Source organism: Diospyros lotus, chromosome 2, assembly GCF_014633365.1.
Source record: "Diospyros lotus cultivar Yz01 chromosome 2, ASM1463336v1, whole genome shotgun sequence".
Taxonomy (NCBI): domain Eukaryota; kingdom Viridiplantae; phylum Streptophyta; class Magnoliopsida; order Ericales; family Ebenaceae; genus Diospyros; species Diospyros lotus.
In genome coordinates this window covers 40,433,002-40,505,090 of record NC_068339.1, presented here as the reverse complement: position 1 = coordinate 40,505,090, position 72,089 = coordinate 40,433,002, and positions in this window count along the sequence as shown.

The following is a 72,089-nucleotide window of genomic DNA, read 5'->3' as shown; positions in this document are numbered from 1 at the left end:
TATACACATTCAAGGTTAGGCATGCAAGATTCTATTTACAAGTGAGCTTGCAAAATAAAGCTTGATTTTCCATGACTCATGTAAGGCCCGCTTCCGAATATTCCCATTTAACATAGGATATTCGAAAGAAGGTTGTTACAAAGATGATATAGAACAAAACTGAACTCAATTAACAACTTATTTCATTTCTAACTGTGGAAATTAAATTAAGATTCAATTACATTTTTAGAATCTCATAACCCTAGGCTCGATGGCCAAACAAAATAATAAGAGGCTCAAATGCCAATAAACATAATAGATTCTCATCACTATAAAACCTCACCAAATCACTAACTAGAATCTTTGAAGTTAGGATGCATCTCCATACACCACTATCCCCGGGACTATAGTCCTACTGGACTCGCCCCCAATAACATCTTTTCCTTCACCTGGAATGGCAAAGAAGATCAAGTGAGCCACAAGGTTCAGCAAGTTTGAGAAACAAGGAATAATGTATAGGATCCAAGGACATGATGACACCAAGAAGAGTAATCAAGGACTCCACAATTATATACAAGATTCATAATTCATGAATTTATCAATTCAACTTAATATATCATGTCACCATGTATCACTATGCACATGTGCATAAATTTTTAATGTCATTATCAATTATCACAGGCTCTCAAGCTATCAATTAATACATGCAAGAGTGCATCATCTCATTATCAATATCGATCTCCCTGGCTCTCAAGCCATAAATCAATGTATGCAAAAGTGCATAATTTCAATAAAACCTCACAAATAAATATGGAGCCAACCTGCTTGGCTATGCCCACCTCGTCCCACGCCAGGTGCTTTAGGGTACCCCTTTTCCCTCTGCGTAAAATAATAGGTGCGCAAAACATATATATGTGTAACATGTACATGTATGCATTTGACAACCACATGTATTTCAAGTCTTGTTTTCGCAATATTCATACTTTCAACATCACTTACCTATACTGGGCATTTTTCCATCATTAGATAAATTCAACATATCTTACTTCATAACGTTTTCCATGTTTAAGATGTAAATTATAACCTAGAAGTAATTTTGGGAGATGTTATCTAAGGTTAAAGTTTGATTCAACATTTGGGGAGTATTAGAGATTTAATATGTTATTTTTCCCTTCTTATAATTTCCTTAAATTCATTTAACTAGTTCTAGTATACAACTACTTGCATTTATGCTCATATCTCAATCATAATAAAGAACGGCAACCCAAAAAGATTTTCATCTCACAAGCTGTTGCCATACTTATATATATTTTTATGCCCATCTCACAATACTGGATAGTTGTTCACTCATATCAAGTATACATATGTTATAGTAATTTATTCAAGAATTCATTAAATCATTTGATATTTTACTCTTGGAAAATAAAATAGTTTGAGAGTGACTATATGAAAATCAATCTTCAAATCTTTAATTGAGTTGAAGCAAAGTTATGAAAATCAATCTTTCTTGAATTCTATAGGAAGTAAGGTTGAGTGTTAAGATTCAAAATTAATAACCTTTTGATAATCTCAACTTGCTTTTAAAAGAAATAAAGTTAGGAAATGTTAAGTGCTTAGATTTTCCAAATGGATAGTCGACTATGGGATTTTGGTCTGTCGACTATGCCTATGGATAGTCGATTATGGGATTATTGTCTGTCGACTATGCCTATGGATAATCAACTATGGGCTTATGGATAGTCGACTATGGACTTATGGATAGTTGACTATGGGCTTCTGGATAGTCGACTACGCCCAAGCTTCTGTCGACTATGAATTTTCTCTGCCGACTATGAATGCAGGCTTTGAATATATAAGTGAATGTAAATGGGTTTGCTTTGAGCAGAGCATCCAGTAACTTGGGTGTGGGTAATTATATGTACATATATATATGTGTGTGTGTGGGCTTCCAAATATGCACAGGGGCGTGGGCATCCGAAGGCTGGTTGGGTATGCATATATGTATAGTTATATATGTTGGTGAAGAGCTATTCGGATTGTGCGTATATATACATACCTCGGGTGGCTACTAAAATCAAACGGGGAGTATACATACGACTATCCCAACAATATAGGAGGCTGCTTGAAATAGGGGAGAGGTCCCAAACTTGTAGCTTCTCTGGTTACGCATACGTATGTATATATATATATAAGTGGGCGGTTCGAATGAGATGCTAAATATATGTATATATATATATATACATGAATCGAATAGGGCATGAGGGGCTCAAATTGGTACAAGGGCCTTGCGAACTGAGTATATAAATGCATATATATGTAAGTGGGTCAAGTGGTTGACTGAAACAGGGGGGCATGCGTATATGTATATAAGTGGGTGGCCAATTAGAACATGTGGGATATACATGAAGTTGTATATATGCATATGTATATGATTCGAATGAGGCATGGGGGGAAAAGCACATTCAATTATAACTTAAAACTTATTTTTACACAGATACAGAATGAGCAAGGATTCTATATCAATTCAAACCCAAATAAATGCTATTCACTGAAAGAACTTGGAGATGATTAAATCCCCTTTAGAGACATCAACGAGACCCACAACTCATTGAGAATCAAAGATCTAAGTGTATGAAATAATATAACAGTAAACAATGGTAGTAAACCAATATATATATATATATATATTTATTTCACACAGAAGCTCGACAAAAGACAAAGATGAGATAGATGAAGAGAAGAATTTGCATTGGAATAAAAATGGGTAAGCGAACTTGCCTGAAGATGTTCCAACAGAATAACTTGAAACTCCCTCAATGAGCTCCAGTCACCAAAAGCAAAAGAAGAAGAAGAAGAAGAAGAAGAATGAGATAAACTAAAAGAAGAACACGAGGAAGATAAATGAAGGAGCAATGGAACAGTGGGAGACAAAAAGGGATATGGCATTGATTAAGAGATATGCCTTGGAAAAAAGCAAAAAGAAGAAAGCAGCAGCAACAGCTATTGGTCTGCATTGCCCCTGACTGATTCCCCTATCTTTTTCTCATAATAGACAAGCTTTTTAGGGCATTTTTAGTATTTGACACACATTTTTATTAGAATTTTCTTTTTCCTATCCACATAAAATATTTAAATTCCTTCACCATTGGGCCCAAGCCCAACCCAATAATTAAATAACCCACTTGATAAACCCATGAACTCATTAACTAATTAATTGTGGCCCATTCATTTAAATTCATGATCTCATGGCCCGAAAAAAGTTTCATACTAATCTAACATTATTTTTACGCCATCAAAACAGAATATCATTAAGTGTTAAAATACTTAGACCCACATTTAGAGTGCCATTACATTAACATTAAATATTAAAAACACCTAGACCCAAATTAATAGTCGTTACAGTTTCTCCCCTCTTCAAAGAATTTGGTCCCCAAATTTGCATCTAACCACACAAACACATGGGAAAGAAATGTCTCAGCTCATCCTCAACTTCCCAAGCAACCTCGCCTTGATTGTGACATTGCCACCGACCATTACAAACGGAATCAATCTATACTCCCATTACTCCTCTTATCATTATGGAATGTTCAATGACATTTTCTCATATCACACATTGTGCATGACGTTTATGGTTTAAAGAAAAATCAACCACATGCGAAGGATCCAGCACATACTTTCTTAACATTGATACATGTCGCACCAAATGCACATAAGCCAAACAAGGCTAATTTATACGTTAAAGGTCCAATTCGCACTAGCTAGGATTCTTGAAAGAGTCAATAGGACGAGGGCTGAGTTTTCCCCTAAGCTCCAAACATCGCATGCTCCTCATGGCATCACTCTTAACCATACATGGTCTCACATCTCAAATTCTAAATCCCGACATTTTTGGTCTACATAACTTTCCTATCTATCTTAAGCCGTCCTCACCAAGGCCCTAACGGTTTTGATTTCTCAAATATTTTCTCAATAACTTGAGGTCCCAACAAGGCCTGATATCCATCCTCCTCCCAACACACTCGCGTCCTACATGGACTGCTATAAAATGCCTCATAGGGTGGCGTCCCAATACTGACATCTTAACTACCTTCATAAACGAACTCCACTAATGGAAGATGATCGCCCTAACTACTAAGGAAATCCAACACACGTGCCAGTAGCATCTCTTCCACTACCTGAAGAGTTCTCTTCGTCTATCTGCCAGTTTGCGGAAGAAATGTAGTATTGAACTTCCACTTGGTTCCTAAGGCAACATGCAACATTTCACAAATACTTGATGGAATACCATGTAGTCTTACTATTTCTTCAATATACATCATTGCCCAATGATTTAGGGAAAATGTTTTCTTAATTAGCTAAGAGGGGCTAGTTTAGTCATCTCAACTACTAGTACCCCAAATGGCCTCGTTCTCTTTGCCATCCTAGGCAATCCCTACGCAAGGTACATGAGCGCATTATCCCACTCCCACTCCGAGTTGATAACAATTGCCATAAATCTGAGAGTTTCTAACGTTCGGCCTTAACTTGCTAACACCTTAGACATTGCAAAACAACTCTCGCCATAGATCTCCTTAAATCGTTCCAGGTGAATAATATAATGTACCTTAAGCCTCAAATAGGGTCCACAAGGAAGCCATTTCCTTTAACCAAATTCGTATTTGCTAACCATAGCATACATTTTGCAATTTCCCATTTTGTACAAGTAACCCTTTAGTATTCCTGATGAGTCTCTTCACTCGGCGAGAATATTATCATTCCATCGATAACACTATAATACCCTTTTTGATATGACTTATTTCCCCATCTTACCCTTCACTGATACTATCTTGGCCACATGCCAATCTTAAAAGATACATCACCTCAACACCCAATCCAGCAATTCATCCATTTATGGTGGAGATTCTTACTCTTTATAGTTAGTTATTTCAAGTGCTACAGTCTATGCATGTTCTAAATCTCCCACGTTTCATTCTCATAGAATCATTAGGACTCTTCCCTAATGAATACACTTGAGCGAGCACTATCCTTGTCTATAAATCTTAAATTTCATTGTGAGCTCCTGCAGCTTCATTTCTTCCAATATATCCTTCTCACTTAATACGTTTACTCATCCGATTTGATCGTAGATCCTTCGCTTCCCGATTCACTATAGGTCATCGCCCGTCGTTCTTATTTCCTCTTCCCTAAGTTAAAAATGGTGGACTTCTTCTTAGTTACGCATTACTATAAGTTTACCCATGCAAAACCTGTATATTACAATATCGCGAACCACATGAACTCATATATATATATATAACTTTATTTCAATAATTACTATTTCCTATGGTATTAGAAAACCAAGTCCAGCATCAACACAGTCACCAAACGGAAGAAACACTGGCGACCATTCGCGACCGGTCGACAACTCCTTATTATTTGTTGACAGCTGCTATGCTGAATAAGGCTCTCACCTCATTGCTTATTTCCCCTTAGCCACGCACTAGCCTACCATTTTCATATTACATTTTTCCTCTTATTATAGGCAAACCTATATTTTACATATATACATAATCGTATGCGTATGTACTCTCGATCCAAAATCCCAATTAGTTATTTCTATGAGTAATTACACGAGCCACTCCTAGGATCCCAATCCTAGCTTTTCATTAATACAGCTACGTACTCACCCTGGTAGTTCAATTCTGGGTATTGTACTTCCCTCGAAATTTTCATCATTTATTACCGAAATATCTCATACTCATAGGCTTCACAAGTACCTATACTTCTAACCGATTATAGTTATACTATTCATATATCATGTCCATTATCCCAGATAATAATTCAATGACGTTCATTTCCTCATACCCCATTTCTCATGAGAGTGGTCCTTTCCTTTTTAAGGCCTCGAGAATTAACATAACACCCTTAGGTTGTGCTTGCTCCAATACATACCCGTCAACCAAGGACATAAGCTATCCAATCCAACATCACGACATACCATTCATTCACTCTGCCATACATGTACGAAAATTTCTACACATCTAATATTCATGAATGGTCTTAGTTGTGATAAAACAAAGTTCAGGGTACATTTCGCTTCTACATTCAATACATTCCATTCATACTCCCATTACTACATAGATTCAAGATAATGCTTACAACTTTGCTAATACAACACCTTTACTAAACAATGCTCTCTGTGTCCCCCTCAGCATGGGATGTGGCTTCACCTGCCCAGCAATCTGGGTATCCATCGCTTCCTGTTCTTGATTCAGGTCCAGTAGTTTCCTTCCTCTGATAAGTTGGTCCCCACTCCACGACTTCTGACGGGATTTCCCCACAAACGGTTTTGCCTTCGGCTGAGTCATGAGGTAGGGTCTGACAAGGTTCCCATAGCTTGGCTTGCTGCCTCACTGCGCCAGCAAAATCATCATAATGGAACCGAAGATGCATATCCAGCATTAGGATTCTAGTAAGTTGTCCCCACACTTCATTCATGAACTTCCTTGTGAACAAGACTTGCTTCTCTGGAAGGCCCCACAGGGGTTCACGTGTACTCAACTGAAATATTGTTTCCACTCGGTCCAGATAACTCATCACGGGCTCATCCTCTCGTTGCCTTCCTCCACGTACCAAGAGTAGCTCTTCCTCCCAGCGATGCCAAAGCAAATCTAGTTCCCCAAGACTTAGGTCTAGCATCCACCATCTCAATTCTCCAAAATCCATGTTAAGGGGTTCCAAAATCTGCACGCAAGGTCGAATGTCAGTTTCCTTACCAAAGTAGACCATTCTTCACCCAAGCACCATAATTGGAACACATACGCTTCATTGGTAATACCCTTTTAGCAATTCCTATGGGTTGACAAGGATACTTACATATATATATGTGTGTGTGTGTGTGTGTGTGTGTATATAAGGGGGTGTTCTAACCTTGACCTCAAGTCAGTGGCTTTTTACCACAAGCACCTATTTTTCTCATTCCCAACCATTTTTTAACATTATTCTAATACACTTCTAATTTTTTGGACTACTAATCATAGTCTTAACTCTACCCATCACTCCTAGGTGTACAGAGACTCCATTTACTCCTAACTTACTCTCTGATACGAAAATTGTAAGGCCCGCTTCCGAATATTCCCGTTTAACATAGGATATTCGAAAGAAGATTGTTACAAAGATGATATAGAACAAAACTGAATTCAATTAACAACTCATTTCATTTCTAGCAGCGAAAATATAATTAAGGTTCAATTGCATTTTCAGAATCTCATAACCCTAGGCTTGATGGCCATACAAAATAATAAGAGGCTCAAATAATAGTAAACATAATAGATTCTCATCACTATAAAACCTCACCAAATCACTAACTAGGATCTTTGAAGTTAGGACGCGTCTCCATACACCACTATCCCCGGGACTGTAGTCCTACTAGACTCGCCCCCAATAACATCATTTCCTTCACCTGGAATGGCAAAGAAGATCAAGTGAGCCACAAGGCTCAGCAAATTTGAAAAACAAGGAACAATGTATAGGATTCAAGGACATGATGACACCAAGAAAAGTAATCAAGGACTCCATAATTATATACAAGATTCATAATTCATGAATTTTTCAATTCAACTTAATATATCATGTCACTATGTATCACTATGCAAATGTGCATAAAATTTCAATGTCATTATCAATTCTCACAGGCTCTCAAGCCATCAATCAATACATGCAAGAGTGCATCATTTCATTATCAATATCGATCTCCCCGGCTCTCAAGCCATAAATCAATGTATGTAAAAGTGCATAATTTCAATAAAACCTCATAAATAAATATGGAGCCAACCTGCCAGACTATGGCCACCTCATCCCACGCCAAGTGTTCTAGGGTACCCTTTCTCCTTCCACGCAAAATAATAGGTGCGCAAAACATATATATATGTAACATGCACATGTATGCATTTGACAACCACATGTATTTCAAGTCTTGTTTTCGCAATATTCATACTTTCAACATCACTTACCCATACTCGGCATTTTTCCATCATTAGATAAATTCAACATATCTTACTTCATAACGTTTTCCACGTTTAAGATGTAAATTATAACCTAGAAGTAATTTTGGGAGATGTTATCTAAGGTTAAAGTTTGATTCAACATTTGGGGAGTGTTAGAGATTTAATATGTTATTTTTCCCTTCTTATAATTTCCTTGAATTTATTTAATTGGTTCCAGTATACAACTACTTGCATTTATGCTCATATCTCAATCATAATAAAGAACGACAACCCAAAAAGATTTTCATCTCACAAGCTGTTGCCATACTTATATATATTTTTATGCCCATCTCACAATACTAGATAACTGTTCACTCATATCAAATATGCACACGTTACAGTAATTTATTCAAGAATTCATTAAATCAATTGATATTTTACTTTTGGAAAATAAAATAGTTTGATAGTGACTATAAGAAAATCAATCTTCGAATCTATAATTGAGTTGAAGCAAAGTTATGAAAATCAATCTTTCTTGAATTCTATAGGAAGGAAGGTTGAGTGTTAAGATTCAAAATTAATAACCTTTTGATAATCTTAATTTGCTTTTAAAAGAAACAAAGTTAGAAAATGTTAACTGCTCAGATTTTCCAAATGGATAGTCGACTATGGGATTATTGATAATCGACTATGGCTTATGGATAGTCGACTATGGACTTATGGATAGTCGACTATGGGCTATGGATAGTCAACTATGCCCAAGCTTCTATCGACTATGAATGCAGGCTTTGAATATATAAGTGAATATAAATGGGTTTGCTTTGAGCAGAGCATCCAATAACTTGGGTGTGGGTAATTATATGTACATATATATATGTGTGGGGGGGGGGGGGGGGCTTCCAAATATGCACAAGGGCCTCGGCATCTGAAAGCTGGTTAGGTATGCATATATGTATAGATATATATATATATAAGTGGGTGAGGAGCTATTCGGATTGTGGGTATATATACATACCTCAGGTGGCTACTAAAATCAAATAGGGAGTATACATACGACTATCCCAACATTATAGGAGGCTGCTCGAAATAGGGGAGAGGTCCTAGACTTGTAGCTTCTCTAGTTACGCATACGTATGTATATATATATATATAAGTAGGCGGTTCGAATAGGGTGTTAAATATATGTATATATATATACACGAATCGAATAGGGCATGGGGGTTTCAAATTGGTACAAGGACTTTGCGAACTAAGTATATACATGCATATATATGTAAGTGGGTCAAGTAGCTGACTGAAACAGGGGGGCATCCAAATGGAGGCATGCGTATATGTATATAAGTGGGTGGCCAATTAGAACATGTGGGATTTACATGAAGTTGTATATATGTATATGTATATGATTCGAATGAGGCATGAGGGGGAAAGCACATTTAGTTATAGCTTAAAACTTATTTTTACATCAATACAGAATGAGCAATGATTATGTATCGATTCAAACCCAAATAAATGCCATTCACTGAAAGAACTTGGAGATGATTAAATCCCCTTTAGAGACATCAACGAGACCCACAACTCATCGAGAATCAAAGATCTAAGTGTATGAAATAATATAATAGTAAAGAATGGTAGCAAACCAATATATATATATATATATATTTCTTTCACACAGAAGCTCTACAAAAGACAAAGACGAGATAGATGAAGAGAAGAACTTGCATTGGAATAAAAATGGGTAAGAGAACTTGTCTGAAGATGTTCCAACAAAAGAACTTGAAATTCCCTCAGTGAGCTCTAGTCACCAAAAGCAAAACGGATGAAGCAGAAGAAGAAGAAGAAGAATGAGATAAACTAGAAGAAGAACACGGGGAAGATAAATGAAGGAGCAATGGAACAGTGGGAGACAAAAAGAGATACGACTCTGATTAGATGATACGCCTTGGCGAAAAGCAAAAAGAAGAAAGCAGCAGTAACAGCTGTTGGTCTGCGTTGCCCCAGACTAATTCCCCTATCTTTTTCTCATAATAGACAGGCTTTTTAAGGCATTTTTGGTATTTTACACACATTTTTATTTCAATTTTCTTTTTTCTATTCACATAAAATATTTAAATTCCTTCACCATTGGGCCCAAGCCCAACCCAACAATTAAATAGCCCACCTGATAAACCCATGAACTCATTAACTAATTAATTGTGGCCCATTCATTTAGATTCATGATCTCATGGCTCGAAGAAAGTTTCATACTATTCCAACATTATTTTTATGCCATCAAAACAGAATATCATCAAGTGTTAAAATACTTAAACCCATATTTAGAGTGCCATTACATTAACATTAAATATTAAAAACACCTAGACCCAATTTAGGGTCTTTACAACTCAGACTCAATGGAGTGAGAAAATCATGCAATAAAAATACTCACACTCAATTCTTGTGTCTAAATACTCATGATATGGTAACAGCTTAAATCACACAATTTTAGGTTATGTGATTTTGTTCTTTCCAATTGGTTCTTCAATTTCTCGGTAACTTAGGAGATTATTCTACAACTCAAAGGCTTAGAATAACTTCTCTATTTCTTGGTTCTTTTGGATGTTTTTATTTCTGACTTAGAAGTGCAAACTATCCAACTTTAACAGAGAGCTCAAAAACCTTGTTACTTCTCTGCATATGTATTTACACTACTCATCTAACTTCAATTTGAATTCAGATAGCATCATCACCAATTTTAAAGCTTACTGTACACACACACACTTTAGCTCCAACTTGAAGACTCGTGCTTGGCCATAGAAATTTCCATATTGAGTGAGTCATTTTCTAATTGCATATTCATCTTCCACCTAGCACTATTAGACAATAATTGACACCTACACACCACACTTAAAATTCCAAGACACCTGGCTAATCCATTGTTATTGGGCTTCATTTCATATGTCCCACACTCTAATCTATCTTAATAATAGTATTTACTGTTGTTAGCCTTAATAATAGTATTAATAAAAGTAGAGCACTACATACAAAAGAAATAGATGATGATCCAATGCCTAATGTAGACCACTGCACAGAAACTGCACAAAGAACATTCCTACCTCTTACACCAGATGGTTCCGCTTAATGGAAATTCCCTGACACCAGTGCATAAGACACCATGTCGTTTCTAGTTTAAGGACTAGATACACAATCGAGAGCCAGTGACAGATCATTAATTCTCTAGCCATGTGATATGTCATAGATGCCACATTTAGTGGATGTTCTTCAACACCCACCCACATGTCTACTATATGCATCCCATACAATGTGATGTGTGACTCACCACCCCATTTCCATTAGCATCTCATGATAACAATTGTAATAGCCCATGTGCTAGTCCATTGATTGATATATCATATTTCCCTTCTAATAAATCTAAGGACTGAGAATACCTTTAAGCAATCCTAAACTAGAGATCCCTGTCACACAGTCTCAACACCTTGAGAGTAGAAACTCTACAAGGAATTCTAGGGACTCATTTATAAAGATGAAATGGAGAGACATGAATGAAGATATGACCTTATATTAATATCAAGAACAATCAACAGTGCCATTAATATACATCCCATGTAATGTAAATCTAACATCTATCACTAAAATTATGTGCCCTAATGCGAGATTTAAATATTATCTAGCAGGCTTGTAATAAATACATTTGTTGTATTTTTGTATAAATCAATTAAAAGGCAAGTTTATCTTCATTCATAAACTCTCCAGTTATTATATGAATGAGTCCCTAGATCTTCTGTTTGGGAATCTTATTCTCAAGTGTTGATATTGTGTGACAAGATTCTCCAGTAACAGGATTTCTTAAAAGATTTTTTGGATGGGGACTCTGATAAGTTGAGTATAGACTAACATGTAGTTTACTACCCTTGATCAGCGTGAAATTGTTACTGATGGTATAATATTGTGTGTCACATATCCTATGACATGGGGATATCTTTAGTAAACTCATGGGTGGTTGTTGGCGAACAACGCACCGAATGTGACTCTGATGACTGACCACATGGCATAGTGGATAATGGTCGTGTTGTTAAGTTGTGATAGTGTTGTTAATCCTTAAACTGAATTGATACAGTTATCTTGTATATTGGTGTGCAAGATTTGCTAACGCGCCGAACCATCCAATTGCAAAGTGGAGAGGTTCATCTATGTGGTTTCCAATTACTAGTGCATAGAGGCAGGTGTTGGGGAAATGATCAGTCACCCTCATTGGTAATTGATGGGGTTGTTGAGTGTTTTGATGAATACTACATTTATGCCAAAACTTTAATGTTAGAATATTGTTTGAGAGTATGTTTATCTTGTTAAGAGGTTGCCTCAGTCAAGGAGCCTTGCTAGTATGATTTATCTATATGTATTATAATTGCTCTAGCCATATGCTTTATCGATATGTTTGTATATGCCTCCCCTTGGAGTCATCCTAAAGATATTGCATGAGTGCTTTGTGTAGGCTCATGATTTTTTATAGGCTAAATGATGTATGTGACAGCATTACTCAAGTTTTAGAGTAATTTATTCTATACATGTTGTGTAATGTTTTAAGTGTTAAACATCAAGTCAACATCATATCTTTTGTGTAAAAGATCATATACTCAATTAAAGGTACTTGAGCTTTGATTCGTAGAATTTATATTCTCTTATTTTTCATGATAAGGTTGTGTTAAGAACCTTAGTATATTTGTGATTAATCCTGCTCTTGCTTATGTATGATTAATCTTGTTGTTGCCTTTCATTTGTCAATATGCTTCTTAGTAAGTGATAGCATGCATATTTATACCATATTTTGGCATTTCTCCTCATTCTTATTAGGCCATTTGAAGCAATTTTTGCTGATATTTGATTGTTTCTATTTTATTATGTTTCAAATTGTCCTTACACTATTTTCTATCTTACCTCTACTCTATGGATCCAGGCTTTAGGGAATATTGGATGGGCTAGAGAAGTGGCTCAACTAAAGGAGCTTGGGCCAACTAAAGGAGCTTGGGCCTACAATAAAGGAGCAGACTTGGGCTCACTTGTTTTCTGTTGGGCTAGGCCCAACCCTAGCCTCCCTAGCCTTTCCTTTCTTGGCCATGTATTTAAGGCCTCTTAGCATTAATTTTCATATATCATCATATAGATAGAGAGGAGAAAATAGAGAGGATTCTGCCCGTTTTTGTTCTTGTAGCACTTTCCTGTTTTTTACATCTTTTGTTCCATTTTGTTTTCCTTTCTGTAATGATAGGCTAGAGCATTTGTAACCGGTTGTGTGTCTTGAATCCATGTGGAATTTGAGTCCCGGATGAGCTACAAGAATCTGGTTTGTTGTTTGTTTCTTATTCATTTCTATTTGGTTTAGTTTGAGCAGATTTGTGAATGCATAGAGTTCATGGCAGGTTTGTGTGAATTTGCATGGTTTCATATTCTGTTAAGTGCTTAAGAGAACAGAATGTTATAGCCGGTTGGTATAACATCTCGGAAATGAATATTATGTGCTTGAACGGTTGTTCTTGCATAGGTCCGGATAGGTTGAATAGAGAGTGAATGGTTGCATTTTGTTTACAAGAGATTTCTGTATCCATTTTGTTGTTCCAATCATTCTAATCCTTGGACGGTTGTTGGGGATGCTTTGAGTTTGTTTTCCGGAGATTAAAGCATCTAGCAAACCAAGATATATAGAGTGGACAAGGAAGATTTCACATAGGAGACAAATACACAGCCGGTTGCACTCCTCTTATTGATTTTTCATCCATCTTCATCTTTCTGTTTTGCCAATTAGTTTTCTGTCAAAACAACCCCCCCCCCTAAACAAACTGTTATTGGTATTGGTTCTCTTTGTTGGTAGAAGAAGGTGAGACTCCTTGTGAGAGATGACCTAGGGTGCACTTTGCTGCAAACTAGAGAAGAGATTCATAGATCTCTAATTCTGGAGCGGTTCGACAATCGCTAGCCAGAATTTTGGCGCCGTTGCCGGGGAGCCAAGTTTTTCTTCTAAAAACATAGAGGACCGACCCTATTTTCTGTTTGTTTTGTTTTCTCGTTTGAGTGTTTTATCAGTTTTGTGTTCTTGGTGAAAAGGTTATCAGTTGTTTATGAGGTTATCAGTTTGGTGTTCTTGGTGAAAAGCTATTCTGTTCTTGAGATAAACTGATAGCAAAGCAGCAACAGAGAAGCCTCATTTGCCTTTTCGATCTTCTTTTTGTTTGTGTGTATTTTCCTTTTATGTTTTCTCCTTTTTGGAATCATTTTTGAGCCAAGAAGTGGCTGTTGGAGAGGGCTGCACAACCTGAACAACTGAAAAAGCAACCCTGCAGCAACTGAAAAAGCAAAACACCTGCAGTCCTTCTCTGATTTTTCAGTATCACACCTTGTTTGTGTCCTTCTCTGGTCTTCATGTGCTCTGATAGGCTCTGAAAAGCAAGCTCACACAGCAAGTAGACAAGCCTGCAGCAAATCAGGAGAGCATAACTATTTTTAGAATGCTCTGAATCCCACTTTTCTGCCTCTGACAGCAGATCACCTGACAGAGGACATTCCTTTTATTTTTCCCTTTTAGCATTCCTTTTATTTTCACTTCTAGCATTCCTTTTAACGTTCCCACTAATCTTCTTTTCATTTGGCAGATAGACAACCCTGCAGCTGCAACCAAGAGGAGAAGACCCCAGTAGCTTTCCCATTCAACAGCTGTTTTGACCATCTCCATAACAGATAGCATTATTTAAGGATTGAGCTCGAGATACCGGTGCTATCCTCTTCCTTACTCATCCTTACTTGATGTTCTTTCATGTCCATATGCATCCCTTGATGTTTTCTTGCATTTAGAGTGGTCTTTGAGGCAAAATAGGAGCTGATTTGATAAGAAAACGATTTTGACAGTTACTGTTCACTGCTTCCTACTTTCTCCGATTGAGCTGATTTTTGGTTTCCAAAGAAAAGGGGGTGTGGGGATAAAGAGTCACTGCTTGGAAGTGAGGAGACCCTTTTTTGGCCAAATTCCAACGTTTAGACCACTTTTTGGGCCATTTTGTGTTTCTCAGTGCTTAATTTTGTGTGGTTTTTAGTGTTTTTAGGTCCCTCAGTGTTTTTGTGTTGAAATTTTGTGAAAAATTGCATAAAAAAATCGTCTAAGGGCTTATTGTTTGACCTGTTTTTGTGTTTGTGTGTTTTTGTTTTTGCTTGTGTGTTTTTGTTTGTGTTTCTGTGTTCTTGGTATGCATAGGCCATTTTGTGTGTTGTTTTTGTGCTGATCTCTAGTGCATGACCAGGTCATCTAAGAAAACATTACTTGACTTGGATCTTGAATTAGAGAACACTCTTAGAAGGCAAGCTAGAGAGCTTAAGTCTCGGGATAGGATTGACCCTAACAGTACTTCTAATACTTCATCCGAACCTATTCCAGCATTCATCAATATGGCAGATAATGGTAATGGAGATAATGCAAACAATGCAAATAATGGAAATAATGGTAATGGCAATAATGGAAATCATGGAAATAATGCAAATCATGGTCATTTGGATGGTAAAACTATTAGAGAGCTGGCTGCACCTGATGTGCATTACCAGCCCCTATGTATTCAATACCCACAGCTAGATGCCAACTTCGAACTTAAGTCTGGACTGATCCATTTGTTGCCCAAGTTTCATGGCCTTGCAGGAGAGGATCCACACAAGCATCTGAAAGAGTTTCATGTGGTTTGCTCAACCATGCGGCCACAAGGAGTAGATGAAGAGCAAATCAAGCTAAGAGCCTTTCCATTCTCACTTGATGGATCCGCCAAAGATTGGCTCTACTACCTGCCACCAGCTGCCATTACCAGCTGGGATGGATTGAAGAGGATCTTCCTGGAAAAATTCTTTCCAGCCTCCAGAACAGCATCAATAAGGAAGGAAATTTGTGGTATAAGGCAGATGAGTGGTGAGACTCTACATGAGTATTGGGAGAGGTTCAAGAAGTTGTGTTCCAGCTGTCCTCACCATCAGATAAGTGACCAACTCCTAATTCAGTATCTCTATGAAGGTCTAATCCCCATGGACAGGTACTTGGTAGATGCTGCAAGTGGAGGAGCTTTGGCAGAGAAGACCCCAGCAGCTGCACAAGAGCTGATATCAAAGATGGCACAAAATGCCCAGCAATTTGGCACCAGAATTAACACTCCTACAAAAGCCATCAATGAAGTCAATGTGGCTGCCACTATGGACCAGCAAAGGATGGAAAACAAGCTTGAGGAATTGGCTTCCATGGTCAGGCAGTTGGCATTAGAGAGAAAGCAACCCCAGCTTTGTGGCATTTGCTCCTTGCCATCCCATACAACAGACCAATGCCCACAGTTGCAAGAAAATAATGAGACATGTGCAGGCATTTTTCCTGGAAGACCATTCCAGCACCAGCAGCACAGCCAACCACAACCTTCCAATAGGTATGACCCATACTCAGCCACCTACAATCCAGGTTGGAGAGACCATCCGAACCTCAGATATGGCAGCCCTTCCAATCAACATGTGCACCAGCAGCCATACCACCAGAATCAACCATTTCAGCAGAGGTTCCATCCTTCAAGCAACCATGCTCCACCACCAAGGCAGAATCAAGCCATGCAACAAGCACCACCATTACCCAAGTCAGAACCTACCTTAGATGATCTTGTTAAGCAACTAGCAGCCAACACACTCCAATTCCAACAGAAAACAGAAACCACAATTCAAAATTTGGAGACCCAAATAGGCCAGCTAGCCACAAACATCAATGAGTTAAGGAGTCAAGGTTCGGGGCAGCTTCCTTCACAACCAGTTGCCAATCCAAGGGGTAATGTTAGTGCCATCATGCTTCGAAATGGGAAAGAAGTAATCAACCAAACCCCTCCACCATCATCAAACATGGAGCAGCATGTAGAGAAGCAGAATGTAGAGGGTAGCAAAGAGCAGCAACCCTCCTCAGTCCAAGAAGCCAAGCAACCAAACTCCAGCTATCAAGAACAAGGAGAGTCTTCCAACATCCAGCCCCTGCCATTCCCACATCGAGCAACACAAAACAAGAAAAGAGCAGAGGCCGAAGTGGATAAAGAGATTCTGGAAACATTCCAGAAAGTTGAAGTCAACATTCCCCTCCTTGAAGCCATTAGACAGATCCCCAAGTATGCAAAATTTCTCAAGGATTTGTGTACTCACAAGAGGAAGCTTATGGGGAATGAGAAGATCAACCTTGGGAGAAATGTCTCTGCCCTTATCCAACCTGCCATGCCAGCAAAGTGTAAAGATCCAGGGATGTTCTCCATTCCTTGTACTATAGGAGACATGCAATTTAGCAATGCTTTACTAGATTTAGGTGCATCCATTAATGTCATGACTAACTCTATTTATGCTTCATTGCAGTGTGGTCCTTTGAAGCCAACAGGAGTGGTTGTCCAACTAGCCAATAGAAGTACTGCACACCCCACTGGAGTCCTAGAAGATGTGCTGGTTAAGGTTAAGGATTTAATCTTTCCAGCAGATTTTTATGTTTTGAATATGGAAGATAACAGCACACTTGAGCATGCACCCTTGATCCTAGGGAGACCATTCTTAAAAACTGCTAGAACTATTATCAATGTGCATGAGGGTACACTTTCCATGGAATTTGCTGGTAACACAATTAACTTCAAGATACTTGATGCCATGAAATTCCCTGCCGAGGATCATTCCACTTTTCAAGTAAATAGAGTTGACCTGTTAGTGAATGAAGCATGTTCTGAGTCTTCTGATTTAATTGATAAATTCCCCACTGTGCATGAGTTCCCAGATACGATTATTTGCACTAATTGTAGTGATGGAGAGAGTCAATGTGCTGCATGCTTAGAGATTGCTGAATTTTTGCATAGACATGAGTTTGATTTTGATGCTAACATTTCCCAAGTGGAAGATAGTGCTGCTAACCTTGTTGAGCAGGTTGATAGTGTCTTGGAGTTAGAGTTCCAGTCAAATAGATCAGCCCCCTCCTTGCAGCAGCCACCCACCATTCAGTGCAAGCCTTTGCCTCAGCACCTCAAGTATGCATTCTTGGAGAAAGATGAGAAGCTGCCAGTCATCATTGCAAACAACTTGCAGCCTGACCAAGAGAGAAAGTTGCTGGATGTGCTGAAAAATAATAAGAAAGCAATTGGGTGGACTTTAGCGGACATAACTGGAATCAGCCCATCTGTTTGCATGCATCGTATTTTGTTGGAGGAAGGAGCAAAACCAGCAAGGCAGCCTCAAAGAAGACTTAACCCAACCATCCTTGATGTGGTAAAACAGGAGGTAAGTAAATTACTTGCAGCCGGTATTATTTACCCTATTTCTGACAGCAAGTGGGTGAGTCCCGTGCAGGTTGTTCCAAAAAAGACGGGCATCACGGTGGTCCCAAATGAGCACAATGAGCTCATCCCCATGAGAGTGCAGAACAGCTGGAGAGTCTGCATTGATTATAGAAAGCTGAACCAAGCAACCAGAAAGGATCATTTCCCCCTCCCATTCATTGATCAGATGTTGGAGAGGTTGGCCGGTAAGTCGCACTATTGTTTCCTTGACGGTTTTTCTGGATACTTTCAGATTTGCATAGCCCCAGAGGATCAAGAGAAGACCACCTTCACCTGCCCCTTTGGCACATTCGCTTATAGAAGAATGCCTTTCGGTCTATGTAATGCTCCAGGTACCTTTCAGCGATGCATGGTAAGTATATTTTCAGATTTTATAGAGCATTGCATGGAAGTGTTCATGGATGATTTTTCAGTTTATGGCACTTCTTTTGATGATTGCTTGGTTAGCTTGGGTAGAGTCCTAGAGAGATGCATTGAAAAGAACCTTGTTTTAAATTTCGAAAAATGTCATTTCATGGTAGAACAAGGAATTGTTTTAGGGCATGTTCTGTCTAAGAAGGGTATAGAAGTGGATCGGTCTAAAGTTGATGTCATTGCTTCATTGCCTTACCCCACCTCTGTGAGAGAGGTGCGTTCTTTCCTTGGCCATGCAGGATTTTACAGGAGATTCATCAAGGATTTCAGCAAGATTGCACTTCCACTTTCCCACCTTCTCCAGAAAGAAGTGACCTTCCACTTTGATGAGCAGTGCAAGCGAGCATTCGAGGAACTGAAGAGTCGATTGATTTCTCCACCCATCATACAGCCACCCGACTGGGAGTTGCCCTTCGAGCTGATGTGCGACGCCTCCAACTTTGCAGTGGGCGTCATCCTTTCACAACGTGTGGAGAAGAAGTCACATGTCATTGCCTATGCCTCGCGCACCTTGGATGCTGCTCAAGCAAACTACACCACGACTGAGAAGGAGCTTTTAGCTATTGTGTTTGCTTTAGATAAATTTCGCTCCTATCTTCTGGGTTCTAATGTTGTCGTGTTTTCTGACCATGCAGCCCTAAAATACTTATTGAAGAAGCCCGATGCTAAGCCCCGGTTGATACGGTGGATGCTCCTACTTCAGGAGTTCAATGTGGAGATAAAAGATAAGAGTGGGGCCGAGAACCTAGTAGCTGATCATTTGAGTCGGGTCCCTCCTTCTTCAGATTCCACAGTCATGGACTCCCAGCCTATCAGGGATGATTTCCCAGATGAGTTATTATACCACATTCATGGTGTTGAGCCCTGGTATGCTGATTTGGTAAATTATTTAGTTGCTTCTGAATTACCTGCATATTTTAAGAAGGAACAGCTAAATAAATTTAAGAGTCAGGCTCGGTATTATGTGTGGGATGATCCCTATCTGTGGCGCATGTGTAGTGACCAGGTCATTAGGAGATGTGTGCCTAACCATGAGTTTGCATCTGTCTTAAATTTTTGTCACACACTTGCATGTGGTGGTCACTTTGGTCCCCAACGTACAGCTAGGAAAGTCCTAGATTCTGGATTATATTGGCCTTCACTCTTTAAGGATTCATATGAGTTCTGTAAGAATTGCACACGTTGTCAACACACAGGCACTATATCACGTAGGAATGAAATGCCTCAACAACCCTTATTGTTTTGTGAAATCTTTGATGTTTGGGGCATTGACTTCATGGGTCCATTTCCTGTGTCATTTGGTTATTTGTACATTCTGTTAGCTGTGGATTATGTTTCTAAGTGGGTGGAAGCTAAAGCCACCAGGACTGATGATGCTTCTGTGGTTGCAGATTTTGTTCGTTCTCACATCTTTTGTAGGTTTGGCATGCCTAGGGCCATCATCAGCGACCAAGGATCCCACTTTTGCAATAGAAAGATGGACACCCTACTTCGTAAGTATGGGGTAATACACAAAGTGGCGACTCCTTATCATCCACAGACTAATGGGCAAGCTGAAGTCTCAAATAGGGAAATCAAGCAGATTTTGGAGAAGACTGTCCAGCCCAATAGGAAAGACTGGAGCACGAGATTAGAAGATGCACTTTGGGCCTACCGCACGGCCTACAAAACCCCCATCGGCATGTCCCCTTATAGGTTGGTTTTTGGAAAAGCGTGTCACTTGCCGGTGGAAGTGGAGCATAAGGCATATTGGGCGGTGAAGCAATGCAATATGGACATCAGTCAATCGGGGTCCCAAAGAAAGCTCCAACTTCAAGAGCTTGAGGAGATTAGGATGGACGCATATGAGAACTCACGCATCTACAAGGAGAAGACCAAGGCTGTGCATGACAAGCTTATTGTGAAGAAGACATTCGAAGTTGGCCAGAAAGTTCTGCTATACAATTCCCGTCTCAAGTTGATGCCCGGTAAGTTACGTTCTCGTTGGACTGGTCCTTTCATAGTTATTCATGTTTTTCCCTTTGGTGCAGTTGCAATCAAGGACGAGTCCAATGCAAAGCAATTCACAGTGAACGGGCAGCGGCTTAAGCCATTCTACGAGAGCTTTCAGGAGCATATTGTGGAGGAGCTGCATCTCCTCAACGCCACCTACATTTGATACATCAGGCTGTTTCTCTCTCCCTAGTATTTTACATTTACTTGTCTTATTCTTGATTGGAATTGCATGTTTACATTGAGGGCAATGTAAAGTCTAAGTGTGGGGGGAGGCAGCATTCTTATTTTGGCAACATTTTCTTTATCTTTTCATATTTCTTTTTCCTTGGGTTTAGTTGAGTTTGTTTTACGTGGAAATGCAAGTTAAGCAATTAAGTCTAAAAGAACCCATCATGATTAGAACTTCAATCTTATCTTCCTTAATTTCGAGTGACTTGGCAATGAGTTTGATTTGATAGATTGATTGGGTAGTCTACAGCCGTGAGGATTTTGAGCCTATTGTCTTTCTTGTGTGTGCATTCACCTATCATGATTTCCACTCTAGAACTTGTTTTGATTCTTGGTTGAGGCTATATTTGTTCATGCATGACTCAAACATGATTAAGGCATTCTTTCTTGTCCCCATTTAGCCATTTTGTTATACAAAAAAAAAAAAAAAAAAAAAAAAAAAAAATTCAATCAATCCCTTTCGCTTGCCACTTAGAGCCATCATTTTTACCCTTCGCTTGCCACTTAGAGCCATCATTTTTACCCTTCATTCTCATACACCCTTTTTGGACCTTCCAACCTTAGGAAGAGGAATAGTAAGTGCATTCTAGTGAGAGAGATTGAATTCATCGAGCAAGTCATAAGGCCAAAGGCCATTTGCATCCATGAAAAAGAAAAAGAAAAGCAAGAGAAGGATAGAAGGGTGAGAAGGAGCGTAAAACGCACTCACCTCTTTCAAAAAAAAAAAAAAAAAAAAAATTGATGAGAAAAAGAAGAAAGCAAAGTTGAGACAGAGCGTAAAACGCACTCAACCGAATAAAGATGCAATGTTCTTCATAATGCTTGGAAATTCTATCTCTTGATCTTAGAGTTGCATGAAATGTTTTCTCGACCTAAGGCATGTTTTCCTTCATTGTTGTCTTTCCATTTCTTTCTTCCCCACATTACAACCCTGAATAAGTCCTTTTGATTTGTGGCATGCATTTGACATGGATAGTGGAGATTGAGAAGATAAACAAGCTTATGGTAGTGGAATTGTGATTGGGTGAATTTGAGCGAAACAGTCACCACCACCTCTTGAGAGATTTTTGAGCATACACTTGTCCTGTGAGAGGCTTCTACTTTTGATTTGTCTTATTGGATGAATTGCCATGTCACTTGTTTTCTTGGAAGTAGAGGAAAGATGATCTTTGAATGATGAATTCTTGAAGACTTACCTACCTTGCATCTAATTTGTGTTTTTCCACATTTCTATTCTTGAGTCATAGAGTCTAGTGTTTTGCCCAGGAGTGCAAAAGTCTAAGTATGGGGGAATTGATAGCATGCATATTTATACCATATTTTGGCATTTCTCCTCATTCTTATTAGGCCATTTGAAGCAATTTTTGCTGATATTTGATTGTTTCTATTTTATTATGTTTCAAATTGTCCTTACACTATTTTCTATCTTACCTCTACTCTATGGATCCAGGCTTTAGGGAATATTGGATGGGCTAGAGAAGTGGCTCAACTAAAGGAGCTTGGGCCAACTAAAGGAGCTTGGGCCTACAATAAAGGAGCAGACTTGGGCTCACTTGTTTTCTGTTGGGCTAGGCCCAACCCTAGCCTCCCTAGCCTTTCCTTTCTTGGCCATGTATTTAAGGCCTCTTAGCATTAATTTTCATATATCATCATATAGATAGAGAGGAGAAAATAGAGAGGATTCTGCCCGTTTTTGTTCTTGTAGCACTTTCCTGTTTTTTACATCTTTTGTTCCATTTTGTTTTCCTTTCTGTAATGATAGGCTAGAGCATTTGTAACCGGTTGTGTGTCTTGAATCCATGTGGAATTTGAGTCCCGGATGAGCTACAAGAATCTGGTTTGTTGTTTGTTTCTTATTCATTTCTATTTGGTTTAGTTTGAGCAGATTTGTGAATGCATGGAGTTCATGGCAGGTTTGTGTGAATTTGCATGGTTTCATATTCTGTTAAGTGCTTAAGAGAACAGAATGTTATAGCCGGTTGGTATAACATCTCGGAAATGAATATTATGTGCTTGAACGGTTGTTCTTGCATAGGTCCGGATAGGTTGAATAGAGAGTGAATGGTTGCATTTTGTTTACAAGAGATTTCTGTATCCATTTTGTTGTTCCAATCATTCTAATCCTTGGACGGTTGTTGGGGATGCTTTGAGTTTGTTTTCCGGAGATTAAAGCATCTAGCAAACCAAGATATATAGAGTGGACAAGGAAGATTTCACATAGGAGACAAATACACAGCCGGTTGCACTCCTCTTATTGATTTTTCATCCATCTTCATCTTTCTGTTTTGCCAATTAGTTTTCTGTCAAAACAACCCCCCCCCTAAACAAACTGTTATTGGTATTGGTTCTCTTTGTTGGTAGAAGAAGGTGAGGCTCCTTGTGAGAGATGACCTAGGGTGCACTTTGCTGCAAACTAGAGAAGAGATTCATAGATCTCTAATTCTGGAGCGGTTCGACAATCGCTGGCCAGTAAGTTGCTCTAAGATTTCGTGGGATATCTTAAGTATCCATTTTGCATGAGTGTCATGTGGACCTCATGGTGTTTAGAGTAAGCTTAAGATTGGGAATATTTTAAGTACTCAAATATGTGAAAGCATTTCTCAAATTTAAGAGCATTGTGCTTTATTTGACGCTTGAGTGTCAATCATCTAAGGTCTTGAGAGTATGCATATATGTGCTTAGGTAAGTGATTCCAAGCTCTAATTCATAGAGCATAATTTCCTAAAGTTCTCAAAATCTTAGAAAGATCTCGTAAAGAACTTTTTATATTGAATGCATGTTGCTTAAAAATAAAATCATTCAAGTATCTATAGGATTATTGATTTCAGACAACATCTTGCTAAGCTACTGAAAATCTATCTTCTTAGGCTGATAGTTGAGTGACGATTAATCATTCAAATAAGAATATAAATGCAATTAAGTGGTGTTACCTTAAAGCATCTAAATATAGTTAGAATTTAAATGCTATATGTGTTCCAAGCAATACTTTCTAGTATTGCTTATGTTTAGGATAAATGCATTTGAGTAATAGATCTCTAATGTTTCTATCTTTCTAGAATTACTCAAAGTATGCATTATTGGTATATGTATATTGAGCATTTAGAATAAAGATTCATATATGCTTTGTTAAGCTTGTGTGTGTGCTCTTGCTTTGAAAATCCATGATGCTAGAGTTAGAGCATCTTAATGTTATCTATTGTGTTTTGTCTTATGTGTACTCTTGTCTTGATACTTAAATGAGTTATCATAATGATCAAGCTAAAGTATATTTGTGTTAATGATGTGCTTTGTTGAGGAACATTCTTGCAATGTTTTATGTGTTATATGTCAATCAAGTAATAGTGAGATGCTTGACTTATGAATGTTTTCAACGAGCATGATTCACAAAGTGAATGTGATTATTCATGTTATATCTTTATGTTTGTTGTGATTTAATGAGCCTAATAAAGTGATTCTTATTTGAATCTACATATAAAGGAAGTCATTTAGTTAAGTAACATATATTGTTCTCAACTTGTTATCAAAAGCCATGTGCTTTAAAGTATCTCATTATCTTGCCTCCTCTAAGGATTTTTATGTAATCAAGTGAATGTATTTGGAAAGTAGATTTATCCAACTTTCACAAACAACACTTGTGTTTATTTAAGCTTGATGTTTATATTTAGATGTTGATGAGAAACTTGTGCTTCATATATTAATGATTTATGTTTCTCATTTAGTTGTTGTTATCAAGGAGAAAATTGTTTTGATTCAAAACAATATATATTGTTTGATTGATAATTGACTAAGAGTTGTTCATAATCAAGTATATCCTTGCATTAGTTAAGTATATTGGTTCCTTAGTCGAGTATGATTGCTTATAAGCGTTTAATCAAGTATTTTTGAGAGCAATCAAGTGTATATTGATGGACAATAGACTATTAGTGAGTGATAGTCGAATATGTTATTCAAGCTCTCTATATTTCAAGTTAAATCAAGTTGCTGAAGAGTTTACTCGAGTATTTGATGAGTTTAGTTGAGTATCTAAAGTATTATAAAGTGCAATCAAAATACACTCGAGTATGAAGATTATATAATTGAGTATAGATTTCCATTAGTCGAGTAAGAGCCTGAGTTAGTTGAGTGAATGGCTGTTGAACTCAAATTTTATAACCATTAGACTAGCCGTTGGGCATGCTTTTAAGGCACAAATGGGACTGTTTAGGCTCCAGAAAGGCTCTAAATATTCCATAAATAATTGGGCATGATATTTGAATATTCTAATAATTATTTTATAGAAAAAGAAAATTATCCTTGCAAATTCTCATCCTTAATATAACAACTATAAAAGGAGATAAAGTTGAAGATAAAGGCTATTGATTCTAGAATTCTTTCAACTTCTGAAGTGAGACAAAAGTTTTTCAAGCTTTTATTCTCAAATACAAAAAGAGATAAAGAGTGCTTACATTCTCCACATTTCTTTATCTCTCTTTTTATTCGTGAGAAGCAAACTTTGTATTCAATCTCAATCTTATGAGAGTTTCTCAAGTGTGCTTATCTGTAATCTATTCTTAACTAGCTTATTGTTGTTACGGCTGATCCCTTAAAGGAAAGAGGTTGCACTTGATCCTATAAAAGGTAGTGGTTTTGATTGAGCCTTTAAAAACAAATTGTATTGGTTACTATTGAGCGAGTGAAAAACGAAGGTTACAACAACACCAGTGAAAAGTTGAGATTATAATTGAGCCTAGAAAAGCTAAGTAGATTGTTAAATCCTTGGTGAGGAGCCAAGCCAGTGGAGTAGTCTTGCTAATCGACCCACTATAATTTTGTTGTGTGCTGCATTGCATTCTTTCATTACAACACTATTTTTCTTTTTATAGCAAGAATCATTTTCAGCAATTTGAAATCAGTTTTTCATTCTTCAGTAAAGGTTTTCCAAATCTTGAAAAGGATAAGATTTCTTCTATTAAATTTATCAAGGATTTATTTGAAGCATTAGTTTGTAAAAGTCCAAACTCTTTTTCTTAAAGATCTTTTAAAATCAAGAAAAAACTTTTAAAACCCAATTCATTTCGTGGGCGTCTATCTTTTCTTTCAGGGTTGAATATCCTATGTGATCTACTATTAGTGTGATGAGACAATCCCTAACCAAGGAAGATTTAATATAAAGAAAAGAGTTTCCTGAAGTGTCATCTAGTTATGCTGATGAGGTCTGACACATAGTTACTGAGTTTGTGAGTTTATCACTTCTGACTTTTGCTTAGTCGGGACGTTAAGTGATGAAAGGATTATAACACAGTAATCGTCAACTGTAATAGATTCACTTGAAGTAAGACTTCACTGTCACTTATATAATCTTGAGCGGCTAACAGGCGTTATTGGTCCATTAACATACAATAGCCACTCAAGAGGGGGTGAATTGAGTGATTAAAAAATTTTCAACAAAATTCTTCCCTTTTAAAAACTCTTGAGATTTTCTTATACAAAGAAAATACTTGTTATAAATATATATGTTGTTTGGTGTAATAGCAATATAAATATGCAAACAACAATAACAACACAAGAATATATAGTGGTTCGGTGTCTCTAACACCTATTCCACTCTCTCAAGGTCAACCCGACACTTGAGGTTCCACTATAACCACAACACTAGGTTTCCACACAAGATCACCTAGCAAACTTGTACAACACAGAGGTTTTCCCTTAGATCACGTCGGAAACTATTACAACAAAACACCACATCTAGATTACTAGGGCTCTAGGAGGCCACTCACAATCCACAAATAATAAAAATGAACAATCCTATGTCTAACACACTTGGACTAATATGGATATAAATACAAGAACAAATATTACAAGGAAAGTATGAATACAAATACAATTTACCACACTTGGAGAGAATATCTTCTTCTGCTTTGCCTTGGGCTCCAAATGATATATCTTTGAGTTTGAGCCTTAGATTGCTTTATTTGAGTTGCTTGAGAGCTTGGGTGTGCTTTAGGAAGATAGATCTTGATAGAGCATTATCTTTCTCCAAAAATCCTTTCTTGATATATATAAAGGAGCTTCCAATGGATCTGTAATGGCTAGAAAAAAATTGATTTTTTAATTTATATTTTACCTTGCAATTACTTTAATACATAAATGTAAATAAGAAAGTACCCATCATTTGGATTTAATAAAAATATCGAAAAAATCAAAATCCAAAACAATAAGAAAGTAGAATTTTGGTTTTAGAACAAATTCGGGATTTAGCAATTTTACCACCCCCAAAATATATACTTTCTATTTCTTGAAAAATTCATTAAAAATCATTTTAACAACAATGAATGTTAGCTATCGAAATTCCGGAAGATAGTTTTTCAAAATGAAAATATTTTCTTATATGTTTCCTTGTGGTGTGTTGATCTTTTAAACTTAGAGAAATAACATTTCTCGGTTCATTTTGATACACAAAATACTATAATATTTAAGACATATCAAAAATCCATTAGGGGTTTTAAATATACCAAAAATACTTTTACTAAAATTATGTTTTGTCAAACATCAAAATACAAAATAGGTTGATTAGAGCAATTTGGCTCAACAGGCGTTCCTGATGAACCCTCAAATCATCATCGGGATATGGAGAGATTCTTATAATGGGTTAAGGTGTTGATCAATGCCGAAATGGATTTTGGTGCTATTTAATTGCTAGTAGAAAATTAATTTAGAAAGTCGCACACCATATAATGTTCCGTTTGATATTGACATTGTATACCCGATGCATCTTGGGAATTAGTGGGTCAAATGTTGACTTGCTGGGCAGGAAAATCGACTTCCAGTCCATGGAAAGTTGACTTTCGATGCTGCATCAACTTTTTTAATTGAGCTACACATGGCATGAAATTGGAGAGGTTGAGGGGTGAGGCAATGAAGGAAGTTGGATGTGAAGCATATAAAAGATACAAAAGCCATTTTTACTATTGGTAGCTTCTGTAATTTATGCTTCCTCTATTTCTTCTGCTTCTTTTAAAATCACAAGTGCGTGACAATCACGCTGAAAATTTTGAGATGTGAGTGCTAATGATACAGGTAGCCTCTTGTTGAGCACGGGTAAAGGTGACCAGAATTGTATCAGAATGCATACTAGGTGTGGACAACCTAGGACCACCACAACATGAGAGAGAATTGATCTCAGTAAAGAAATAGTTTTTGTGCCTTAGCCTACCATCGGACTTCAGGAACGTATTTATTGTTATTTATGTGATGAATATATGTGTAGAATAAATACCAAACCTGTGTATAGTTTGTATTTATTGTATTTTGCAGTGCATCTTTAATGTGTATTTTTTTTTTACTTTTACCTGCATTGTCATACGTGTAACCTGTCCCCAACAACCACAAACGCAATGCCTATCGGCCACCCGCGACGTGGTTGTGACAAGGATTCACTGGCCACTCATGTCGGTTCCCTCGTACTTCGCTATCAAACGACAACACATCTTCAGCCATGGCGAAGCTTAAAGCCATAACCAAGAAGACAATGGAGTAAGTGGTAAAGGTTCCAGCCATGACCGTAGATGGCAGTAACAACCCACGTGATGCGATTAGAGAAGACGGAGGATCGCACATTTCATTGTTTCGTCAATTTCCATTGTTAACCACTATTAATCTTATCGATAAGTTTTGTTAATTCTTTACGTATAGTTTAATTTACACAAATACAATAATTAAGCAATTTTAAACAAAAAATACACGAGTTTCTAATACCATAAGCTCTAATACCACATGTAAGCTATAATTTTGCATGTACAATCATAACATACAATTCAAACGTCATGCCCATGAATCGTAAAACTCATGTAAATCATGTAATATGATTAAATAAACGAGTACTTGGATCCATTAGGACTTTGGGCTGTAAGAGGATTACTGGTTGATGACGAAACACCCATAATTTGATTTATCCCCCTTCACACCAACCTTAATGATGGACATAAAAATATAATTGTAATTGATTTTCTGTATTAGGTAAGGAAATGACCAAACTCCTATTTATAATAGTAGAAGTAGTCTCTCATCAAGACTCTTTAGGAGCTATACACATCTTCTAAACCAAATAGAATTTTAAGGCAATCAATTATCTTATTAAATCCTTTGATTATCTCATCAGATTAACATCATTATATCTGATATTCAATTTAATTATTTCATTAGATAAATGCCATCGTGTCTGATAAAATAATTATTTCAATTATCTTATAAGATACTAGATAATTGTTACTGATTATCTGATGAGATATTTCCTTTAATTATTATGTGAGGCACAAGATAATTCTTACAGAAACCTGTTAACTTGGATGACTAATCCTCCCTCACATGCATAAGGGACCTAGTCCGTCCATCACTAAGCCACACCAAAACCCTTCGATAGGCATGTGCTAACCTATCTCAACAAAGGTTGTTAGTGTTAGTTGATAAAGTTGTAACTTGGGAGCCAATCATAAGAGTTGTGAGATGGTTGCGTCTCTTATAAATCTTAGACATATTTTGATTAATAAAAGTATTTTTCCTTTTAATACTAGATAATAAGTTCATCTTTATGTTTTCCTATTTAGATGGAGCCCAAAGAGTGTAGTAATGTCATTCGGGTTATGATTAGATCTTACAAATGAGACTGAATGACTAATACTTCATTCTTAAGCTATTCCTAGTCACAAGACTATAGAGTAGGGCCTCTATAGTACCGTCAAGACTGCTACACACTATGCATGCTCGTAAGGAGGGTAACTGATCTCATTGACTACTTGTGTGGTGACACTAATACAAGTGTGTAGGTGCTCATTGGTGAATGAGGTCACTGAATAACCTAACCCAAGAACACCCAAATGGTAACTCTTACTAAATGTCAATTGGGAATTCTTTATGGCGATAGGTGCTAGTGATCCCTATTCCTGAGGTATCATGGTTATCTTATATGAGGACCGTCATGCTTTGATGCCACCGTACGGGGTCTAGTAAGATGGGTTTTTAATAGGGTGGTTATTGTGTATGATTCAAATCATACGAAGGTAGGTAAGTACGTAAGAAGAAATCACTCGACCTTAGTAAGAATCTTAAAAGGTATATGCCCTATGTGAATGATGAAGTTACAACTCGAGAAGTTGTTAGCCAACGCGAATAGTTGAGAATTAATAAGAGTTATTAATTCAACTATAGGAGTTGTGGACTTAGCATTTGTACACATAGAGTTGGTTATTAGAGGTTTGACATTTCATCATACTTCTAGACCATGCTGGGGCATTATGAAAGAGAGATCAAATAGCACTGGAACTTGTCACGGAAAGGTTTATCTGAAGTGGCATTTGCATTTCATTATGATATGGGGGCCATGATACGTTGTTAGACATCAATCTTGGTGTAATATCTCAGATTTTCAAACTCAAATATGGTGTAATACCTGAGGTTATTAGGTTCTAATACTGAAGGAAATAGGTTCTTTCAAGGGATTATAGAAGCCTTGAAACAAAGGTTCAGTTTTTGAGTCAGTGGCAAAATCGTAAATACTAAAATTCGAGTAAAAGTGTAATTTACCTAAAAATCTTAGGGTATTAGCATAATTTATCCATTTTTTGGAGACCAAAAAGTGCGATTAACAATGGCCCAGGGACCAAGTTGCAAGGGCCTAAGTGCAAATTACCCAAAAAGTTCGAGCCAAGGTGTAGTTCTTGAAACCTGTAGCCTGATCATTGGAATAATGAATTGGGCCAACTAAACCATTTGGGAGTAATGATTGCAGATTCCAAACTTATTCCAATATAGTTCAGTCATGATTGCGGATCTCAAATGACATTTAATCCATTGTTGGATCATTTTGAAATCTAAGACTTAGCTTCCAAAAGTCTCCAAATCTTATCGTTATAGACGCATGGTAATCAACCATTGGCCACTTGGAAGATAAGATAAGGTCACATGACGGCTCATAATGACTCTCTGAGGTGGCATCGCATGATTGGCCAAGAAAAGTTTACTTAGCCTCCAAGTTTGCTAAAGTCTCCAAACCTTATCCTTAAGGACATGTGGTAAGCATTCATTGGTCACTTGGAGATAGGATTTGAAGTCTTATGATGGGAAAAGTGGAAAATACAATTAACCATGTGGGATGTAGTTGTTAATTAAAGGTGTAATGATGGGAAATGTAGAAAATGTAATTTACCATGTGGGATGTAATGATGGGGAATCTTGAAAATCTAATTAAACATGTGGTGGCACATATCTCCATGGACACTTGTCGTATGAAATGGCACAAATCCCTAGGGACACGTGGCGTAATCCTACGAAAGCAATGATTTCCTAACTTATCCAAGTAACACATGGCACACCCGGATTGGCCGAGGATGCCTATAAATATTAATCCTTTAGAAGGGACATTCTCACCATTAAACAAAAGGAAAAAAAAGGTGAGTTTGAGAGGAGAAACTTTGCTAAAAAATGAGGTGGAAAAACACTTCGCTAGAAAATTTGGACCACCACCGTAAAAGGAGTGAAATAGCATCAAAACAACGAGAAAACCATTCCCAAACCCTGTGAACAGTACCCTAACGCATCCAAACCAGCAAGGTGAGTGCTTCTTGCATCCTTATGTTACATACCGAACATTTTGTCTTCACACGGGTAAGGGTGATTACTTGCATAAGCATGACTTTCCTTTATACCGAACATTTTCTCTTTCTTTGTCATGCATCACTTGGTGTGTGTGGCTAGTTAAAGTCAAGATCTCATGTTAGACTGGTGAAAAGTCATGGAGATGTGAGAACATGATAGATTAGCGAGGGTGATTGCAACACCTCGACGTCACTACCACACAGGCGGCTTCATGTCATTTGCATAACTCATTTACATGCATGCTTTCTTTCTTTGATGCACTCACTTAGATGTCAATATCTAACTTGGGTTGATGCCCCTGGAACATTCAATGTCCCAGGTATATTAGCATGCCAGGTACCCCGGAGACAAGCAGGAGAAAAGGCTACGAGGAGGCTGATGTTTAGTTTAACTCCATGTTGTTCATGTGTTATGAATCTTATGTAACCTTTGAATTTATTTGAGACTTGTGTATCACAATTATATAAATAGGGGTTATGTAAGGCTTAGATTTACCTTTTATGATGTTAAGGGTGTAAGTCGGGGTTACTATGTACTATGAACATGGTAAGGGTTGTTTGTTGGATTTTGGAAGTCTTCAAATGATGCATTGTAAATAGCAGCTAAGATACTCAAGGTTGTAAGAAGTGTGTGTATGAGTGTCCTGCAATTGTACCTTCAGTGATGTATTATCTTTTAGAGTATTGGAGGTCGTGAGCATTTCTCATACTTATAAAGGAAATACAGTGGAAACCCCCTTTATTTAGTTTTGATTAAACTTTTAGATTCGATCCAACGTTTCCATTGGCAAGGGTTTCCATAACGCCCTATGTGATGTCTACTTATATTTCATGTTATTATGTATTTGGAAAATTGGGGCGTTACACTTGGTCTAAGGGAAATATGGTAATTTTGTCATGTGATGACATAAATTACGAGTCATAATCAAAGAGTTTAATTAGGAGTAGGATTCTATAAATTTCCCTTTTCCATCTTCATAGTGAACTTATAAGGTCACACACAAACAAAAAGAAATTTTATGGTAAATTCAGTATGACCAAAAATTGTTTTGGGGGCCTGGATGAATTCGTGTGTTTTGGGGGCGAGCTAGCACTCATGGAAAAATTCACAGGATGTCAAAAGTTGAGCAAAAATGAAAATTGGGATGGAAAGTGGCAACGGGCCAATGTATGGCATGGTGGCTGCACTTTCACCCTATAATTAAAACACAAAACAAAACACAATAAAACTTTTATTTTTTTTCTTTATTTTGGTGAGAAGTTTATACTTGTCAGTGTACGAGTGCAGTTGTAGTCCAAATTTAAATTTATATTTACTGGATGAGTCCAGGTCGTCTACTGAGAGATTTATTTATGACAAAAGAAAAAGAATGCCACACACATGCACACACATTTGGATGAATTGGCAATAAGATTTTTTTTTATGTATTTTTAAATAACAGATACTAGGAAATAAAGCAAGGCATAAGTTGAAATAAATGCTAAAGGTGTTAATATGAAATTGGATAGCACTTGAGTTAAGACAATTTCAGCACCAACCCGTTGATTCCCAAATTTTAGCAGAAAAGATTAGCAACATTAATTTAATTTCATATATGAGGGTTTGTTATTAAATGCAATTAGAGATGATAATAGTTCTAGTTTAAGCAATCCCCATACATGATATGCGAGATTCTAATTTAAGCAACTACTATAAATCCAATTGCAATTAATACACAAAATAATTAAATTAATCATTCGAGTTTGAGTATGATAGCGTTTCCAATTCTAGTAACTCTCATGTGTGACATGAAAGCTCTAAGTTAGGCTTACGCTCCAATCCAAACCTAGTGATTTCTTAATAATTAAGACACTCATACCGAAATTTAAATTAATGTTACTCATTTAAAGCGCAACTTTCTTTGGGAATCATTGGCGTTGGACACTGTCCTTGCCTTAACCCAAGATTAGATTTAGCTACTCATCTCCATTTGAAAGTTAATTGACAGAAATTTAAATGACGTAATTTAAATAACATAATTTAAATGACAGGAATTAAAATAGGATAAACAAACCGGCCATTTAGGCAGTGGATAATTAAGAGATAAGAATTAAAATTGCATAAATTAATCGGCCATTTAGGCGGTGGATAATAAAGTAACAATAAATGACATAAGAATTTAAAAGAAGAAATAAAGGAAGTGAGATCACAAGAGAAAACAATAGAGAAAATAAGAGAGAACAAAATCAATTCTAAGAAAACAACTAAGTTTTAATTTAAGAATAATAATCACCCTTACAAATGCAATCAAGTGAGCTATTTATAGCCCACAAGATGCAATATAAACCACACAATTTTAATTATTCAACTAGACATAATTATATCTAATGGGCACTCACACACTTAAAGTTAAATGGATTTTAGCTATAATACACACCTAAAATTAAATGAATTTTAGCTAAAATACACACCTAATAAAGCACTCATAAAAAAAATATTTAAAAATAAAAGAAATAAATTTCTACAATTGGGTTTTTTATCTTCATTAGGATTAAAAATAATCCTTAGGCCTTCTCCAAATGATATCTTCCATGGATTGTTCAAGTTGGGCCTTAATTCTTCATGCACTTTAATTCTTCATTCTTCAATCCAATTTGAGTCTCCAAGCCCACCTTCTCCATGCGTACAAACAAGCAATTGAGTGTTATTAATAAATTATATTATATATATATGTATTACATATGGCACATATATATATATATATATATTAGATTAGATTATATATATATTACATGCACGCATGTATTGATGTATATGTATTATATATATTTATATATGTATTATTATTATTATTATTATTATTATTTTAAATTTTACTTTAAAACTTTATTTCATTCATTTTTCAATTTAAACTTGCATATAACCATAAAATATATATTAATATCTAATTTAAGCCATTTTAAGATCAAAAAATGGTGTAATTATAACATAATTTTTACAAAATTAACCACTAATCACATGGCCTGGGGCCTGTCTATGCACGGCCCAGTGCCTAGCAAGGCGGTCATGCGAGCGGGCTCAAGCAACCTGGCCCTCGCACGACCATCTCATTGTTAGGCTAGCCATGGCCCCAGCATGTCCAAAATGTGCTAGGACTTTAAATTAACCCTAGTTTAACTAGAGTTTTCCCTCCCCACCTATAAAAGGCCTATTATAGCCTTTACCTCTTATGGGAAAAATTAATTTTGAAAAAAGTATAAAGAAAATACCCATTTTTATGAAAAATTGGGTTAGATCTTGCGTTCTTGTTACAAGAAGATCAAAGAGGCGTGCTCGCCGACATTCATAAGGCTTCTCTTTAGTGTTCATCACTTGTAGAGAGTAGGTGACACCTTATGGCACAAAGATCCAAACTTTTCTTGCATCGAATAACCAAAAGGTTGGCTTTCGTTATTTGTTATATTTTGAAAAGATTATATATTTGCAAACTAGATATGTTCCTTTTAGATTTCACGATCAACCAAAGAGTTTGGTTGATTGAATAATTTTTATTTTTTCGCTGCATTCTGTTCCTTGAAACCCAACATTAGTGCCCTAATACTTGATTTAGATGACTTCTAGCATATGTAATTGGGACTAATGATGAAAATCATGCAAATTCAATAAAATATACTTATACATTTTATGGTTATATCTTTATTCATACCTATCCATTTATATTTATGAATGAGTCTCTAGATATCCTAATAAAGATCTTGTTCTTAAGTTGTTAAGAATATGTGACAAAGATCTTTAGTTTGCGATTTCTCAAAGCCATTCCTAGTCCTTAGATTTTTCAAAAAGGGAATATGATTAATCGATTACGGACTATCACATGGGCTACTACCATTGATTAGTGTGAGATACTAATGATAATGGATGGTGAGTCATGTGTCATAATGCATGAGAAGTTGATAGTAGACATATTGGTAGATGTTGGTTGAGCATCTGTTGAATGTGATGCATGTAACAGATCACATGGATGAGAGAATTAATGATCTATCACAGACTTCAATTGTGTAACTGGTCCTCTGACTAGAGGCAACACAGTTGTCTTGTATGTTGGTGTTGAAATTTTGCAGTTGAGCGAAACCATCTGGTGTAAGAGATGGGAATGCTCTTTGTGTGGTCTCTATACAGTAATGTATGAAGGCAGTAGATTGCAAATGGGATCCATTGACCTCTAGCTTGAGACAAACTTCATATGCGATCATAATTGGTTTGTGATTGTCTAAACCCCTAGCTAAGGTAAGCACAATCGGAAAGGAGTTTCTAATGTCATAAGGAGTTCTAATGTGTCATCTCGATTAAACAAAACTATATCTTGGCAAAGTTACTGAGTTTTGTGAGTTTGATCAGTCTATGGCTCTAACTTGGTCGGGATGTTATTCAATGGAAAGATTATAGTTCACGATAATCAAATGTCTTAAATATGATCACTCGAAGTATCGACTTCATTGTTGAGAGAATCGTCCTAATATAATGCTAGTTGTCACTCAGGATCTTTTGGGATACTATGAGGAGATGGAAAGACTCTCATGGTAAATCGAATTGCTTGATCGACATCAAGGAGTTGACATGCACTAATTGCTACTCAGCAATGAACATAGAATGTCAAACACCATATAGGCTTAACATTGGATTAGTGATGTTGGCTGCTAATTTGTAAAATATCTAAATTTTTTTTGATGATATTGGTGAAATATCTAAAATGGTTTTGATGATATATTCCAAAGATATCAAAGGATAAAAATCCTAAATGTCCTTTCAATATAAAATCTTTTGTGGAAAATATTTTACCTTGGAAAAAAACATTATGGCATCAAAAAAAGTTATTTTCAAACCAAAAGAATTGTTCTATGAAATGTGAATTTATTTTAAAATCAAATGAATTGTGGTATAAAATGTGAAGTTATTTTGAGATCAAATGAATTTTTGATTAAAACGTGTCAAAATTATTTTGCTTTCGATATTATTTTGATGATGACAAAAATTCATATATTTTTATTGATAAAAGTCATCATGTTGATTATCTTTGGTGGAAAATACTTTGATAATGAAAGTTTTCATTTTTGTTGATGAAAAATATTTTCATGTCATCTTTATTTTCAAAATGAAAATAAAGTATATATTCTTGAAAATGGAAAAAGAAAAATCCATTTATTCCCATAGGATGTTGTTTCAATCATTTTGTCAAATCATTTAAACTCCTTAATGGTAATCACTTGGAAAATATCTTTTTGTCAATCAATATATTAATCAAATGAATAAGTATATGAGATTTGTTTTAACATTTGTTTAATTTCTTTTTGAAAAATCAAGGCAAAATTGTCGACCCTTTCAAGTCCATATGTCGACCATTTTGTACCTTAGTTGTTTAGTCTATTTAAATGAGTCAACAATTTTTTTAAAAGTGTGTTGACAGTTTGAGAAAAGTTGGTCGTTTTTAAGAAAAAAAATCAATCTTTTTAAGGCTTAGATATATGAAAGGCCAAAAAGAGTCAACCATTTTAGAAACAAGTCGACTATTTTGTGCTTTTGAAAATAGATTATACAAAAATTGTCAACCGTTCTTGTGAACTATCGACTAGGAAATTTTCCACTCTTTGTCCTTTTTAAGAAAGTGCAAAAAATGTCAACATTGATTGTATACTGTCTACTTTCTCTCAAAACTATTAACTTATTGCTTCAAACTGTCAACCGTTTGTTAAAGAAGTCGACCTCTTTTATCTAAAAGTTGACCATTTACCCAAAGCCATTGCATGCTTCAATTTTTCCAAAGAAAACTATCGATTAACTTGGTAAACTATCAACTATTTCCTTCACTAAAATGTTTTAACAGCTAATTTTTGCAGACTCTAATGACTATTAATGGCTAGTTTTCTTCAGTGCTCATGGAAGTCTATAGATACCAATCCAAAGATGCACTAAAGAAGGTTAATGGATGAAAATAAAGTGATAAGAGCTTACAAGTGTTATGATTCTTTTCAACAGTGTTTATACTTTCAATTTTTCTCTCAACCAAGACTATTTATCTTTTGTAATATCTTGTTGAAGACTTGTTACATATTTTAGAGAGATCTTTATAACTGAGAGTGTTAACTCTCAAATTTTTCTTTTTGTACATTGTATTGTATTTCCTTTAGGTTGTGTTAGAGGGTCTACTTGTGTAGAAGTAAGAGATTGTATTTCCTAACGATTTATGCTATAGAGCTTACTTGTTAAAGTAAGAGCATATAGTAGATTGTGAAATCTCTAGTGAGAAGTTAGAGTAGTGAAATAGGTTGGGTTTAGCCGAACCACTCTAAAATTATTGTCTCAAGCATATTTTAATTGAACCACTCTAAAATTATTGTGTCTCAAGCATATTTTAATTGTTTCTTTTGCTTATACTTCATTATTTTGCTATCTATTTTTAAAAACCTCAAAAAAAATTAAAAATTTATAAAGACCCAATTCACCCCGCCCTCATTTTGGTGTGAAGTGCCATTGTTTACAAAAAAACAACAAACCCTTACATTCAATTTTTTCCAATTTAACACATTCTTTGAATTTCTTCAATATTGTTGGTGATTGTCTAACATATCTCATCGCATCTCAAACACTTGTTATTGATTCATTTAGATCTTTCTAACCATGTTGTATAACTAGATTAATTATATGAGGCACACACCTCATATGCAAATAATGGCCATACATAATTCTAGTATCCCTTTTTTTTCTATTTTTTTCTTAAAGTTCACCACAACGTTATCATTTGAACTAGAATTATCTACTATCAAAATAAAAACTCTATCAAGTTTACATCCCATTAGACCAAATTACCAATGAAATGGTGTCACCTTTATGACTATAAATTGGACATAAGTTTAGGATCTTTTTCTTCAATGTCTAATTGTTGTCAATATAGTGATCTGTTAAACACATATAATTAATCATTTGAATGGACGTCCATGTGTCAGTGGTTAAGCAAACTCTTTGATAAGGATTTTTTAACAAATTCAACCTCTCTTCATTAAATAGTTCAACACAATCACAAGAAATAGTCCAATGAAAAGGAATCCAAAGTTTAGGACAAACAACATACATAAAATGCCTGACCCCCCGTGCTTCACAAATTTGAAAGAATGCTCATCTACCATCACCATACAAGCTACAACCTTTCTAGCAAACACTTGATCAAATTTTCAATTAACAAGTGCACGCATATTCTCACCCTCTCACCCCTCATCCCCTTTGAAGTTGATTGCAAATGTAATTGCATTTGATGGGTTTCAATAACATAAGGGTGTTTTTTACAAGATCCCTTATGATTCTTTAAAGTAGTAGTCTTATTTTTTTTTTTTTTTGGATAATAGTGGAACTCCATATAATAATAATTCCATTTCCCTTTAATCTGATCCTCAGAATTTATAAATTTTACAAAATTATCTCATACCTCTGACCTTGATTTGATTTTTTTTCTCTTTACCTTTTCAAGTGATGTTGCACATGTATCATCTTGAGCTTGACTTGGTGCTGGTATTGGTGCAAGCCTCAAACTGTCATCGATAAGGTTGCTTTTGGTGTGAGTAGTGTCTTCTTGTCTTGACATCTAAATTAATACAATTTTAATTAATATATATTAAAATAATTTATATGATAAAATCCAACAATAAAACAAACCTAGCAATAAAATCAACATTTAACTTTTGTATTATGAAATCAAAAGTTGTTGTGGGGTGCCCTAAAAAATCCCAAATTGTGAGAAGTCTCCCGCTAAAAGCCCTCCGGAAGAGTCTCCAAGGCGAGAGTCCCCCAAGGCCTCTAGAAAGCCACTCGAGATGGTCTAGCCTTCTCATCTGCATAGTCCCAAGACTCTTTCAGAGTCTACCAGGCGCAAGTTACTCGATGGCCCCAAAGTGCTTTTCAAGATCACCTGAAGATATTCATCAGGTCACTTCCACCTCGAAGATTTCTCTAGGCCCTCCTGCCTCATCTGTGGACCCCACAAATCATCTATAAATACTTACCTCCTCCATGGAAAACTAATCTTTTTGAACCCTTACTCTCTCACTCTAAAACTTACCTGAAAGATCACTTAAGACATTCATCAAATACACATCTGCATGACCATCACGGACTATATTTTCTGATTTAGGTATTGGAGGGCCCATGTGGAAAAGATCCCTGTGTGCCTCTCTAACGTCATTCATGAATGTAGACTCAATCCCTAAAGGCTCATCAATAACTTTTCTTGGAGATCGTTTGGGATCGTTCTCCCTCCTGGTCCCCTGAATACCCGCCTGGGGCCGACGACACCAAGCACCCCGACTAAAATTGACGAGCAAAAATGCATTTCAAAAATTAAGAGGGGTGAAAGTGCAATTTCAAAAAAATTTAGGCAGCCATGACCGACCAAGCTTCCTACCACCCATTCCATCACCGCTTTCAGCCACGGGAAACTCGAGATAAAGGGCTAAAAGACCTCTAAGCTTGGCCTAGAGTGATCCATGGCCGACAAAAGTGATTAAAATGGACAAAAAATCTATTGAAAGTGGCCGAAAGTTTGGCTACTGTGAATAGGATTTTGGGGTTATTTTTCGGTGGGTTTGGACGGATCTAGGCCATGAGAAGGCATTAGTGGCCTTAAATAAAGTAAGATTCATCGTTTAGGAGCTCGATATAGAGTATAAAATGAGAAGCAAGTGGCCAAATTTTTTTTATATTTGAAGCTTAAAATCGGAGGGGTTAGAGGGAAAATCAAGAGTGAGTAATAGAGGGCTATTGATCTCGTCTTGGTGAGGATTGTTTCTGGAAAAAATAGGGAGATTTTGTGTAGTTTTAGCGAGGTTTTGAGAAGTCGCCAAAGAAGGAGGCGCGAGCTCTAGCTGAGACTTTGACCGGTCAATTAAAGCATCTCTGGCACTCCTTTCGATCATCCAATTGCTTCATTCGAATCGACTAAGGGAGAGGATCATCGAGGAGCAAAAATATAGTAACTCTGATGTTCCATCACCGGAGAAGAAGACTAGAGCATGAGGCTCACGCGTCGTCTCCCACTCGTAGTCCATGTATTAGGTGCATGAAAGTGCATGCTAGCAAGTTTTTTCTGAATTTTTTTTAGAATTTCAAGAAAAATATTTTAGGATTTGTTATGAAAAAAAATTAGGAAAATGTTGATGTAGGTATTCATTTTAAATTTTTCTTGGTGAAAATAGGGCAGAAATAAAGAAAATATGAGAAAAATTGGTGTTCATATTTATTGATTGAATATGGTGTTTAGGGTGCCTTAGGGCCTAAGATTGGGTGTTGGTGCCATTTTCGAGACTTGGCACATAATTCGAGACGATATGCGTCTTTCGAGAAAATTTGAGTTTTGTTTGAAAGTAAGTGGCTCGACCCGAAAACTTGATTTTAAGTATATGGTTTATCATGTTGTCATGCCTTGATGTCAGTATGTTATATAGATTGCATTTACATATTTGATGATGAAATATGCATATGTACACGATGATATTATTGATCATGTATTGGCATAAGGGTTTAAGAGTACGGGCCGGGACCGCTGCTCTTTCAAGGATGCACCCATACACCTCGGCTTGGTAAGGAAGCTATAAAAATGAAGAGTAGCAATAAGGTACGGTCGGCTCAAACCGAAATAAAATGGAAAATGACATTTTGTATCTATGCATGAAATATGTTTATTGTTCCCTTACTTGGATGATTTATTATCTAACCTGAGCTTTGCCCCTGTAATATTCAAATGTTCTAGATGTTGATGTAGCAGAAGCAGATACAAAAAATGCATGTGACGGCACTTAGCAAGTGCACGATGATCTATGTTTAAGATATTGAAATTGATGTATTTTTGTTTCTGCTACTTAGCATTCTGAGCATTTTGAAAGACAATGATGTATTATCTAAACTATGGTGATTGTAATTTTAGATTCGATTATAGATTCTGCATTTGATGTTTATGATGATTCTCTTTCGAGATAGATGTATGAGAATTTTGGGATAGATATGATTAATGATTTGGTTTAGTCATAGTTTTTAAAAATAAAATTATCCCAGAATTATCTCAAATTATAATACGCCCAAGAAAGTAGGGTGTTACATTCAGCCTGTTAGAAGAATATTGGAAAAATTAGTCCCAAACAAGTAGACAAGTAGAATAGAAAAAGTCATACCAAAAGTCAAAATAATTAAAAAATTAAAACCCTAACTGAAAGTCACCTCAATGGGTCACTCGTGGGTTGGTCATGAGTCGCAAGTTAGAGAAAGGGAAGATAAAATGAAAAAAAAAAAAAAAAAAGGTAGAAGGCAATGGCAAACGGGGATGACAATTAGGTGGAAAGCCAATGATAAAAAGAAAGGCGAAATAGAAAGAAGGTCAATTAGTCGAAGGGTAAGATGGGGATAACAGTCAGTCGTCGAAGGTCAATAACAGAAGGGAAGATGGAACAAAATAAACAAGGAAGGTTGAGTAGGAGTGGTTGAAGGTGACATGAGACGGGGATGATGGTCTTTAATCAACTGCTGACGACAAATGGGAATGTGAAATAGAAGGAAGGTTGATTAGTCGAATGGTGAAAGGGGGATGATGATCGGGCGTCAAAGGCCAACGGCGAAGGTGAAGGTTGAGTAGGAGTGGCCGATAGCTCTAAGGCGACGTGAGACGAGGACAACAATCATTGTTTGGCGACAGACAATAAAGGGGAAAGTGGTGAAAGGCGGAAGGTCGAAGGTGACGACGATTCAAGGAAGATGAACGGTTAGGGTTTCGAGCTGGGTTCTCACTTTCTCGGGCTTCACTTCAAAGTTCAGGTTCTCACTCTCTTAAACTTCACTTCAAAGTTCAAACTATCCTTCTTCCTTTCTTCTTCTTTTCTTCTTCACTACTTGCGATGGGCCAAAAATTATATCATTTTATAACCATAAAAATAATGTCATTTTAAAGTTCGATTATTTCCAACTAAAACTAAAAAATCAATTTTTTTCAAAAAATAATCAAACCAAAATGAATTGAAAAAAAAAAAAAAAAAAACTAAATCTAATCGACAATTTCAATAAGTTCGATTCAGTTATTTCTCACCCCAATTACAAAGGATTTAAGTGTATTTTACTATTCTCTATTTGTTACAATGACCCCTGTGCACCTTTAAAATACACCGATACCAAAAAAAGTGTGGTCGGTCTTCAGCCATCTGCAGGCTAGCTACGATGGTGGAGGCATGTTACGGGATCCGGGCGCCTTTTGAATGTAATCCCTGTATGTAAATTAAAAAAAAATTACACAAGAAAAACATATTGCAGCAAGCCACGTAAGTAAATCGAAGCCCAGGACAAGGAGCTATGTGTGTCCAAGTCCAACATTAACCATAACGCATGAGCATGCAAAATACAGGCATCCATCTTTGAACAAGATATTGAAAGCTTAAAAATGATTCAACAATCACAGCCGCCCCCTTCGGTAATAGTTTCCCGGGTCTCTTCCCATTGGCCTTATTAGGCCGCCGGGTCGATTTATTTGCTTTTGCTTCCCCAAAAGTAGTATAAACTATTTGAACAAGTTCCTTATTATAAATTAACTAATTAGTCCCATCCACCAAATATCAATCAATCAATGTGTCCTAAAATTTTATATTCGTACAGCATTACTCATGCGTAAAATATCTGGTGACGAAGGGCGGCGGAACACTCAACGAGGAACAGGAAGACAATTTGTCCGGTTGACGAACATTAGCCAAATTTTGAGACAAAAGTAGGGCCGTGGATCTGAACTCTTCTGTACTCGATTATTTATTGACTGAAAATATATGGAAACTAGTTAACAAGAATATAACGCCAACACTGTAGATAAATAGTGCGGCGTCCCAAGAAAGCTTCAAACAAAAGAGATTGTCATATATATATATATATATATGATCATATTAATTAGGGTTAGCTAGGGGCTTGGCTTTTAGCTCTGCGAGTACGCAATCCATTGTTTTGTTTCTCGTCATTGGCCGGCCGACTTCTGGTCTGAATCTGGCCAGTACGCTGGCAATATCTATCAGCACATCAACAAATCCATATATTACTGTGTAACAGCTACTGCATGTGAGTGGCTTGCATCAATATATAAAACAAATCCATTACTGTGCCTGTTGCGCTCTCTCTCCCTCTCTCTCTCTCTCTCTCTCTGAGAATAATTAATATAATAACTGGATAACCATAAATTAGATGTTGCTGAATGACCTTACAATAATATTTTTATAGTTAATTATGACGGATTTGATGGGTTTCTTATTCTTGATCATGATCATAAATGAGTCTTGTGATTGTGATGGTTAGAAAACACTAAAGTTGAGTGATTGTATTGTGTAATCCAATGCATATGACGGGTATATGTAAGTTGTGTAACCAGCTTAAATCCAGAGGGAATAAACAAATATATATGAAGATATTGTAAAGAATAGGGTAAATCACTATAAAAATATTGAATCTTTAGTTTTTTTTAAATTTTATAATGAATTTTTAATATTTTCAATAGTATATTAAACTTTGCATTCATTAAAATTTTATTTTAATTTAAAAATACAACTATAAACTAAAAAATAGTTATATATATATATATAGAAATAAAACAACTGGGGTCGCTGACAAAAAGTTACTGGCGGCTGGCGTCCGAGCGGCTCTTCGCCATCGCGGGGGGGGGGGCGGGGTTCTGTCATCGGTGGCAGCGGCTAGCATCCGGCTTTCACCATATTTTTTTATTTTTAAATATATTTTAATATATATATATAGATGCACACTTAGATATTTGTTCTGTTCTCTATGCATGCAAGCTTAGATATTTGAGCAAATCTTATGTTGTCTACGGATAGCATAACAATTTCGTATATATATATATATATATGTATAGAAAAAAATATATATATTTTATATATATTTATAAAATATATTTATTAATTTTTAATTAATATGTATTTTAATCATTAATAAATTAATTAATTAACTTAATTATATTTTAATTAATGTCATCACTAATGGAATAAATTACAATAAACTTTATAGATATTTTTAAATCACAAGGGGTATTTGTGTAAATAGACCAAACAAAAAATAGGAGATTTGAGATAATTTACCAATTATAAAACTGAAACAAAATTTAAAGATTGGTAAATTATTAAAAAAATTAAAAAATTATTGTAAAATTTAAACTATATACTAAGCTTGGTATAATATTAAAAAAGTTAAAATTTGAAGTAAAATTGAAATAAAACTAAAATTCAAATTTTTTTCTATAGTTTACCCTAAAAATATACAAAATTATTTATACAATATAAAAAATATTATAAGACTTTCACTTGTCAAATATTACTTTATCTAGAAAAAAAATCACTCGTTAAATAGATTATAATTAAAAAAATATCATTATTGTATTATAATTTTAGTGGCATTTTTGTAAAAATAACTTATATTTTAAGTAGAAAAATAAATCAGATAATAAAACTCTTTCTAACCACGCTCTCTATTCTACTCTCTATTATATTATAAACAATTCACTACATATTTTTTTTATCTAAAAAATCATATTTAGTTCAACCACACTTCATGTTCTATTCTCTATTTGATTCTTTATTTTATTTATTTATGAATAAATTTAATTTTAATTTTTCTTATCTTCATATAACTTTTACTACAATAAAATTTTAATATTTATTTTTTAATTTAATAAAAATATTAATGTATTAAATTTTTATATTATTTAATATATTTCAAAAATCAATTTAGTAATATTTTTAAATAAAATTATTTTAAAAAATTGAAATAATAATTCATCTTCCACCGCCACATCTATATTCATCTTCTGTCGTTGCGTCTATTCATCTTCCACTGTTGCTCCTTCGCTATTGACTATTTGTCTTCTTCAATTGTGAGCTTCTTCTAATTCATTGTGTTTGAGCACCTAGATCCTCCATCTCCAAAGTTGATAGCAAATCGGCTACAATTGACGATGGCAAAGGCTGCAATGATAGCTGTTGCAATGTTCGTTGTGAAAAGAGATGGCGAGGGTCGTGGTGACAAGTTCGATCGCCAAATCTAATGAAGTGACAACAAATCGCTAACAATACGGCAAAACAAAATTAGTGATGGCAAACAGTGTTGGAATGGAAAAATCTCAAACCCTCCCTAATTAAAAATTTGGTTTGACAAAGGAAATGGTGATTTATTGGAGACAGCCTGAGGATGCTCACATACATTTGAGAATAAACTTAGCCTTCATCTTATCCCATGAGGTTAGATTTGGCTAGCTTTTGTTAATTAATTTGGGCATGATAATGGTACTTGCCAAAATCCTATTTTGATAATGAGGATTTTGACATCAAAAAACACCCGATAGAAAGGATCAATTAAGGTATCCAAAATTTTTGTGAAGTATTAGTAGGGTAGCATGACAGGTCCCCCATGCACCCTTTATCCTGATATAATTATATATATATGTGTGTGTATATTATTTTATTTAATTACATATTATATTTCATATATTAATAGAAACTCAAATTAGATAGATTTTCACAAACTCCAAATCTAACCTACTTGGCCTCTCCTACCTCTCACCCTTGCCATTGATAAACCAATATGGTATTTTTTATTACCTAATGCATTTGAACAATTTAAAATATTGTAGTTATTGTTTTTAAATTTTTGCTAGCACTAATATCAAATTCTTTTTGTTATCAAATTATTATTATGAAGTTATTTAAATTACAAATATTAATTTGTTAAACTACTATATATATGCTAGGCATATGAGATATCCATCAGAAACCCATTGCCCATTACCTTATATGAGTATGGAGATAAAGGGTTAAACAAAATATCTTAATACATACGTACATAAATATATGAAATCTAAGATAACAATAGAAATATGGATACAAACAGGGGTAGAGGGGTCCCCCAACCCACGCCTTCCCCATTGTCATCCGTAACTTCTGGTTGGCAATTACAATAAAAGAACAACTGGGTCCAATTGGTCACAAGGACCATCTATTGCAACAACAGTACTTGGGGTAGTCTTTGTTGATAAGATGATTAATCTTTTTATTTTATTTTTTAAAATTATTGGAGAATGACAAAAATCACATGAAACCTAACAACGCATTTGAGATTAGTAAAACCTGAACATCGAACTTAAAACTAACTTGTCAAACTCAACTACAATTATCATTAAATTACCAACCCAATCGTACAAAATATATTAATTATCATTTTCATGACATAAGAAGGCACTAGTGACAGCCGATTGTCCGTAGCTTGCACCGGCCATGGTGATGGTACTCTGGGTTTAAGGTGACAGGTTGACGCATCGGTAAATGCTAAGTTGTAGCTATAGCTGGCTACCTGCATGCGCAGGGGGAAGGAGACGGGAGGGAAAGAAACGATGTGATATAAAATGTGGTTATGTTTTGGCCGAAAGCAAGCGTGTAATAATTTAATTTGTTGGTCATCCTCATCCCCTGCGATGCCTGCTCCTTCAAACTCTTTATTTTATATATATATATATATCTATATATATCTTCACCTAGAAAGTTCGGACAACTTCACTCTCATTATTATATCTTTACCTAGAAAGTTCGGACAACCTGATTGCCTGCTCCTTCACACTCATTATTATATTTTTACCTAGAAAGTTCGGACAACTTGATTGGATAGTTCCAAATATTAGTTTGGCAATATCCTAGGAATAATGTAGGAGCAGGGCCTCGTTTAAACCATGCAACCAGACATTTATATTTATATATAATAGTAGGCGTTATTCCGCGCGATGCGCGGATTTTCTTGTAAGTATATAATAATGATATTTAACTTATATTTTTTTTGTAAATATTATTAGTATTAATTTTTAATTTTATTTTAAATAAAATTTTGCTTGGAATATATTATAGATTTTGTTATGTTTGTAGATTAGTGTGAAATATTTTCTGTTGTTTTATTCTTATTGTTTGATATTTTTTTTTAATAATATATATTTTTTTAAATTTCAGTATCATGGTTGGATGATCTGTTTGATTTTTTTTTTTTTTTTGTAAGATTTGAATTGGATTTGTGAAAATAAATAGTATACTTTCAATTGAAAAAAATACATTAATAGACATAAAATGAATCTAGAACAGTTATATATAGTTATGTGTGTTTTTTTTATTTGCAATTAGATTTTAGTATACTACTATTGTTGTTTTAGTTATTCACCGTTCAATATTTTCATAGCAGGGGGATGTATATAATTAAGGTGTGACTATTGACATGAATTTTGTTGATAAAAGGTTGAAGTTGAAAGGTTTATTATGTTTGGATGGTGAGAAATTGAAAATATCATAAATTATATTTGAATGGTAAGAAATTAAAAATATTATAAATAATAAGAAATACCATATATTTTTGTTACTCACTATAAGAACTTAGGCATGTACAAAAGATATAAATAAGATACGAAACCTAGCTAACACTGTAGGTAATCTATTAACTAAATTGATAATTTTAGTTTTAAGTAGGAATTTTAAAAGAAATATAGATTGTATTAATATGTAACATGTGAGTGTAACTGTCACATCTTTATATACATTTGGATTCTTATAAATAATACAACTGTTACAATGTCTAGCCTATTTGCAAACTGTTACCACTAAGACATCACTACTGCCATTATATCCAGCATCCCAACCACGCATAGGTTTCTTGTCATAAAAGTTTAAAAGTTCAAGTAATAATAAACTAACAAAAATTTTACATAATGATTTGTAATGGAAAAGTATATAGTACAGTATATTTATTAAAAATACTTAATAAAACTTGCAATTAAATTGAATTTGTAGTCACGTATCATTAAATTACAAAATATTTCTCATAAAAGTTATAATAATCTATCGTATATGATATATAATTCGAGTAGATTAATTTTCTCTTTTTGTGTTTGTTTTGTTGTTCATCTCCGTTTTCATTGTGTTAGTCTAAGTCCACTTTGTCCTTCATTTTTTGTTCTGAAATATATGAAATTTCCAAAGTGATGGTGGAAATTCTGCAATATTTTTAATTGAAAGTTTTGTAAGTAACTTTTTGAGTAAGAAAATTGAGTTTAATAAATAAATAAAAGAATTACCTCAAACCTTTCACGTTTCGGAAGCTCAGATCCTTTGCTCTTTGACCTATAACTAATGATTCGTAATGTACATTTTTAAAGCAAAGGATTCTATCATAAGTTTTTTTATTAAATCTTGAGGAAACACATTGATACCTTTTTTTCTTGTTGTAAGTTGTAGTTTGATTCTAATTTTTCATCTAGTTCGTAAATTTTCAAGATGGTGTAGTTTTCTAATCCTTCCTTTAAATTATAATGATTGACTTTTATTTTGAACATAAGAGTATTTCCTAATAAGTTTTGAATTTGCACCAACAAAGTTGAATTATGTGGACCAAATTTGTTTAGAAGTTTATTAGCAGAGGTATCTAGTAATATTTCTACTTCTTTATTAAAGAGCACAAATATTGTATCTCCAGTGTTTTCAATCACTCTAAGATGTATCTTATACCTGAAATCTCACGATTAGTTTATTTTGTTATTAATTTTATTTTAAAAAGTAGTTTAATGAAAAAATAGCTTAATTTCCTTTTTCTTTTTACCTGATCAATTCATATTTTCATTCTTTATTGCACTCATTGCATATGTATGCATCATTATTGAGCATTAACTTCTTGCTACAAATTTTGCATGAAATATAACACTAGCCAAAAAAAATTTCAACATCCATTACTTTTGCTTGGACTATGAATGTATGTTCCTAGTAATAAAGATAATAATAAAACTAGAATTGTTTTAAATGGTGTTTTAAATCTTAGCAATTAACTTGTCCAATTCATCCACAAATTTAAAGTATTATATTCAATAATTTTTTTACCTATTATTCAGTGGTCCATTCCATCATCAAAACTTTTGAAATTGTCTTTTTGTTAATGAACATTTACTCCTCTAATGGAACTTGGAGGTTTTCCTTGCTTTTAATAACTTGAATTTCAGCTTTAGTTGTAGAAAATCTGTGATTTAAATGTGATGCAACTTCTTGAGCTATGTAAGTAAGTTTATAAGGGAATGGAATTATAATGTGATAAAAGGTTAACCTATAATATAATTATCATACGTAAAAGATATGAAATTGAGCTTCTAGTTATTGCTTTCACTTGCAGCACTTCTAAATTGATATAAATTTTTGTTGCACCTGTCGAGAAGAATTTGAGGTCTTCTGTTGATAGGAAAAAGTTATAAAAGTTATAATGTTCTTCGTATAGTAAATTTTAAAAGTATTTAAATGTGTAAGGCATCAATTTTTAAAAAAATTAATAGGAAAGTATAATATTTTTATTTGTAATATTATTTACCTTGGAATTTTTTAGTTGTTGTAGAAGTGACAATAATGATGAAAAGACCTTGTTTATCATTGTAGAAACTCGAATCAAAGATTTCTACTAATTTTCCCCACAATGTCACTTTCATTGTAGTTACCCTAATGCCATAAAATTTGTTTGATACTAAATTAGTTATAAACAAATATCTTTATAGGAAAAAAAATATAGTATAGCAAATGTTTGCAATATTATAAAACTTGATTTTCGAAAGGTTTGGAAAATGAAAGTCTTACTCGTCTACTAGTACGTGGAGTTCCTTTTCTGCAATGTTTTTTACTATGCCAACGTGGTCAATGTTACTAACTCCCACCAAGTAGCAAATGATATCTATAATTTGTGCATGAAATTAGAATTAGTAGTTTTTTTTAAAAATTATTGGTAATTATAAAATATTTTTTAATTTTTGATTAATTGCTCATACCTATTTGTGTTGTGTTGTCATTCACCCTTGCATACACGCTTTCTTGAGTCATGAACTGGAATACATGTCTTGGAATTTGAATAGTGTCATCATATAATTTTTTTACAGATGTTATAACCATGAAATAAATCTTATATTCATTAGGAAGTGGTTGATACTGTCATATTATTGCAACAACTTTGAAATTTTTTATTGCAAATATAGAGCTTTCAATCAATAGATGCATGTATTTGATGATTTAATTTTTATCGATTGTTGCGTGTATTCTATTCTCTTGTAATTACCAAAAAAAAAAAACTTTAGTTTTTGTTTGTAAACAATTTATGATTTGGTTGGTAATTGCTAACTTACCTTTTCATTAATGAAAATCATGTCCAAACTAAGTAAATCATTGTTATTTTTGAGATTGATTGATTTCCACATTCTTGATATACTATTCCTTATTATCGAATCATCTCTTATTGGCTTTAGATCTTGAAGTAGTTATACGACATATTTATCTGTACAAAATTTAGGTTAGTACAGTTGATAATGTATAATCATGAAGATCATAATTACTTTATATGGATGAGTATGTATATTAGTCATGTAAGGGTGTATTGGATGGATATATAGAATTGAGAGTTAAAATTTATAAAGATAAAGCTTGGAATAAAATCATTTATCCAAATTTTTTTCTATAGTAAATAAGCATAAATTTAGTTAATTATGTTTGGCTTATAAGCATTTAAACAAAGAATGAAATAGGAAATTACCGAATGATAGAGGTGTGGCCTTAATAGTAATAAATATTTATAAATACGAAATGTTACTTGAATGTATAAAGTTCAAGTGAAATAAAAAATTATTAGGTTTAATCATATTATTAGATTAAATTAGATAGATTCAATGTATGCACCTTACTACATTCAAAGAATATACATATAGTTAATTAATAAAAATAATATTGATTAAATTAAAAATAATTTAAAATTTTAAAAATATAAAAATCACCAAAAAATTAGAAAAAATAAAATACTCATCAAAGAAGATTTACTCAGACAGCTCTTCATTTACAAAATGTTACTTGAAAGTGTAAAGTTCAATAGAATAAAAAATTATTAGACTTAATAATATTATTAAATTAAATTAGATAGATTCAATATATGCATCTAGCTACATTCAAATAATGTAAATATAGTTAATTAATAAAACAACTATTTTAAAATTTAGAAATCACCACAAAATTAGAAAAATGAAATATTCATTAAAGAAGATGATAGATTTAGTGTTAAAATTATGATCCAGAATTCAAATTTGACTGAGATTAGGATTCTTTATTTGACCGTGATTATAACTTTGAATTTGACTGTGATTATGATATTGTCAAATTAGATTTTATATGAGATCTATCTCATTTGGAGGAATATCTTCATGAATTATCTTCTGATTAGATTATGATTTCCTATGTACATCCATAGATGATTTTAGATCTATAAAAAGGTATCTAATATTTTGAAATTAGTTGCAGCTATATCACTTTTGTATTACCAATATTTGGTTAATAATATTTTGTTCTTTTTGCCCATGATTTTTCCCAATTTGGGTTTTCCATGTTAAATTATGTATTCATGTGTAGTTGATTGGTTTGATTGTTGGTTTGTTTTTTATCCAATTTTGTAACAAAGTGGTATCAAAGCTATTGGATCAAACCATCAACATTTGGCAGATCTCAACCGTTGGATCTGCACATCTTCATCATCTTTTAGCTAGAACACAAATTGCCTAGCTACCACCACCGCTGCCACTGGTCGTCGTCGTCCAACCGCCACCGCCGTCGACCACATAGCCTCCACTATCGTTCGTGCATCCTTCCTCTTTCGTTTGTGCCTTCATCTCTGTCGATCGCCTATGTCTTTTAGTGGATTACGATGGTAACCTCACCATAATCGTCAATTAAGTGAGCTTCCTCAATTTGCCTTTGCTGACCACGACCACAACTGTTCGTCTTTGTTGGCATAGCTCACCGTTGACTTGCTCCGATCATCTTCTTCGACGCCTTCCTTGCATCGAGACCATTAGCCTTTCTTCTTGCTCTGTCGCAATCAACCATCATCTCTTGCCATCTTTACCTTCACATTCTCCAATTGCCTGCGATTATTGATCACCTGTCAGACCTTCCTTGTTGTTTGTTGTATGTCAATACAGCCGCCATCGCTAATTGGGTTTCCCCAATTACAGAAAGCTTTAAGGTTCTAACCATACCCAGATCTAACCTAGATATGGGTTGACCCAACCTGCCAAGATTCGACACACTTTAGATTCGGTCAACCATATTAACAGATCCAAATATGTTTTTGCCTAGATTTGTGGCACAATCTAATATTCTGGTCTGTTTTCTATTGGGATTTTGTTTATCGATTGTTTGGCATTATTTGGGGTTATTTGATCTTCGTATTAGCTACCTTAAAGTACAATATTCCATTATTGGATCAGAATATCTTGATTCTCACTATTGCAAGTTAAGATGGATGTAATTTTGGACGGATGAATTTGGGTGAAGGTGGAGTTGTCAAGGGGGATTAATATTGATAAATGCGAAATTATTAAGATCAGTAAAAATATATTGAGGCTAATCTCTAGTTATGCTTTAAGTGCGGCTGAAGATATCCTCTACAGTAAAATTTATGTGGATTTGGGTGGTATTTCTTGAGGTGTAGTTTTAGTTAGTATTTATCAAGAGATTAATTTTCTATGATTTTGTTGGAAGAAATAATTTTGAATAATTCCATAATTGAATTTCATGTCAAGTTGTAGCTTGTTTACAATTGTGACCCAGAATTCAAATTTGACTAAGATTGGAACTCCTAATTTAACCATGATTATGACTTCAAATTTAACTGTAATTATAATGTTGTCAAATTTGATTTTATGTGAGATTTATCTCATTTGAATGAATATTCTCACGAATCATCTTTTGATCAAGATGTGATTTTCTGTGCACATCCATAGATGATTTTAAGTCTATAAATAGGTGTTCAATACTCTAAAATTAGTTGTAGATATATCACTTTTGTATTACAAGTATTTGGTTAGTGATATTTTATTCTTTATGCCCATGATTTTTTCAAGTTTGGGTTTTCCACATTAAACTCTATGTTCGTGTGTAATTGATTGGTTTGATTGTTGGATAGTTTTCGATCTAATTTCGTAACATTCAGCCTAGATTAGATAGATTCAATTTATACACCTAGGTACATTCAAGGAATATACATATAGTTAATTAATAAAATAATAATAATTAAATTACAAATAATTTAAAATTTTAAAAATCTAGAAATAACCACAAAATTAGAAAAATAACTTATTTTAATAGTAATAAATATTTATGAATACGAAGTATTACTTAGATGTGTGAAGTTCAAGTGAAATAAAAAATTATTAGGCTTAAAAATAATATTATTAGATTAGATTAGATAGATTCAATGTATGTACTTAGCTACATTCAAAGAATGTACATACAGTTAATTAATAAAATAATAATGATTAAATTATAAATATTTTAAAATTTTAAAAATCATGAAATCACCACAAAATTAGAAAAATGAAATACTCATCATAGAAGATTTACTCGGACAACTCTTTATTTTCTTCTTGTATGCAAACCGTAACTAATTAAGCAGGTGGTATACTTTGTATCAATCTTTCAAATGGTTATATAGGTGCAACTTACTTCAATACTAATAAATAAATATTTATGAATAGGAAGTGTTACTTAGATGTAAAAAGTTCAAGTGGAATAAAAAATTAGTAGGCTTAATAATATTATTAGATTAGATTAGATAAATTCAATATATGTACCTAGCTACATTCAAAGAATATACATATAGTTAATTAATAAAATAAATAATTTAAAATTCTAAAAACCAATAAATCACCACAAAATTAGAAAAATGATATACTCATCAAAGAAGATATTAGATTCAACGAGCAAAGAATGAAATAAGAAATTATCGGATGATAGAGTGTGTGTCTTAAAACAACTTATGTTTTTTGTTAAAGTTTCTTTGCACCATTGCAAATGATAGAATAAACATTAGCATAAAATTTGATGTGTTGGACAAAAATTACGCAACACATATGCTTAATGAAAATTAAATGAAATTCAAAGAGAAAAAAGAAAAAAAAAACAGAGAATTTTAAGAATGTTGTGGTGTATCGAATGGGTGTTTTTTGATAGGAGTCTCCCAATGGGTTCAAGGTTCACTAGGGTTAGAGTCTCCAAGTCCTAGATAAATGTCCTCCCCCATTCTTGTTGTGTAGCAAGGGGTATTTATGGGCATTGGTGGTGGAAGCCACGTGACATATGGCATGCTAATGTGTGCCCCAACTTTTTGAATGAGGCTGAAGGGCCTGAAGGTACCTTCAGGGATAGAATTAATACCCTGAAGAGTCTTTAAAGTCATCGAGTCATTTGAGCCCAGAAGACTCTTCGGATGAGTCCTGAGCTTGGATGAGTTTAATGATGGACTAACCTGGAGACTCCTCAGAATCTCCAGAAGACTTTTGCTTGAAAGACTCTTCGAGGTCATCCGGGTCTTCAGTCTTCTTGAGATACTTTTAGGATTTTTGAATTTTTGACTTTGATTTTCCTAGGACACCCTCACAACAATGGCTCCCCACTCTTGCATTTGGCTTCAAGGCAAAGGGAGGAGTAGAATATGGGTGCCCAATACCCTAGATACTGGGATACGGGTTAACCCGAATTGAGTCATGAAAGGAAAGTCTCCAGATGACTTAGCGACAATTTAGCTTCCAATGACTTGGCTATAAATAGGTGGTGGTCCCCCACGGGCCATACTTCTTGATGTTTTGCCTTTGATATAATTTTGATGATGAAAAACCATTCTATTTTGATGATATTTATTATATTAATGCTCCAAATTAAATGATGTTTTAAGCAATCTCAAATGTTTATGGTAAAAGTATTTTCCAATCTATATGTTTTTTTATAATTTAGGAGATTGGAAAAATAATGCATTAAATCTTAAAATTTTGGAAAATTAAGTTAAAAGCTTTTTTGTAGCATCTATCGACTAAGTGTAAGTTTTTCTAAGAGAATAGTTGACTATGCCTTGCATCTGTCGACTATATGCCTTGCATCTGTTGACTATGTGTCTTGTATCTGTCGACTATGTCTTGCATCTGTCGACTATATTTTTTGATCTGTCGACTATCAATGTGTATTTTAAAATGTGTTTTCTTCATATTTTTGTTCTATCAACTATGCCATCTCTTCTGTCGACTATGTCTTCTTTTGTTTATGAATATGTCAACTATCTATTGTCTTCTGTCGACTAACTCTTTTCACAAAAAGCCATAACAGGTAGTTTTTCAAATCCCAACAGTCTCAAACGGCTAGTTTTCTCTTGAAGCTTTTGGGATGCTTATAAATACAAATCACAAATAAATTGATTTGAGCTTACATCTTGTACTTATCTATATTTACATTAATTATGCTTCAATTTTCTCTCTTTAAGGTTTTGATCTTCACTTGTAATCATTTACTTCAAGCCTTGTATCAATTTGAGAGACATTGTAACTAAGAGATTCATCTCTTAGATTCTCTCCTATTATTCATTTCTTGTATTTCGTAGCTTGTGAAGCTAGAGGGCCTACTTATATAAGTAGGAGGTTGTAATTCCTAGTCTTGGACTAGATGACCTACTTGGTTTAGGTAAGGGGTTTTAGTGGATTGTGTGAAAAATCCTTAGTGAGGAGCTAAGATAGTGGATTAGGGTTGGGTTAAGCCAAACCACTATAAATCATTATCTCTTGTGATTGTTTATGATTTTCGTATTTTCCTTAAGCATTACCCACTGATTATCATTTTCATTTCTTTAAGCATCATTATTAATCATGATTTTATTAAGCTATATCAAGTTTTTAAATAACCAATTCACCCCCCTCTTGGTGTGTGCCATAGTACCTCCAAGTCTAACACTTCTATCTAATTTTTCGCAAAGAGCTTAAGTCATCCAGAGCACCCGAAGAGTCTTCCAATCCTTCAAAAGACTTTGCATTTCGATTCCTCCAAAGACTTTGAGTCTCCGGAAGTCTTTGAAATTTCTTCCTTTCCCAAAGATTTAGTAAGGGACCCCAGTGTTGAATCAAGGTTGATTTAAGCCATAGTACTGCCTCATGGTGAACAAGATTTTACGCGACATACATCAAAGGCTTTGGATTTTGCGGAGTAGTACCTAGTCAAGGTATGGGCACTTTTGAGCCTTTTGGTACTTACCCCTTTACTGGATATGATGACTGAGATTTGGTTTTTATTTTGACTTTACTACTAGGGGATATAGCATCAAGCAGTGGCTACAACAAGTGCACGGGCAAATCTGGCCAAGGTTAAGGCAGACAGGCAGAAGTGGATAGAGGAGGGCATACACTTTCAAACAAAAAGGAATAGCCTCGAGCATCATGTCAGAGACCTTGAGGGTTATCGAGACCTCAAGCGAGACATTGATAGAATAAGTAGTGAGTGAAACTCCTTCAGAGACAAACTTAAGCAAATAAAGCATGAGCTGGAGAAGCAACAAAAGATAAACACGGCCTTCTGAGCTGCCAACACCACGTTACTATAGGAGAACCGCTATGTCATGGAGGGAAGAGATGACTTGTAGGCTTGGCTCCAAGAAGTGGAGAGGAAAGCTAAGGAGGCCACCCCACCAATTAAAGGAAGTGAATGTTAATGCCATCCGCGCAATAGCAGTGAACGAGTATAGGCTCTCTCGAGTATATGCCACGCGGAGAAAGAAGTATGGTTTTTATTTGTCTCAGGGGCATTTGGAGAAGATGTATCTTGAGGATAAATTTCTAGAGTTGGTTTACACAATGGGGCTGATTAATTGTTGTATTCCTGATTGGTGGGAGCTTAGAGATACAGACTTGATGGCACCAAAGGATTATCTAAGGGCTGAGGTAGATGATCTATCCAATCCTATCGACCCAAGAAGTCCATATGTGCCCAAATCAGCTTCAGGACCTCAAGCGCCACCAGATCCTATTATGACAAATGCGCCATAAGTGATTGACACTTTGGCATATATTGATCTTAGGGGCCTGGATTTTACATAGGAAGGGTAAGTAGGGGCATCTCTATTACCTATCTTGAAGGAAGTCCCTCTCAAGCACAACCTTAGGATAGGCTCCTCTTACATGTTTGGTGCTTTTAGACATATATTTTGGCTTATTTCAACTATTGTACTTAAAGACTTACATGCATTATTGAGATGAGTACTATTTTTTGGGAAAATGTGGATGTTTGGACTACTAAATGCATAGGCTCAATGCGCATGTATGCATTTTGCACATGTATGCATGCATTCATAAAAGTAAAACAGAAATGTAAAGTAATTAAATACTAAAAGATGGTAACAAGTTACCAACAATCATGTGCGAGGTTTAACGGCCACAAGCAGGAGTTGCACGCTTCGTGAGTACCTATGTACCTACTCACACATATGCACACAAAGAAAACCTAGCTCCCTAGTGTAACTGGTCTGGGGATGCCCGTTCACCCCTACTTGTGGGAGGTAAAACAGTTACATATATAAAGTTATGGAAATTATGGAAGCATGAAATGATTGTGAGAGTGGCAAAGCACTTGCCAAGGCATTGTAAGATATGCAGCTCTGATAGACCCTTTTCTTCCATTAATATGCATGAATATGAAAGGCAGATATTAGTAATTTGGAATGGGCGCCACCTTTGTCTTTTCCTCCAAAGACAGATTGAACTATCTCACGGGTTCATCTTGACGACCCAAATGAGAGAGAATTTTCGAGTGGAATGACGTGAGCCATACCTAATGGCACACGACGTGCATCTAGCGCTCTATTTTGGTTTTGCGATTAGACCTAATGCCTACATTCGCACTTATTTTGTTTCAATAGTTTAGCATAACGCCTACGTCCACAACTAGAAAGAAGATCTACATTTTTTTTTTCGAGAATTCAGCTCTTCACCTACATCAGAAAGAAGATCCATACTTTGTTTTGGTGGTTCCACACTTCACCTGCATTCGCAAATGGGAGATGTGATGAGACTAAAAGTCAGTCCAGTGTACAACATGATCGCTTTAAGGGATGTGCTTTTCTCTTTCCTGTGTTCTTGAGAAATCTAACAACTATGAGAGTTGGTATAAGGAGTAGAAGTATCATTAAGGGCAACATGCCATCCCAAGCTAGCATGTAGATAGATGTCGACTCCCCAATTTCAAAGATGTGGGGAAGCGAGTTGCTTTCAAGTGTGAGAGTGAGATACACGCCAAAGCATGTGAGTGATTCTTGATTGCTTGCATTTTGCGTTAAATTCTATATGATTTGTCAACAAATAGGGGTTAGGAAAAAATAATAGTAAAGTATGAATTGATACCTTTCTTCATAATTACAGTAGTATGTAGAATGTCAAAATTAGACCACAATCATGCTCGTATCTTCTTGTTATTTGAAGAATTTCCTATCATAGATCATGAGATGGGAATAAGTGGGACTTAGTCCAAGCGGGGGAGCACCATACACCTGGCTCCCTAGTGTAGTTTGAGTTCAATCCTTGGTTTATTTTCCCTGCAATGCTGTGTTGGTCTGTGGTCAGTATGTAAGGACGCTAGAACACCAGGATATTAGAAAACCAGAATATGCGTGTCAAAAGACTAGAACGCCAAAATATGAAGATGCTGAAAAACTGAGATGTTCAGAAGAATCCGCAAAATGAAGTTCAGTTTATTGATTTGAAGAGTAATAATGTGTAGAGATTGCTAAGATAGAGTTGAAAGTTCATAATCAAGTCCTCAATCAAATCTTAGCCTTAAATACAAGAGATTACAGTTAGACCAAGCACATGAGGTACCATGTGTAACACCCGGTGTTACAGGTGTTAAAAGAATGAGAAAGAAAGTGAGAAAATTCCAAAAATGCCCTTGAGAAGGTGTTGGATCCTTGAGATTGAGGGTGCCCTATGAGAGGGGTATTTTGGTAATTTGGATAGAGAAATCCAATAAAGAGTATTTTGATAAATTAAAAATAATTCCTATGTGGAATTAGGTGTGTAAGTGAATAAAAATCCCAATTTGGTATTTATGTGAGATATGTGGGATTAATAAATTCACAAAGAGTATTTGGAAAATTTGGAATTTAATTCCATAAAGGAAATTTAATTTTGAAAATAGGGAAAATGGTGGATATTAAATTATTTGAGGAGAATAATTATATTTTCCCTAAGTTGTGAATTAATGTGGTAATGCCACTTGGAGAGATGAGATTAAACTTGGAAGCCAAGGTTAGTGTCATGTTGTGACACTTGGCATTTTGTGGTTCAAGTATAAATGGGAGATTTAATTAAATGCAAAAAGAAAGGATAATTGGTCTTTCAAGCATTTAATGAGAGACATTATGGTGTTGGATTAAAGAAAATCCAAATGAAATGGGAAAATAGTCACCATTAATGTTTGAAATTATGGTGAATTAAATAAATGGAATGGAAAATGGAAAAATGGTCACCCATTAATGCTTGGAAAATGGTGGGATTTATTTAAATGGAAAATGAGGGATTTATGTCTTTCAAGTGGTCTCTCATGTGATGGTAGAAATTAGTCCCATTAAATTTAAATGGGAAAGAAAGGATATTTCAAAGGATGAGATTAATTCTTGAAATAGGAAAGTGATCCAAGGGTTGCCATTAAATCTTGGAAGTTGGCATGGATTGCCAAATGGGTGGAAAGATTTTAAAGAGAAATGATGAGAAGGTGGAGATTTAATCTCCAAATTAAATCAAAGGCTAGGATTAAAACCTAGCAAAGCACATGGATTGTGCTTCCTTTGGATGGCTAAGATGTTGTCATGTAAAGTGAAAAAAGATCCAATGGTGGATTTTAAGCAAGACTTAATGCCATGGATTGTGTTAGTTTGGAGGGTGAGGATTTATTCTCACCAAATAAATCTAATGGCTAGGATGCATTCTTGAAATATGAGGGAACTAGTATAAAATGGCAAGAAGGGAAGTCTCGGTTTCCTTTGGCCATTTGGAGAAAGAAATGAAGAAGGAAAAGGAAGGAAGAAGGAAGAAGTCTTCCATTGTTTAGAGAAAAAGAAAGAGAAGGAAAGAGAGAAGAAGAGAAAGAAATCAAGTAAGTGCATTCTTCTTTCTTTATTTAGTGATCTTTTATGCAAAGAGAGTGAATTTCCTTGTTTGAATACCATCTTAGATGGGAAGAAATGAAGATAGGAGCTCTCTTGAGAAGAGGAATTAAAGCTTCAAAGAGAAGAATGTTAAGGTAAGGGATGGCCCCATGTGAAGGAGGCCTTGCATTGCATTGTAAGTAGGTTGCATAAATTTTTATGTATCTCTTTGCATGCTTTATTTGTTCATGAGACCTATGGCCATGGGGGTGGGAAAGAAATGGTAGGTTGATGCCTCAAACCATGTTGGGTTGTGAGGATGGAATGACCTAACCATACTTGCATGCATTTGCCATTACATAGACTTGTTATGCTTGTATTTACTTTGCATATGCACCCTTATTGAGCTTTTGAGCTCATGAGGTTTGTTGAACCTCTTTGTAGGTGTTGAAAGCCTCATGGGAAAGGTGAAAGTGAGAGAGAAATGGCTATGAATGGGGAAGGCTAAAGTTGTGTAGCCTATGTATTGTGGTTGAAATGTAAAATAAATTATGTTTCATTTTGGTTTCATGTGTATGAACCTCCATGAATGAGGTTAGATGTAGTATTTTCCACTTCATTGTGTAAGCTTTGTGAAAGAAGAAAATGGATATTTTCTTGTAAGCCTTTGTTCCAAATAGTGGATGGTTGATGTATGTTGTGGAAGCATCAAGAGATTGGTTCAAGCCTTAATTTTGGAGAAATAAAGACAAAATTTGGATGAAAGTAAAGTATTTTGTTAATTTATTTTTCTGAAAAATTTGGGTTTTAAAAGCCCAAACAAAAAAAAAAAAAAGAAGGAAAAAAAAGTGGAAGTGGCTGCTGGCAGCAGCAGCAGGCCGCAAGGCGGCCAGGCTCGCCCAGGCGGGCTGGCGCGCGTGCGTGCGGGGGCGCGCGCGCGCGGGCGGCCGCACGCGGGGCATGTGCGGCCAGCGCCCAGCGGGGCCCCGTGCGAGCGGCTCGCCAGCGGACCCCGTCGGTCAATTTTTTTAAAAAATTAGAAAAATTGGGGAATTTCGAGGCATTTCTTAATTGAATTTGGGCCCCGGAGGAATTTTCAAAATAAAGAGATTTTCGGGCATTTTTGGAGAAAATGCCTAAATTTTGAAAAATTAAAAATTTGAGTTTTTCCTCCAAAATTGGTAATCAATCAGTGAATTGGTTTAAATGGTGATTTATGGAGCCTGGTAAAATTCTTGTATGGAAAGGAATTAAATATAAATAAGAAATGGCGGTTGGGCATGTTCATGAGTTTCTTTTAATCAAATGCGGTGTGGTTAAACCCCAATTTCGCTAATGAATCCTGGGGATGAGGGAAGGGAAGGACGAGCCTAGTTCCCACCTAGGGCGTTTCTTCTTGAAACATAGTCCGCCCTTCATCAAAGACCGGGCAGGTGGACAATTCGGGTAACTGTTCACGAGTAACACCCGTAAGTGGGAGCGGGGCGTTACACCATGCCTCTGGCTCCCCAATCTGAGCCAAGTCGGACTTTCGATCTACTTCTCATGCAGTACTGATTTGCTGCAAAATAAACAAGGTATATATGTATATACATGAAAAATATGTATCACACACACACTGCCACTACTATCTTTCTTTGTACAAATATGTTTTGTTTGTGAGGTTCGGTACATGCACCTACATCCGTGATTTACAATGGGTTAGATATAGTTAGTGCTTCCCTTGAGCATTTCTGCTTGTGTCATAGGCCTCCGGCTTGGTCAGTCGTCAAAGACCTTCATGGCACTTTACTGGTTTACTCATCCTTTAACAGGTCATAGAAGAAATGATGGGGGAGGAATATATGAGTAGAATTTCATATTCATATTCTAATGCTATTGGATATGTGACTAGACCTAGATGTTAGCACTCTTAGTAGGTTTATGACAAATCCTGATCCCAATCATTGGGAAGCTTTGAAGTGCTTGCTTAAATATCTGAGGGGTACTTATAATGTTGGCTTAGTATATAAACATTATATTGATAGTGTGAAACTTAAGGGTTTACTGATTCTGATTATGCGAGTGATAGAGATAATAGGAAATCTATAACTTCCTATGTGTTCACTTTGTGTGATTCTTGCATTAGTTGGAAGTCTCAACTCTAACATATTGTTTCTCTCTCTACCACTAAATCTGAATATATTGCTATCACGGAAGCTATCAAAGAACCTTTGTGGTTTAAAGGTTTACTTAATGAACTAAGGGTTTTAAGTTAAAATGTGATTGTTTATTCATATAGTCAATCTACAATCCATTTGTGTCAGAACCTTATTTTTCATGAACGCATTAAGTATATTGATGTTAGACTGCACTTTATAAGTGATATTATGTCTTAAAATATTATTAGACTTGAGAAAGTGTTTTTAGAATATAATCCTTCAAATATGGGAACTAAAGTGCTCCCATTAGCAAAATTTAGAAGTTGTCTTACTCTTTTAAATATTGGTAAAAGTATGAAAAATTTCCAAATTGTTTGGTGTGTCCATTGTTTGTCATTTATGCATGTGTTCTTGTGTGCTGGCTTTATTAGGAATCAAGGTGGAGATTTGTTAGTTTTTTGTTTCCTAATAAAACCCAAGGTGATGACGATTGCATCGGGTAGTTTTAATCTTCATAGACTTCGGTCTGAGATTGAAGATACAATCAAATCCAACACTAGTTATTGGCATCCCAAATTTTGAAGCCAAGCCATAAGTTGATTAGCCCATTCATTGGAGGTAAGATGGGATTAGCCCATTTGCTCAAAAATAGGAAACTTGGTTCCTTTACCCAATCAAAACCCTAATATCTCTATATAAATAGTTGGGGGGGGGGGGGGGGGGGGGGGCTTTCTCCCTTATTAGCTCAAGGTCGAAACCTTAACCGCCCTATTTGTTGTGTATCGCGACCGCTTGGCTTCCCTTCATTCTGGGCAATCCGATCGAAGCTCTGTGCTTCGCTAACCTTGATCGATCCTTGGCCTTGCCTCTTTCGACCTCTTTTGCTTGTGTTCCTCGAACCACCCCCATTATCTTCGTGATTCTTGTTTCTCCATTGTGGACTATATTCTGTGTAAAGGTTTTTTTTTTTTTTTTTAGGCGTGAGGGGTGATTGGTGACCAAGGCCAACTTAAAGGCATAAGCCAATAAGGCCTATGCCTAGGGCCCCCAAAAAGGAGGGGGGGCACACAAAACATTGCAGCGACTAGTCATAAGCTTCACTGGGTGAAAGAAAATGAGTGAGAGAGAGAGGGGATTAATTTAAAACCCAAGAATAAATAAAAAAAATGTTAGATAAACAGAGACACCCTGCACAAGATATGCAAGGGTTGTGGATTTCCACTAATTATTTACAACACTTAAACCAGTAGCTTCAAAAGGTAAAGTAGGTCAATGCATTTTGACCTTTATTACCTTATTTTCTTGTCATTATTCAAGCCAAGGCTTAACTTCTCCCTCTTTCTCTCTCTCTCTCTCAACACACATTATTGCTATTGTAAAAAAAAATTCAAAAAATAAGTTGACATTTCGTGATATAAATAAAAAAATTTATCAAAATAATAATAGAAATTTTTTTAGTTTAATTGAAATGATTGGTAACTTTGATCCAATAATACAAGAACACTTCAGACGCATTCAAAACAGAGAAATTCATGATGACCATTACTTTGGTCATAATATACAAAATGAGTTAATAAATATTTTAATATTAGAAATATGAAATATCATTATTAAAAAAATTAAAGAATCAAAATATTTTTCAATTATACTTAATTGTACCCCATATGCAAGTCATGAATAACAAATGTTTTTTATATTAAGATATGTAGATATTTTAACAAGTCCAATAAAAAAAAGAAGAGTATTTTTTAGAATTTTTTTTAAAGTGGATGATATCTCTGGTCATGGTATTTTTAATGTACTCACAAGTAAAATAAAAAATCTTGAATTTGATATAAATAATGTGAAAAAGCAAGAATATAATAATGAATTTAATATGATAGGCAAACAACAAAGTGTGCAAAAAAATTTATTAGATATAAATTTTAGAGCATTTTATATACTATATGGTTGTCACAATCTTAATTTAGTTCTTTGTGATATAGTTAATTCATGTGCTGATGCTATAATATTTTTTGGAGTCACGCAACACATATTCATTATTTTCTTATTCTACAAAAAGATGGAAACTTTTATATGATCATGTTTTTAATTTGACATTTAAACTAGAATATAAAATTTTAATTAGTAATTTTGCATCACAAAAAATAAGAAAAATAAATTATTCATAATTTTTTTTTATTTTTTAGAAGATCACTAAACTAATTATCGCCTAAGGCCCACTAACCCTTAAGACGACCCTATTGGGAACCAAGTTGGTTAAATCTTAGTGGTTCTATTATATGGTATTACCTAAGTGGTTGTTGAGAAATCATATCTAAGCCCTGATTAGTCATCTTCGTGACTGCTATTGTTGGTCGAAGAGAGTTCTTCAATTTTGTGTGTATTTCGAATTTTCTGGTTTCATTTAATCTTTGCTCTAATCATTTCTTGTACGTATTTTCGCTCACAAATTGAATTAAATTTGGGGTCCAAATGAAGGTAGGAGAGAGATGAGTACCCAAAAGGGCCATAGTCAAAGTAGAAAACAAAAGGCCTATTATCACAAAAAATTCAAAATTTTTTGTATTTTTACGATTTTATCCAAAAGTTTTAATTTTAATAATAAGATCCCGATTCAATCAATTAGTTGCAATTGTATACACGACTCGAATCCAATTCATCGACGTCCAAGACCCGCTGACGTGGCATGTCACTTGGCATTTTAAAATATTTTGAGTGAGCCCCACATGCACATATGTAAATTTGGCCTATTAGCACAAAAAATTCAAACATTTTCTCGTTTTTGCGATTTTATCCAAAATTTTCAATTTTGGCAATAAGGTTCTAATTTGATCAATTGGTTGCAATTTTATCCATGACCCAAAACCAATTCGAGAGGCATCCATGACCCGCTAACATGGCATGCCACCTGGCATTTTAAAACATTTTGAGTGGACCCCAGATGCACATGTGTAAAAAAATAAAAAATAAAATGATATGTTATATATATATATGTACAAAGAGAATGAAGCAGGTGGATATATATATATATATATATGTACAAAGAGAAGGAAGAATGATGGCAAACGGCGATGGCAACAACCAATCTAAAAGCCAGAGGCGACGATAGATCTAGGCTTGCTCCTGCTCACGACGATGACGATCAATCTGGAAGCTGGACCGACTATCGATCTAGGCTTCCTCTTACTCAAGGCCACCTCATAGAAAATGACTGACGACCCTCTGCTCTTACCGATTGATGAGGTCCTTGGTCGACTGCCTTGCCCTTATCGTCAATCGCTTAAACTGACCCCATTGACATCCACGATCGGCCATCAAGCTTCCATATTCAACGTTCTTCTAGATCAGCCTCCATTGCCACCTCCAGCTTCTAGATCGATCGTTGCCTCTAGCCCAGCACCGTCACCTATAGTCGTCATCGTCCCCGTCCTCCACCTACCTTCATTTGTAAATATATCTATAATACACACACACACACACACACATATATATATATAACATGTATTTAACATTATTTTAGTCTTTTTATTTTTTTTACACATGTATATGGGGCCCACTCAAAATGTTTTAGAATGTCAAGTGGCATGCTACGTCAGCAGATCTTGGATGTCGATGAATCGGATTCAGGTCGTGAATAAAATTAAAACCAATTGATCAAATTGGGACCTTATTTCCAAAATTGAATTTTTTGAAAAAAATTGTAAAAACGCGAGAAGGTTGGGATTTTCGTGCTAATATTTTTCTTTTACACATATACATGTGTGGTCTACTCAAAATGTTTTAAAATGTCAGGTGGCATATCACGTTACCAGGTATTGAATGCCGACTAATCGAATTTGGGTCATGGATAAAATTGCAACCAATTGATCAAATTATGACCTTAATGACAAAATAAAAACTTTTAGATAAAATCACAAAAATGCAAAAAAATTTAAATTTTTCGTGCTAATAGCCCAAAAGAAAACCACATAGTCTGCCACCCTAAGATTTGCCGAATAAGCACAAATATAAAAACAGGGAGGCCAATCCAAATCTGAAGTTGAACATCAGGGGAAATACAACAGCATCCATTTACATAGCATAACCTAAGAAGCAAGAAACTTGTCGTAGGAGCTTGAGCTAGCAAAAGCAAACGAACGAACCTAGCATCAACCTTGTCATCACATACGGGGTTAGTATCGTCTATGGTTTTTCAGTGCCAAGGGTCAAAAACCCTTGATCTGCTTCTCACGGTTTGTGGCCAAATCGACAAATGAAGCCCCATGAAGTAGATCAAAACGGCAATGTTGCAAACCCAGTGAGATCGCAAGGGTGATCTTCAGTCAAGCAGCCCACAAAAACAAATAGAGATCAACCACAATTGGAGGTGCTTCACCCAGCCCAATCTCAACCAAGGAAGGCAATAAGTGGAGGCTTCGCAAGAACCAAGGAAAAGGGAAAACCAGGGCGGCAGAGCACTGGAGGAGGTTTGCAGCTAGATAAGACAACAAAGAGATGAAAAAATGAGAGGAAGATAACAGAAAAACAGAGGAAATGAGCGGGTGGGACTAGAGTTGATATCTAGCTATGCAAATGATTGAGGGTTTTAGCCTAATCAAGGGGAGGGGTTCCAACTTCCAAGGGAGCTGAAGCTCTGTTAGGGATACAGAGAGTATAGATGCGTACGTAATACAAAAATAACTTGCTTGATACAAGAAAGTAGTTCTAACCGGCTACGATACAAGAAACATATACTATATACTTGACCACTATTATAACAGTTGATATTCACGGTAACAAGAGCTTATAATTAAATGAACAACAACAGAGGTTACCAGACTAAAACAGCAAATCAGAGAAGATGGTTGAACAGCACCGCTCCCAGCTGGAACGACAAGGAATTAGGAACAAACTTCTGGATCGTGGAAGAGGCAGGAACAGAAGTAGGTCGAGTCGCGCTTTGCGCTATTCTGAAGACAGTTAGCGCCCTGCACCGACGACAAGCAGACTACGGCGACTGTCTCAGCAGGATGAAACGACCTCTCCGATGAACGGCAGCCACGAACAACCGGAGCTAGCAGAACTTAGGACGGGCTTGCTTTCAATGATGAAAAACTTGAGAATACCAAACTCTTTCAAAGCTCAAAGAAAAGAACTCGATATGAGAGATAAAACTTGAGAAGAGATAACAATGTGAGAGCTTGTGAGAGCTTATGAAAAACTTCACACCAATATATATAGGCACCCACCAAACTTGGAGACCAAGCCAATCAAGAAGTGCTTGGAGACCAAGTATTTCTAGAAGAACTTGGGGGCCAAGTTGTTCTAGAACATCTTGGGGACCAAGCAAGAAATAAAAATAAAATTAAAAATAAAACCACACACACACAATCCAACAATCCCCCACATGAGTGTGTGTGCACTAAAATCATACAAAATGACATGGATTCACTGAGAGCAAATAGACAAGTTATGCATCAACAAGGTGTCTTTTGGACTTGAACCTTCCTTAGTGAATGTCTATCGAATTTACCGAAGAAATAGTGAGACTAGCTCTTGAACTATCCTTTTGAAGGTAAATAGAGACAATAAACATCACACACAACATGTCTTAACCCATTGAGTTCTATACGATTGTGTCCATTTTGGTCCTGGACAGCATCCTGGATTTCATGAAAGCTCTAGAGAACCCAAGCCATTGAACAGTTCTCATAGAAGCGACCCCACTTCTACTCTCATATAGGGAAGCATTGACTAATCAAGATATCAACCTTCCCTTTAACATCGACAGGACACACTCTTCAATTTCTGAGACATGGGGAGAAACTAAAAGTTTCATAGTGTGTCAACTATGACTTATTCCAGCCAGTTGGCCAATTTAACCTAGATCTTGGGATCTCCAGTCAACTAGGTTTGGTTACCACCGGAAAAGTCATTTAAAAGGCTTTAACCCCATTCCTTTCGATGTAAATTTGACTTGCTCACGAGTCACTCCTTTCGTCAAAGGATCAGCTAGATTTTCTTTCAATTTTACATAATCAATGGAAATTATTCCATTTGTGAGTAACTCTCTGACAGTGTTATGCATGCGCCTAATGTGTCTTGACTTTCCATTGTAGACACTGTTCTTAGCCCTTATTGAGGCAGCTAAGTTGTCACAATATATGCAAATGGCGTTAACAGGCTTTGTCCATAATGGAATGTCTTCGAGGAAATGGCGAAGCCACTCAGCTTCTTCGCCTGCTTTGTCCAGAGCTATAAACTCTGACTCCATGGTTGATCGTGCTATACACGTCTACTTTGAAGACTTCCACGACACAGCAACACCACCTAGGGTGAACACATACCCACTGGTTGATTTAGTCTCTAAGCTATCGGAGATCCAATTAGCATCACTAAATCCTTCCAATACATGTGGATATTTTGTATATTGCAATCCATAGTCCAGGATGTACTTCAAGTACCTAAGTACCCTGACCAATGCACCCCAATGGTCATGCCCAGGATTGCTCGTGTATCTCGCTAGCCTGCCTACGGAGTAGGCGATGTCAGGTCTAGTACAATTCATGATGTACATCAGACTCCCAATAATTCTAGCATATTCCAGAGAAGATACACCTTTATCATGGTTTTTCTTCAACTTTGAATTTGAATCAAACGGAGTAACTGCTGGCTTACTCTCGAAGTGACCAAATCTTCTCAACACTTTCTCTATGTAATGCGACTGAGAAAGAGCATACCCTTCGGAATTCCTTATTATTCGAATTCCAAGAATAACATTAACAAGACCGAGGTCTTTCATGTCAAAGTGTGAGTTCAACATTTTCTTTGTGGATTGTATGACACTTCTATTCGTGCCCATTATCAACATGTCATCCACATACAGGCACACAATGACACATTCTTGGTTTATGTTTTTCACATAAACACATTTATCACACTCATTTATCTTAAATCCATTTGACAACATTGTGTGATCAAACTTTTCATGCCATTGTTTAGGCGCTTGTTTCAATCCATACAAAGACTTTACTAGTTTACAAACTTTCATTTCATGTCCCTTTATGGCAAACCCTTCAGGTTGTTCCATGTAGATTTCTTCTTCTAAATCTCTATTCAGGAATGCTGTTTTTACATCCATTTGATGTATCTCCAAATTATATAACGCTGCAATAGCAATCAGCATCCTGATAGACGTGATTCTTGTCACCGGAGAATACGTGTCAAAGAAGTCTTGTCCTTCTTTTTGACGATAGCCTTTAGCTACCAGCTAAGCTTTGTACTTATCAATAGTACCATCAGCCTTTAATTTCTTCCTGAAAATCCATCTGCACCCAACTGGTTTACACCCAGGTGGCAAATTGACCAATACCCAAGTATTGTTTTGCAAGATGGAATCCATTTCACTATTAATAGCCTCTTTCCAATAAGGAGCATCAGGAGATGACATTGCATCACCATATGTTTGCGGCTCATCTTCTAACACAAAGGTTAGGAAATCTGGGCCAAAGGAAGAGGCCTTCCTTGCCCTTTTGCTTCTTCGAGGCTCGATGTCAATTTTCTGCCCATCTTGGCCTTTTGAAGAACTTGCTTCATGAGTTCTCTTGGAACCACTTACACAGGGTTTATCTCCCTTAAAAGGGAAGATGTTCTCAAAGAACTCCACTTCTATAGATTCCAGAACAGTATTAACATTAATGTCAGGAATTTCTGACTTTGTTACCAGGAACCTATAGGCAGCACTATGCAAGGCATAGCCTATAAAGACACAATCAATAGTTTTTGGACCAAGTTTAATCCTTTTAGGTAAAGGAACCTGCACCTTGGCCAAACACCCCCACACTTTCAGGATTTTGTAAGAGGGTTGTCTACTATTCCACACTTCATAAGGCGACTTGCCAGACTTCTTATGTGGAATTCTATTTAATATAAAGTTTGCAGTAAGCAACGCTTCCCCCCACAAATTATGGGGTAAACCCAAACTATTTAACATGCAATTTATCATGTCCTTCAAAGTTCGGTTCTTCCTTTCAGCTACACCATTTTGTTGTGGTGTATAAGGTGCTGTCGTCTGATGGATTATACCATGAGATTCACAAAACTCAGATAGAGCCGATGATTCATACTCACCACCCCTATCTGATCTGAGCACCTTAATTTTCTTTCCCAGTTGATTTTCAACTTCTGCCTTAAATGTTTTAAAAATATCAAAAGTCTCATCTTTACTGCGTAGTAAATATACATAGCAATATTTACTGCAGTCGTCAATAAATGTGACAAAATAATTCTTTCCACCTCTAGTGGGAGTACTTTTCATGTCACAAATATCACTGTGAATTAGGTCGAGTAATTCACTATTCCTTTCCATAGATGGAAACGGCTTTCTTGTAAACTTTGATTCAACACAAACTTCACATTTGTGTCCCTTATCAATGTTAAAACTAGGTAATAACCCTAGATTAACCATTCTTTGGAGGGAACGATAATTGACATGTCCTAATCTTGAATGCCAAACATCACACGACTCAACAATATAAGTAGAAGAGTCATTCTTATTAATCTTCTTAGGCACTTGGGCCTGTACATTCAACTTGAACATGCCATCATCTAGATATCCTCGACCCACATACATTCCCCCCTTGGTAAGAGTAAATTTATCAGATTCAAAAACGAGTTTAAACCCATTTTTGTTCAGCAGGGTTCCAGACACCAAATTCTTGCGAATCTCAGGCACATGCCATACATCTGTGAGGGTTAGGATCTTCCCAGATGTCCACTTTAGCAGTACCTTGCCCTTGCCTTCCACAGTCGAGGCTGCGGCATTTCCCATGTACACCTTTTCGGTGCCATCCATTTTCTCATAAGTTGAGAACAAGGATCTATCCTTGCAAATGTGCCTTGAAGCACCTGTATCGATCCACCAGCCTTTGGCGTTATCAACCATGCAAACTTCAATGATGACTGCAACGAGCTCATCATCTTCCACCATATTGGCATAAGAAGGCTTAGACTTGCGCTGGTTGCTACCAGAGCTTTGACCCTTCTTGTGTCTGCAATCAATAGCCCTATGGCCTGTCTTACCGCACACCCAACAGGTGCCTTGAATGCGTTTGTTGGTAGCAGTCTTCTTCGGACCCAGCGATTCGCTTACTCTCTTGCCTTGCTGCTTCTTAGGCTGAGATTTGAGACCCTCAGCTAAGTGAGCCTTAGCTTCAAATCTGTCTGAGACTTTATCTCCTTTGCGATTGTCTTCTTCAATACGAAGACTAAGAGCTAGATCTTCCATAGACAGCTCCTTGCACTTGTGCTTGAGATAGTTTTTGAAATCCTTCCATGAAGGTGGCAACTTCTCAATCACAGCAGCAACTTGGAATGGCTCA